This window comes from Erythrolamprus reginae, unplaced genomic scaffold (assembly GCF_031021105.1).
Source record: "Erythrolamprus reginae isolate rEryReg1 unplaced genomic scaffold, rEryReg1.hap1 H_47, whole genome shotgun sequence".
NCBI classification, from domain to species: Eukaryota; Metazoa; Chordata; class Lepidosauria; order Squamata; family Dipsadidae; genus Erythrolamprus; species Erythrolamprus reginae.
This window is the reverse complement of record NW_027248503.1, coordinates 171,925-235,570: the sequence shown is the minus strand read 5'-3', so window position 1 is coordinate 235,570 and position 63,646 is coordinate 171,925. Positions and strand designations below refer to the sequence as shown.

Sequence of the window (63,646 nt, the reverse complement as noted above, 5' to 3'; positions counted from 1 at the left end):
AATATTATTTTACTGAAAGAGTAGTAGATCCTTGGAACAAACTTCCAGCAGACATGGTAGATAAATCCACAGTAACTGGATTTAAACATGCCTGGGATAAACATATATCCATTGTAAGATAAAATACAGAAAATAATATAAGGGCAGACTAGGTGGACCATGAGGTCTTTTTCTGCCGTCATTCTTCTATGTTTCTATGTTTCTATGTAACAGTTCTGGCTTGAGTTGAATCTGTAAAAGGATCAAGATAGCAGCTACAATGGCTGAACATCCACCCCATGGCAAGTGGGCCTTTGATTGTGTAATCGAAGATGCCATCTTGACTTTTTTGACCTTTGTCTCCCAGGAATGTCCCCATACACACGTTTAGTGGTAACAATTCCAAGCGAAAGACCTGCTTTTTATTTTGCATGTGGATTTTAATGACTCACAATTGTTTCAAACCAAAAGGAGTCTTTGAATTCCAGCTGATTTGCACTACAGATATTCAAGATATCAGCTAAAATGTGATAGCTACGAGTTGTTTTAATGCGCAGGGGAGAACGCACATTACCACATTCTAGATAAAGACGTCCACTTTTATTATTTTTTACGGACTTTTTTGAATTGTTTTTCATTTTTAAAACATCACAATATCTTAACGCAGATCTGCACCCATTTTCTTACACCATACCTACTTATTAATATATGTGCAAGGGTTGCCCAGAAAGTGATGCACCACATTGTTTTTCTTCAACAATTTATTGAACATAATGAAACTTACACACATGAAAGAACAATGTTTCTTCTACACTCCCTGTTTTTCCATGTATTTTGTGCCTATGTTTAACTCCTGTTCATCAGTCTGTTTTCCTTCATTCCGTTACACTCCCTTCCTTCTATCTTCATCTCCTCCTCTAAATCTCTCTCTCCCTCCCTCTCTTCCTAAACCCTCTCCTTCTTTCTCCTCTCTCCTTCCATCTCTCTTTCCCTCTGTCCCTCTGTCTCTCCGCCTCCCTCTCTGTCCTCCCTCTTTTTTTCTCCCTCCCTCTCTCTTCTTCCTCTCTCTCTCCATCCCTCTCCTTCCATCTCTTCTTCCTCTCTCCCTTTCTCCCTCTTCTTCCTCTCTCTCTCCTTCCTCTCCCTCCCTCTTCTCTCTATTCCTCTCCCACCTCTCTTTCCTTTCTTTCTCCCTCCCTCTCTTCTTCTCTCTCCATCACTTTCCCCCTCTCTCCTTCCTTTCTCTTCCTCCCTCTCCTTCTCCCTCCCTTCCTTTCTCTCCCCCTCTCCTTTCTCTTCCTTTTTTCCCTTTGCCCCTCCCTCTTCTTCTCTGTCTTTCCTTCCTTTCCCTCCCTCTTCTTTATATCCCTCTCTCCCTCTCTTCTTCCTCTGTCTCTCTCCCTCCCTCCCTCTCCTTCCATCCCTCCCTCAATCTTCCCCACTCTTCCTCTTCTTCTGTCTCCCCCTCTCTCCTTCCTCTTTCTCCCTCCCTCCCACTCTCCCTCACTCTCCTTCCTTTCCCTCCCTTTTCTCTCTCTCCCTCTCTCCTTCCTCTGCCTCTCGCCTTCCCTTTCTCCTTCCTTTCCCTCTATTTTTTCTCCCTTCCTCCCTCTCTCCTAATTTTTCGTCCCTCTTCTCTCTCTCCCTCCATCCCTTCCTCTCAATCTTCCCCCCTTCCCCCTCTCCTTCCTCTCTGTCTCTTCCTCTCCCTCCTCTCCCTCCATCAATCCCTCCCTCCCTAGACTTGGTTGCTGGGTAAATTCTTAGCCGGAGCAGCGCAATCTGTATTCCGCTCTCCTGACGATCCGGAGCAAAAGGCAGTGAAGGGAACGAGGATGCAAGAGGGCTGCTATTTATAGAAACAAAAATATCAGCATTTCCCAGACATTTACACCAAAGCAATTTTGGAGGGGGGGGGGGGGAAACTCCTGCTGGTGCACTTTTTATTTGCTTCCCTTGCAACTACGCGAGAGAAGCCAGATGGGGAAGAAGATCTCCCAGGAGGACAGATTGACGACGGATGACCCATTGCTCTTCGGACAACTTCTTGATACTAATAACAATGAGAGGAGAAGAAAAAATAGCCTTCGCTTTTTTAGACCATTCAACAAAAAACAAGGAGTGAACCTTGAAGAACGGTTGCAGATTGGGGATTTTAGATAGTCTATGTAAATTGGAGTAAACTTATTGGAACCTACTGTTTCTTTTATAAGTTGTAAGTTGCCGCGAGTCCTTGGAGAGGGCTGGCATATAAATCCAATAAATAAAGAAATAGATAGATGGATAGATAGATAGATAGATAGATAGATAGATAGATAGATAAATGGATGGATGGATGGATGGATGGATGGATGGAAGAATGGACGGATGATATATATATATATATATCCTCCAGATAGATAGATAGATAGATAGATAGATAGATAGATAGATAGATCAATAGATAGATAGATATAGATGGATAAATAGATAGATAGATAGATGGTGAGAGAGAGATGGATAGATAGATAGATAGATATAGATGGATAGATAGATAGATGGATATAGATAGATAGATAGATAGATAGAAAGATATAGATGGATAGATAGATAGATAGATAGATAGTGAGAGAGAGAGAGATGGATGGATAGATAGATAGATAGAGATGGATGGATGGGTGGAGATATATAGATCGATTGATCGATTGATCGATAGAGAGAGAGAGAGAGAGAGATGGATATAGATTGATAGGTAGATAGATAGATGGAGATAGATAGATAGATAGAGATAGATAGAGATGGATGGATGGATGGATAGATAGATATAGATGGATAGATATATAGATATAGATGGCTAGATAGAAGGCTAGATAGATAGATAGATAGATAGATAGATAGATAGATAGATAGATAGATAGATAGATGGTGTGTGTGTGAGAGAGAGATGGATAGATAGAGATGGATGGATGAATGGATAGATAGATAGATAGAGATATGGAAATAGATAGATAGATAGATAGATAGATAGATAGATAGATAGATAGATAGATAGATAGATAGATAGACAGATGGGGTTTGTCTGGTCTAATGAAGAGAAGGACTAGCTTCTGAACAATTGAGGACAATTTATTTTATTTTATTTTGTTAAATTTTATAGGCCGCCCTTCTCCGAGTCAATTCAAGGCGGCGTACAACAGTAAATTAATCAGTGGAACAGGAGTTGCCTTCAGTAGTTGGGGGTGCTTCACCCCTGTCGGCAGCAAACGGCTCCCGTCGCCAGCCCATACTGGTATGTCTCCTTGGTTCTGGATAGTGACATTTGGCCTACTATCGGAGGAAAGATTTGCAGCTCCTCAGAGTTACTACAACTTGATATGTTTCACCTGGTCATCAGGTTCTTCACTGGACCACCTCACCCCATCCAAATGGACGTTTTGCTGCAGCGTTGAAAGCAGGAACGGGCATCTTGATCCAACTCAGAAAAACAGCCCCGTGAACGGGCAACCTACCAAACAGGCCATTTACGAAGCGGTGGAAAAAGTAGGAATCTTATTTAGTATGTATTTGCTCAACGTAAGCATTAATCATAGGACTGGACAAGATTCAGCCGAAGAGAAATGCCAAGGAAGCAAAACATATACAAGAAAATTGAGACGAAACGTGCCGATAAAGTCAGACATCTGAAGCCGATCAAAAGGAGAAAAAAGCCAGAAGAACTTAGAATGGGGTTCATTTTGCATTTTTTGGGGTTCAGAAGGTGAAAAGCAACGAGGAAAGTGAGGAAGGCTAGTAAAAAAGAGAAACATTAGGACAGGGGACAGAAGGCACGCTGGCGCACGCCCCTTACTGACCTCTTAGGAATCAGGAGAGGTCACCAGTGGAGAGTCTAAGGGTAAAATCTTGGGAGTTTGGTGATGCTACTACAGAGTCTGGTAGTGAGTTCCATGTATCAACTACTCGCTTACTAAAGTTGTATTTTCTACAGTCGAGTTTGGAGCGGTTTACTTTGAGTTAGTATCTGTTGTGTGCTCGTGTGTTGTTGTGGTTAAAGCTGAAGTAGTCGTTGAAAGAAAGAACGTTGTAGCAGATATTTTAAGGGCTATGCTTAGGTTGTGTTTAAGGCGATGTAGTTCTAAGCTTTCTCAGCCTAGAATTGTGAGTCTAGTTGCGTAGCCCTTCATGGCATCGGGCCAGAATATCTCCGGGACCGCCTTCTGCCGCACGAATCCCAGCGACCGGTTAGGTTAGGTCCCACAGAGTTGGCCTTCTCCGGGTTCCGTCAACTAAACAATGTCGTCTGGTGGGACCCAGGGGAAGAGCCTACTTTGTGGTGGCTCTGACCCCCTGGAACCAGCTCCCCCCAGAGATTAGAACTGCCCCCACCCTCCTTGCCTTTCAGAAACTCCTTAAAACCCACCTCTGCCATCAGGCATGGGGGAATTGAAACATCTCCCCCTTGCCCATGTAGTTTCTGTGTATGATTCGACTGTGTGCTTGTTTTTTATATATTGGGGTTTCTTTTGGATTTTTTAACTTAAAACTGTAATTTAGATTGCTAAATATTAGATTTGTTACTATGTATTGTTTACCATTGTTGTGAGCCGCCCCGAGTCTACGGAAAGGGGCGGCATATAAATCCAATAAATCTAATCTAATCTAATCTGTTGCAAGTGGAGGAGTGGAGGGCTCTCCTAGTAAAGTATCTCTGGACATTTTCCAAGGTGTATATGTCCAAAACGCGGTGTGGGTTCCAGACAGATGAGCTGTATTCAAGGATTGGTCTAGCGAAAGTTTTGTATGCTTTGGTTAGTAGTGTGATTACCGGAGCAGAAGCTACGTAGGATTAGGTTCACAACTCTTGAAGCCTTTTTAGCGATGTTGTTACAGTAGGTTGTTTTGAGTAATACAGTAGCTAAATAAAGTATTCACAGACACTTGATAGGATAATTTTCTTGGCTAGAAATGTGTCTTAAGAAACGGGATGAAAAATAAATGATTCGGTCTAAAAGAAATGGATGCTGTGGTCAACCATATCCCATTTATCAACCCTCTCTTTTTATTAAATTGTTCCATGAAGTTAATTATTTCATTGACCTTGTGAATTCTCAAGTTTCCTCTTTCTGATATGTGTTCAAAATGGACATACCCAGTTCCTGTAACCATTTTTCATATTTTAGCCTCCAGTCCTCTAATCACTTCTTGTTGCATCTTTGTAGGAAATGGATGCAAGAACTTTTTTTAACACAACCTTGTCTCTATTATTCACAAGGGGACAAGATGTTTCCTCCAACGGTTTATTCCCAAGAACAGAGGCCCTTGCATTGTGCTCTCATAAAAACTTTTATTAGGGGTTGGCTGAGCCAATGCATTCATGTCCCGAATACAGTGGTACCTCTACCTACGAATGCCTCAACTTACGAACTTTTCTAGATAAGAACCGGGTGTTCAAGATTTTTTTTGCCTCTTCTCAAGAATAATTTTCCACTTACAAACCCGAGCCTCCGAAACTGTAACTGGAAAAGGCAGGGAGAAGTCTCCGTGGGGCCTCTCTAGGTATCTCCTGGGAGGAAACAGGGCCGGAAAAGGCGGTGAGAAGCCTCTCTGGGATCTCTCTAGGAATCTCCTGGGAGGGAACATGGCCGGAAAAGGTGGGGAGAAGCCTCTCTGGGACCTCTCTATGAATCTCCTGGGAGGAAACACGGCTGGAAAAGGTGGGGAGAAGCCTCCGTGGGGCCTCTCTATGGATCTCCTGGGAGGAAACACGGCTGGAAAAGGTGGGGAGAAGCCTCTGTGGGGCCTCTCTATGAATCTCCTGGGAGGAAACACAGCCGGAAAAGGTGGGGAGAAGCCTCCGTGGGGCCTTTCTATGAATCTCCTGGGAGGAAACACGGCCGGAAAAGGTGGGGAGAAGCCTCTCTGGGATCTCTCTATGAATCTCCTGGGAGGAAACACGGCCGGAAAAGGTGGGGAGAAGCCTCTGTGGGGCCTCTCTATGAATCTCCTGGGAGGAAACATGGCCGGAAAAGGTGGGGAGAAGCCTCCATGGAGCCTCTCTAGGAATCTCCTGGGAGGAAACAGGGCCGGAAAAGGCGGGGAGAAGCCTCCGTGGGGCCTCTCTAGGAATCTCCTGGGAGGAAACAGGGCCTCCACCCTCCCTGTGGTTTCCCCAATCGCACACATTATTTGCTTTTACATTGATTCCTATGGGAAAAATTGCTTCTGCTTACAAACTTTTCTACTTAAGAACTAATTAATTCGTGGAACGGATTAAGTTCGTAAGTAGAGGTACCACCGTACTTTCATGACTAAGTTACATAGCCTGTTAATGAAACGTCTGCAAGGAAACAAACAAGCTCAATTAGGCATCCTGATGCTAAATACATGGATTTCAATCATCACCAGCTTTTAGGGCCACCACATCTGGGCTGCAGACATCTTTAAGAAGCCAATGTCAGCTAAATAACATTTATCTACCACCCAGGCATCTAATAACATGTTGCGTTTGTCCCACAAAGCATGCAAAACCAAAGATAAATTAATTTCAATTTATTTCATGTCATCAGGAGAGAAAGCAAATCTGAAACTGACATTGGTTGATACTGGTCCCGTGCTAAGCAAACAACATTAAATCATGTCGAACAGACATAATGTTTACAAGTCAAAACAGATCCTTTGGTACCCAGAACAATCTTGCAAAGTGTTTGATAACTATTTCCGAATGCTACTCATAGGTAGAACCCCACTAATTAGAATTTGGTTTCTATATAATTTAAGGGCAAGATACGAATTGAAATAGGGCTAAATTATTTCAGTGAAGTAGCTGCTTTAGTGAGAAAGTAGCTGCTTTAATGAGACAAGCAGCTACTTTGACACAAGCAGCTGTTTAATAAGTGGCTGCTTTAATAAGAAAGTAGCTGCTTTAATGAAGCAAGCAACTGCTTTAATGAGACAAGAAGCTGCTTTAATAAGAAAGCAGCTGCTTTAATGAGGCAAGCAGTTTTAATGAGGCAACTGCTTTAATGAGACAAGCAGCTACTTTAATGAGACAAGCAGCTACTTTAAAGAGACAAGCTGCTGCCTTAATGACACAAACAGATGCTTGAATGAGACAAATGACTGCTTTAATGAGGCAAGAAGCTGCTTTAATAAGAAAGCAGCTGCTTTAATGAGGCAACTGCTTTAATGAGACAAGCAGCTACTTTAAAGAGACAAGCTGCTGCCTTAATGACACAAGCAGATGCTTGAATGAGACAAATGACTGTTTTAATGAGACAAGCAGCTGCTTCAATGAGAAAGTAGCTGCTTTAATGAAACAAGCAGCAGCTTTAATGAGACAGATTAATGAGATTCCATAGATGCAGTCTCAAAATAAATGATTCATGAAAGATTATGTGAAAGCTGGAACAAGAGGCACAGCTCCCTTACCCGAGAACAGTTTTGTGCTTCTGGCATCTCTAATTTATCAATGGCTATTACAGCAGTTTCGTGAATAAATAATTTACATAGGAAGGCTTCTTTGCAGAGTAAGCTTAAGCAAGGGTTAAGGCAAGGAGGTATTTGTAAACTTTTATTTTTCCCATGGATAGCAATTAGACCTTCGCAGCAGTTTGGATTCAGTTCCCAGAAAGCCGAGGCGCATACAAAACCAGCATGCTTGAATGTTGGGAAAAGATGTAGTTACTTTAATGAGTAGCCAGTAAATGCACCCCTGACATGCCAACGTATTTTCCTGGAACTGAACCTATAATATTGGTTAGAACGTAAATATTGGGGATGTCATATTGCTTTGCCACTTCCCAGGGAAAATTAAGAAATTCAGCAGCCTTCAACATGTTTTAAATGTTGTGATTTTGTATGGGCAGCCATTGCCGATGGTGTGCGTTGTGCCAACAGAAATCATTCATTTATTTTGCATGCAAACCACTTAAGGCTTCATGTTTATATCTTTTCTCTCAACTTTAAGGAGACAAGCGGCTGCTTTAATGAGACAAGCAGCTGCTTTAATGAGACAAGCGGCTGCTTTAATGAGACAAGCGGCTGCTTTAATGAGACAAGCGGCTGCTTTAATGAGACAAGCGGCAGCTTTAATGAGGCAAGCGGCTGCTTTAATGAGACAATTGGCTGCTTTAATGAGACAATTGGCTGCTTTAATGAGACAAGCGGCTGCTTTAATGAGACAAGCGGCTGCTTTAATGAGACACTCCCATTCCAGAGAAGATAATGACAACTGGCAATTGGATGTAATGTTTACCAAGCTGGTTGTCTGTCCAGAGACGACAAGAGAGTGGGTAGCATAGCTGGGATGACAAATCCAGACCAATATCATGATGAGCAACTGTTAAAATCTGGACAGCAACCATGCCCAGAAAAGAAACATTGTTCCAACAAAAGGTAGCGCCCATTTTGATAAAAGGGAGACAAGAATCTGAGGTAATTTCTCTCCCCATATCCTGTACACAAGTTAAAACAATTAATCAGTGGAACTGCTTGCCTCCAGAAGTTGTGAATGCTCCAACACTGGAGGTTTTAAAGAAGATGTTGGATAACCATCTGTCCGAAGTAATGTAGGGTTTCCTGCCTAAGCAGGGGGTTGGACTAGAAGACCTCCAAGGTCCCTTCCAACTCTGTTGTTGTTGTTATTATTATTATTAAGTAAGGGAGTGAATAATTATCTCTTTATTCATTTCAAGGGGACAATGGTAGGAGAAGGCCCTGAGTTGATTCACTTTTGATTATTTTTTTCTATTTAAAAAGCGAAACATTCTAAGGTGGAAATAACATGTTGGGATCATCTAAGGCTGGGTGCCTCCTTCTTTCCCGTTGCATTTTTCCAGGTCAGAATCCATATCTACGTTGGGCAGCGGTCCATCTCGAAGGCCCTTCCCTCTTCGTAGAGCCTTCAGGCATTTATCCAGCCTTTTCACAAACTTCTCCACGTCTTCGGCCTTCATCCCAATGGCCGAGGCGGCATTCAGGTAGGAGCAAGGATACTGCTCCGCGTGGGCCATAAAACCTTTGAAGGTGTAGCCACTCACGGTTTGCAGAGTGTTAGGAGACACCACCCTGCAGGGAGAGGAAAACGGGAGTCAAAACGGGGGTTTTCTGCCACCGCTGGACTTGGAGGGGTCCATTTTGGAAACCAAAGGGCATCCAGTCCACCGCCGTCTTCTTTGGAGGTGCCCAAGTCTTGCTTCTGAGTGAAATTTCAGTGGTTAAGTTGTGTACAGGTGGTTATTGCCTTATGACTGTAGGGGGAGGCCCATTTTCGGCCTCCCCAGCCTCTGGCAGCACACTGCCGGCCAAAAAAGGGCCCCACAGAGGCCCCTCTTGGCCAGCAGAGGCACCACAGGCCGGTCCTTTGATATTTCCAGGCTGGGTTTGACACCCCTGATCTACTGTGTCTATCTATCTGTCTATCTATTGTGTCTATCTGTGTATCTATCATCTATCTTTCTAACTATCTTTCTATCTAATCTATCTATATCTATCATGTCTGTCTGTCTAATCTATCAATCATCTATTGTGTTTGTCTGTCTGTCTGTCTATTATCTATCATGTCTGTCTATCTGCCTGTCTATCTAACCTAGCAATCATATATGGTGTCTGTCTAATCTATCAACCATCTTATCATTCTGTCTAACCTATCCATGATCTATTGTCTTTCTGTTTATCACCTATCATATCTTTGTGTCTGTCTATCTATCAATCATGTGTCATCTCCCTCTATCAACCATCTATCATGTTTCAATCATCTATTGTGTGTGTGTGTGTGTGTTTGTCTGTCTGTCTGTCTGTCTATCTATCTATCTTTCTAAATATAATAACTCATGATTAACAGAGGGATTTGAAGATTGGTGTAATGTTTAGCTTCACCTTTTGACTGTTCTTTCTTCTCATATATTTCTGTCTGTCTGTCTGTCTGTCTGTCTGTCTGTCTGTCTGTCTGTCTGTCTGTCTGTCTATCTATAAATAAATATTGGAAAGATTAAAACAGCCAAATTTAAAGAAAAAATTCAAGGGCCACCATAGTTAAAAGGCCCCAGATGTTCACAAGGGGCCTCCTCCTGGTGCAACCCATTCTATGAACCGGGATAATTCCTGAATCGAAATATAATATAAACAGACCCACCTTGCTCCAGAAACTTGTCTGGTGAAAAGCATGGATCCAAGCTGTGTGACAGCTTCCGGGTTTTCTTTGTCAAGTTCTCTCAGTGACATGGCTGAAAATACACAAAAACAAAACAAAAAAACCACACACTGGTGTGTAGCAACAACTCCTTTATGCATATCATTCCACTGAAGCCAAGCTTACCTAGAGAGATAGGATTGTGCGGTGTATCCAGCAATCTTTCGTCGTAGCTTGCGGCCAATTTTTTCACCTCCGTTGAAAGGTAAGAAAACATTTCCTAAAGGAAGAAAGGAAAGAAAGAAAGAGGGAGAAAGAAAGAAGGAAAGGAAGGAAGGAGAGAAAAAGAAAGAGGGAGGGATAAAGAAAGAAAGGAAGGAAGGAGAGAAAGAGGGAGGGAGAAAGAGAGAAAGAAAGGAAGGAAGGAGAGAAAAAGAAAGAGGAAGAGAGAAAGAAAGGAAGGAAGGAAGGAAGGAAGGAGAGAAAAAGAAAGAGGGAGGGATAAAGAAAGAAAGAAAGGAAAGAGAGAAAGAGGGAGGGAGAAAGAGAGAAAGAAAGGAAGGAAGGAGAGAAAAAGAAAGAGGGAGGGGGAAAGAGAGAAAGACAGGAAGGGAGGAGAGAAAAAGAAAGAGGGAGGGAGAAAGAGAGAAAGAAAGACAGGAGAAAGGAAGGAAGAAGAGAAAAAGAAAGAGGGAGGGATAAAGAAAAAAAGAAAGAAAGGAAAGAGAGAAAGAGGGAGGGAGAAAGAGAGAAAGAAAGGGAGGAGAGAAAAAGAAAGAGGGAGGGAGAAAGAGAGAAAGACAGGAAGAAATGAAGGAAGGAGAGAAAAAGAAAGAGGGAGGGAGAAAGAAAGAACGAAAGGAAAGAGAGAAAGAGGGAGGGAGAAAGAGAGAAAGAAAGGAAGGGAGGAGAGAAAAAGAAAGAGGGAGGGAGAAAGAGAGAAAGACAGGAAGGGAGGAGGAAAAAAGAAAGAGGGAGGGAGAAAGAGAGAAAGACAGGAAGAAATGAAGGAAGGAGAGAAAAAGAAAGAGGGAGGGATAAAGAAAGAAAGAAAGGAAAGAGAGAAAGAGGGAGGGAGAAAGAGAAAGACAGGAAGGGAGGAGAGAAAAAGAAAGAGGGAGGGAGAAAGAGAGAAAGACAGGAAGAAAGGAAGGAAGGAGAGAGAAAGAAAGAGGGAGGAAGAGAGAAAGAAAGTAAGAAAGGAGAGAAAAATAAAGAGGGAAGGAGAAAGAGAGAAAGAGAGAAAGAAAGAAAGAAAGAAAGAAAGAAAGAAAGGGAAGTTGTGGGTTTTTAAGCCATTTCCTTGTGAAACAGTAGCCCTGACTTTGCCAGTTTTTCTCAGCCCAATAAAAGAATGGGAAAAAATGGAACAAACAGCCCTTACTCATTAACTCCCCTCCCCTCTTATAAAGAGCTCCTAGATCTTACAAACAGCTAGCTAAGCAATTTGCTGTACAATAAATTAATGGCCCTTTATATACCAAGTTCTATTTTGCCGGGAATTTATGACGACGCCAAGGAAAAAGTTTTAAACGTTAAAAACTGCAACTGAATTGCATTGATTTTTTTTTTTTTACGTTTGCCTATCACATATTTAAGCCAGGCACAATGGAATATTACCACGCTGGAGAAATATTAAACAATATTATTTATTGCCTACTAAAGAGTTGTCGGCTACATTTCTGCAGGAGCGAGTTGGTACAAAAAATGAAAATAAAAGACCTTCCACCATTCTTGTAGCCTGTCTTTGGGCCCGTTCAAGATATTGACAAAATTGAACGGGTCCAAAGACGGGCTACAAGAATGGTGGAAGGTCTTAAGCATAAAACGTATCAGGAAAGACTTCATGAACTCAATCTGTATAGTCTGGAGGACAGAAGGAAAAGGGGGGACATGATCGAAACACTTAAATATGTTAAAGGGTTAAATAAGGTTCAGGAGGGAAGTGTTTTTAATAGGAAAGTGAACACAAGAACAAGGGACACAATCTGAAGTTAGTTGGGGGAAAGATCAAAGGCAACATGAGAAAATATTATTTTACTGAAAGAGTAGTAGATCCTTGGAACAAACTTTCAGCAGACGTGGTTGGTAAATCCACAGTAACTGAATGTAAACATGCCTGGGATAAACATAGATCCATTGTAAGATAAAGATAAGATATAAGGGCAGACTAGATGGACCATGAGGTCTTCTTCTGCCGTCAGTCTTCTATGTTTCTATGTTTCTAAACAGCGAAGTTGTAAATTAAGCAAGTCCAACGAGGAAGCCTGAACCCAAAGCGAGCTGTTATTTCTTTTAGCTTCCAAGATCTGAGATCGAACTACAGGCTGTTGTGGGTGTTCCCTGTCAGCCTTTGGAAATGTCAGATTCAGAGGAGGAGGAAGACATAGAAGCTGTAATTTACCCTGATTTAAGAGAAGTGGAGGCGGCTAGAAGTGGAGGAGGCTTAGTAAAAAATCCATCGGACGTTAGCATGGATAGCAATGCTTCTTCAGACAATTGGGGAGTAGAGAATAGCTCTTGGTTGAGTGCCAAATTTAGGAAGTCAGAGAAAAGATGAGCTTTCAGAAAAGAGGTTTTGAATCTGCTAATTCAGAATGTATAAATTAATTAATACATAACATCTGGAATTGGCCGGAAATGAAGGATGCTTTTCTGCAAAGTGAAAAAGGCAAGATGGATGCTTCTGCCATTTCTCTGGGGAAGTGAGTTTTAATATTGCACAATAAATTTTTTTGAAATTAGCTTGAACCTGACTCAGAGATAAGGAGATGTTAGAAGCCGACCGCCGGCTCATTAGAAAGAATTTATGGCTTCGTAGTTTAGCCTGTGAGATTGGAATGCACTTGCACGCCGTAGGTGTACATTGACGAGTTCCAGTGTGGAAGAAAATAAATAAAGGTTATTTTTGAAAATGCAAGCCTGTACAGAGAGTATTTTTGGAGTAGCCCAGCCATGGGCAATCCTTGATTTATGACCACAGTGGAACCCAAAAGTTATGGAAGAAAGTAAAATAAAGAGTGTTGTTTTGAAAATTACCAGCCTGTAAAGATCGGATTCTTGGAGTAGCCAGTCAGACCAGAACAACGTGAAGTGAAAAATGGAGTAAAACATAGAAACATAGAAGATGGACGACAGAAAAAGAACTCATGGTCCATATAGTCTACCCTTATACTATTTCCTGTATTTTATCTTAGCATGGATCTATGTTTATCTCAGGAATATTTCAATTCAATTACTGTGGATTTACCAACCATGTCTGCTGGAAGTTTGTTCTGAGCATCTACTAATGTTTCAGTAAAATAATATTTTCTAATCTTTCCCCCAACTAACCTCAGATTGTGCCCCCTTGTTCTTGTGTTCACTTTCCTATTAAAAACACTTCACTCCTAAACTTTATTTAACCATTTAACATATTTAAAGGTTTTGATTGTGTCCCCCCTTTCCCTACCGTCCTCCAATACAGGTTGAGTTCATGAAGTCTTTCCTGATATGTTTTATGCTTAAGACCTTCCACCATTTTTGTAGCCCGTCTTTGGACCCGTTCAATTTTATCAATATCTTTTTGTAGGTGAGGTCTCCAGACCTGAACACAGTATTCCAAAACAGGGCCAAAACCTCACTTAACACATTTCTTGCTTTGCAACATAAACTTTTCGGGCTACATTTCTGTCGTTAAGTTGAGGTCTGCACTGATGCGAGGTTTAGAAAAGGGGAAAAAAATCACTGCCTTAGTGGAGGAAAAAAAAAAAGAAATAATAAAAGTTTTTCCTCCCTGTAGGTATAGAGGAACCAAAATAGAAGCGGCACTATAAATAGCTTTTTCCGGAGAACATCGTAGCTTTGGCTTAGCTTTTAAAGAACATAAGGTAATAAACCACCAGCATTAAATTTTATCACTCTGGAGCAGGCAAAAATATACTCTGGAAAGGAAGGTTATTATTACATCTTATTCCTTCCGCATACTGAATAGCTAAGAAGAGATTTGCGACATTTTCAAGAACTGGATTTACCGAGCAAAAAGTACTTGGTTAGATCCAGGGGGCGTCCAAACTTGGCAAGTTTAAAGACCAGAAGAACAGAGTTGGAAAAGGGACTTTGGAGGTCATCTAATCCAACCCCCTGCTTGGGCAGGAAACCCTACACGACTTCAGACAAATGGTTACCCAACATCTTAAAAATTCCCAGTGTTCGAGCACACACCACAAGTTCTGAAGAATGACTCTTTTCCGATCACTAATTGTTCTTACTGCCAGGAAATTTCTTCAATTAATTAATTCCCGGTTGCTTCTCTCCTTGGTTAGTTTCCCTCCTCTGAATCGGAATAGAGTTGGAAGGGACTTTGAAGGTCTTCTAGTCCAACCCCCTGCTTAGGCAGGAAACCCTTCACTACTTCAGATAGATGGTTATTCAACATCTTCTTTAAAACTTCCAGTATTATTTATTTATTTATTTGTTTGTTTGTTTGTTTGTTTGTTTGATTTTTATGCCGCCCTTCTCCTTAGACTCAGGGCGGCTTGCAACATGTTAGCAATAGCACTTTTTTAACAGAGCTAGGCTATTGCCCCCACAATCCGGGTCCTCATTTTACCCACCTCGGAAGGATGGAAGGCTGAGTCAACCTTGAGCCGGTGATGAGATTTGAACCGCTGACCTTCAGATCTACAAGTCAGCTTCAGTGGCCTGCAGTACAGCACTCTACCTGCTGGGCCACCCTGGCTTTTTTGGGGCACCCATGACTTCTGGTGGCAAGCTGTTCCACTGATTAATTGTTCTGTCAGGAAATTTGTCCTTAATTTAAGTTGCTCCTTTCCTTGTTTAGTTTCCACCCATTGCTTCTTGTTTCATTCATTCATTCATTCATTCATTCATTCATTCATTCATTCATTTATTTATTGGATTTGTATGCCGCCCCTCTCCGGAGACTCGGGGCGGCCAACAGCAACAATAAAGCTGTGTACAATAGTAGTCTGATGTTAGAAACAATTAAAAACCCATTAATATAAAAAAACCCAAACATACATACATACCGGTACATACCATGCATAGAATTGTAAAGGCCTAGGGGGAAGAGGGTCTCAATTCCCCCATGCCTGACGGCAGAGGTGGGTTTTAAGCAGCTTACGAAAGGCAAGGAGGGTGGGGGCAATTCTAATCTCTGGGAGGAGTTGGTTCCAGAGGGCCGGGGCCGCCACAGAGAAGGCTCTTCCCCTGGGTCCCGCCAAGCGCCATTGTTTAGTTTTAATCTCAGGCACTTTGGAGAATCTTTGTGGCAACCCCTGAAATATTGGAAGACTGCTATCATGTCTCCCCTGGTCCTTCTTTTCATTAAACTAGACATACCTAATTTCTTTGTTATGTTTTATCCTCTTGTCTCCTGGGACTAAGGCTTTGTTTTAATTTTAAAAAGCCAAAGATGAAACCTAGTCTGCCCCAACAGACAAGTTCTGTTCTATGTCTGATCCCTGCTTGTAAGGGACAAATCTCAAGACCCATTGACGCAGAAAAGCTACCTTCCTTTCCCGAAGAAGTTGCCGGTATCCCTTGGTCCCCAAACTCAGCAACGTAATCAGCACGTCCAAAGAAGGAGACGCCGAAGCTCTACCTAGAGAGACACAGACAAAAAACCAGAAAGCGAATCTGTGATGAATGGGGCACAGCACAGAAGCAACACAGGCAACTTGGCAGTTCAAACCAGTGATGGCCTGCTACCGGAACGGTAAAGTATAGGTAAAAGGTAAACCTCAGATCGTGCAGAATGCAGCTGCAAGAGCTATCATGGGCTTTCCTAAAAATGCACATGTCACACCAACACTCCGCAGTCTGCATTGGTTGCCGATCAGTTTCCGGTCACAATTCAAAGTGTTGGTTATGACCTATAAAGCCCTTCATGGCACCGGACCAGGGTATCTACGAGACCGCCTTCTGCTGCACGAATCCCAGCGACCGGTTAGGTCCCGCAGAGTGGGCCTTCTCCAGGTCCCGTCAACAAAACAATGTCGTTTGGCGGGGCCCAGGGGAAGAGCCTTCTCTGTGGTGGACCCGACTCTCTGGAATCAACTCCCCCCAGAGATTAGAATTGCCCCCACCCTCCTTGCCTTTCGTAAGCTCCTTAAAACCCACCTCTGTCATCAGTCATGGGGGAATTGAGATATTTTTTCCCCCTAAGCCTTTATAACTTATGCATGGTATGTTTGTTTGTATGGATGTTTAGTTTTATTATAAGGGTTTTTTAGTTGTTTTTAGTATTGGATTTGCATGATGTTTTTTATTACTGTTGTTAGCCGCCCCGAGTCTGCGGAGAGGGGCGGCATACAAATCCAATCAATCAATCAATCAATTGCAATGTTTCGGTAGCAATTTTTGGGATGCATGTGCAGCTGCGCGCCCCGAAGCGACCAGATTTCACTTCTGCGCATGCACAGCAAGCGAAACCTTGTGTGAAGATGCTCGCGCGAGCGAGATTTGGGTAATTTTCTGCGCATGCACGGAAGCAAAAACATCAGTGAAAATCACCAAAATCTCGCTCGCGTGAGCATCTTCACGTGAGATTTCGCTGGTTGCGCATGCACAGAAGCAAAATCTCACAATCAGATTTCACTTCTGCACATGCGCAGCAAGTGAAACCTTGTGTGAAGATGCTCACGCGAGCGAGATTTGGGTAATTTTCTGCGCATGCGCGGAAGCAAAAATATCAGTGAAAATCACCAAAATCTCACTCGCGTGAGCATCTTCACATGAGATTTCGCTGGTTGCGCATGCACAGAAGCAAAATCTCACGATCAGATTTCACTTCTGCACATGCGCAGCAAGCGAAACCTTGTGTGAAGATGCTCGCGTGAGCGAGATTTGGGTAATTTTCTGTGCATGCACGGAAGCAAAAATATCAGTGAAAATCACCAAAATCTCGCTCGCGTGAGCATCTTCACATGAGATTTCGCTGGTTGCGCATGCACAGAAGCAAAATCTCACGATCAGATTTCACTTCTGCACATGCGCAGCAAGCGAAACCTTGTGTGAAGATGTTCGCGCGAGCGAGATTTGGGTAATTTTCTGTGCATGCACGGAAGCAAAAATATCAGTGAAAATCACCAAAATCTCACTCGCGTGAGCATCTTCACATGAGATTTCGCTGGTTGCGCATGCACAGAAGCAAAATCTCACGATCAGATTTCACTTCTGCACATGCGCAGCAAGCGAAACCTTGTGTGAAGATGCTCGCGTGAGCGAGATTTGGGTAATTTTCTGTGCATGCACGGAAGCAAAAATATCAGTGAAAATCACCAAAATCTCGCTCGCGTGAGCATCTTCACATGAGATTTCGCTGGTTGCGCATGCACAGAAGCAAAATCTCACGATCAGATTTCACTTCTGCACATGCGCAGCAAGCGAAACCTTGTGTGAAGATGTTCGCGCGAGCGAGATTTGGGTAATTTTCTGTGCATGCGCGGAAGCAAAAATATCAGTGAAAATCACCAAAATCTCACTCGCGTGAGCATCTTCACATGAGATTTCGCTGGTTGCGCATGCACAGAAGCAAAATCTCACGATCAGATTTCACTTCTGCACATGCGCAGCAAGCGAAACCTTGTGTGAAGATGCTCGCGTGAGCGAGATTTGGGTAATTTTCTGTGCATGCACGGAAGCAAAAATATCAGTGAAAATCACCAAAATCTCGCTCGCGTGAGCATCTTCACATGAGATTTCGCTGGTTGCGCATGCACAGAAGCAAAATCTCACGATCAGATTTCACTTCTGCACATGTGCAGCAAGCGAAACCTTGTGTGAAGATGCTCGCGCGAGCGAGATTTGGGTAATTTTCTGTGCATGCACGGAAGCAAAAATATCAGTGAAAATCACCAAAATCTCGCTCGCGTGAGCATCTTCACATGAGATTTCGCTGGTTGCGCATGCACTGAAGCAAAATCTCACGATCAGATTTCACTTCTGCACATGCGCAGCAAGCGAAACCTTGTGTGAAGATGTTCGCGCGAGCGAGATTTGGGTAATTTTCTGTGCATGCACGGAAGCAAAAATATCAGTGAAAATCACCAAAATCTCGCTCGCGTGAGCATCTTCACATGAGATTTCGCTGGTTGCGCATGCACAGAAGCAAAATCTCACGATCAGATTTCACTTCTGCACATGTGCAGCAAGCGAAACCTTGTGTGAAGATGTTCGCGCGAGCGAGATTTGGGTAATTTTCTGTGCATGCACGGAAGCAAAAATATCAGTGAAAATCACCAAAATCTCGCTCGCGTGAGCATCTTCACATGAGATTTCGTTGGTTGCGCATGCACAGAAGCAAAATCTCACGATCAGATTTCACTTCTGCACATGCGCAGCAAGCGAAACCTTGTGTGAAGATGCTCACGCGAGCGAGATTTGGGTAATTTTCTGTGCATGCGCGGAAGCAAAAATATCAGTGAAAATCACCAAAATCTCGCTCGCGTGAGCATCTTCACATGAGATTTCGCTGGTTGCGCATGCACAGAAGCAAAATCTCACGATCAGATTTCACTTCTGCACATGCACAGAAGCAAAATCTCACGATCAGATTTCACTTCTGCACATGCACAGAAGCAAAATCTCACGATCAGATTTCACTTCTGCACATGCACAGCAAGCGAAACCTTGTGTGAAGATGCTCACGCGAGCGAGATTTGGGGAATTTTCTGCACATGCGCGGAAGCAAAAATATCAGTGAAAATCACCAAAATCTCGCTCGCGTGAGCATCTTCATGTGAGATTTCACTTGCTGCGCATGCACAGAAGCAAAATCTCGCACCGCTGGCTGTGCACGGGCCCACGACGGGCACAGAGGGCACACTGGTAACGCCAAAGACGGCAGGCCTTCGCTGGTTCAAACCACCCCTTTATTGTTCCAAATTTCCCCAAATGCTCCCACGTTTTCTGGTAGAACAAAGTGATCACCCACACCCACACAAACACATACACACCTCAAGCAGCCTTTGGCTGCAAATAGTCCAGCCAATGCTGTGAGCATTGATTCTTTTATATTGTTTTTTATGATTTATTTACTTATTTTAAATGATTTTTTTATTATGATTTTTTTATTCTTGATTCTTTTTTCTACACTGAAAGCATATGCACCAAGGCAAATTACTTGTGTGTCTAAACACACTTGGCCAATAAACAATTCTATTCTATTCTATCCTATCTTATTGTATTCTATTTTATCCTATATTCTATTCTATTTTATTGTATTCTATATTCTATTCTGTTCTGTTCTATTCTGCTTCCTCACAGGAGATTCCTAGAGAGGCCCCACATAGGCTTCTCCCTGCCTTTACTGGCCGTGTTTCCTCCCAGGAGATTCCTAGAGAGGCCCCATTGAGGCTTCTCCCTGCCTTTACTGGCCCTGTTTCCTTCCAGGAGATTCCTAGAGAGGCCCCATTGAGGCTTCTCCCTGCCTTTACTGGCCCTGTTTTCTCCCAGGAGATTCCTAGAGAGGCCCCACAGAGGCTTCTCCCCGCCTTTTCCAGCCCTGTTTCCTCCCAGGAGATTCCTAGAGAGGCCCCACAGAGGCTTCTCCCCGCCTTTTCCAGTTAGAGTTCTGGAGGTTCGGGTTTGTAAGTGGAAAATGGTTCTTGAGAAGAGGCAAAAAAATCTTGAACACCCGGTTCTTATCTATAAAGGTTTGTAAGTAGAGGCATTCTTAGGTAGAGGTACCACTGTATATATATATATATATATATCATTAAAAAAAACCCCAAACCCCAAAACAAAGTACCTGGATACATTTTGCTAATTTCCTGTATGAAGGCGTCATTGAAGCCGGCGATGACAGCACCCCCTACTGGAACCATGAAGTTTTTGTCCAAACTTTGCACAAACGCATCAATCCGGCCTCGTCTGGCACCCTAATAAAGCCAAACCCACACACCCACACACCCACACCCACACACACACACACAAAAACCCAGGAAGGGAAGAACAAAAACAGTTTATTTTTCATCTCGTAAAAGTTGGGTTCACCCAATGCAACGAGTCACAGCAAAACTCACATAGCAACAGAAATTTTGGGCTCAAATTTTGCAGTCATAAGACGGGGAGGAAAAAGGAACTCGCACATATGAAGATGTTGACGACAGGAAAGGGGGAAAGAGGAAGAAAAAGGAAAGAAGGATAGAGACAGATAGAGAATGAGAAAGCAATGACTTCTAACTATTTTTAGTACTTTTAGCACCCAACGCATAGTGCTCAAAAGGATCTAGAAACATAGAAACATAGAAGACTGACGGCAGAAAAATACCCCATGATCCATCTAGTCTGCCCTTATATTATTTTCTGTATTTTATCTTAGGATGGATATATGTTTATCCCAGGCATGTTTCAATTCAGTTACTGTGGATTTATCAACCATGTCTGCTGGAGGTTTGTTCCAAGGATCTACTACTCTTTCAGTAAAACAATATTTTCTCATGTTGCTTTTGATCTTTCCCCCGACTAACTTCAGATTGTGTCCCCTTGTTCTTGTGTTCACTTTCCTATTAAAAACACTTCCCCCTGGACCTTATTTAACCCTTTGACATATTTAAATGTTTCGATCATGTCCCCCCTTTTCCTTCTGTCCTCCAGACTATACAGATTGAGTTCATTAAGTCTTTCCTGATACATTTTATGCTTAAGACCTTCCACCATTCTTGTAGCCCGTGTGCAACAGCTGCCAAAAAAGCCAACACAGTTCTAGGCTGCATCAACAGAGGGATAGAATCAAGATCACGTGAAGTGTTAGTACCACTGTATAAAGCCTCGGTAAGGCCACACTTGGAATCCGGCATTCTGTTTTGGTTGCCACGATGCAAAAAGGATGTTGAGACTCTAGAAAGAGTACAGAGAAGAGCGACAAAGAGGATTAGGGGACCGGAGGCTAAAACATACGAAGAATGGTTGCAGGAACTGGGTATGGCTAGTTTAATGAAAAAAAGGACCAGGGTAGACAGGATAGCAGCCTTCCAGTATCTCAGGGGTTGCCACAAAGAAGAAGGAGACAAGCTATTCTCCAAAGCACCTGAGGGTAGGACAAGAAGCAACGGGTGGCAACTAAATAAGGAGAGAAGTAACTTAGAATTACGTTCTATGGTGGGGTGGCTCACCTTACCTGCTGAATGAGGTGCATGCACTTGGACGACTGAACGCCGTACGCGTTATTGACAATGTGGGGGACGTCGTACTTGGCGCAGATCTCAGCCAGTTCCTCCAACCTGCAAATGTAAAATGGAAAGACTCGGGCGAAAAGGTCGGGACTGAAAAAGGTTCTGTGAATTTTACCATAAAACGTATGGCACACAGGGCTTTTAGAGCAGAGTAGAACAGAACAAAATAGAATAGTAAAGCAGAGGACAGGAGAGGACAGAAAAGAATAGAGTGGAATAAAGAATAGAATAGAACAGAACACAATAAGAACAGAACAGAATAAGAATAGAATAATGGAATGGAGGATTAGAGTGCACTAGAATACAACAGAAAACAATAGAGTAGAATAAAGAATAGAACACAATAAGAATAGAACACAATAGAATAAGAATAGAATAGAAATAGAATAATGGAATGGAGGATTAGAATAGAATAGAGTAGAATATAGAATAGAACAGAATATGAATAGAAGTACAATAATGGAATTGAGGAATAGAATAGAATGGAATAGAATAAGAATAAAATAGAAATAGAATAATGGAATGGAGGAATAAAATGGAATAGAATTGAATAAGAATAAAATAGAAATAGAATAATTGAAGGGAGGAATAGAATAGAATAGAATAGTAGCAATAGAACAGAATAGTAGCAATAAACTGCTATATATTTAGACCCCAAATTGATAGTTGGGTGGCTAAATTCCACCTGGAACCTCCCCTATAGGTAGGTCAAATGTCTAAAACTTACATCAAGCGTCAACACGAATAGTCTTATTAATATCCCTCTCTCATGTAAAACCTCTCCTTGGGTTTGCCAACAACAGGATTGCGAAGAGAGCTCTTGGCAGGTTAGGAAAAATTCTTCCCAGAACCCTTTTTAAACCAACGTTCCTTTGAAAGCCAATTTCCCCTTAACAATTAAAGGATGACATGTTCTCGTTATTCTGTAACGGCAAGCATAATTGAAGCGCTTAGTCACTGGCTCCGCTGTTTTGCACAGAGCCAAAATCACCGACAAAATTAGACGATAATTCAACCTTGAAAAGAGGCCTGGAGGGGTGGGGGCAGGATTCTTATCAAAGGTCTTTTGCTAGGTGCCATTTGCTCTTATTTATAAAACAAAAACAAACACCACCAATTTCTTACTAAAGACACCAAAGCGTGCAGAATGGGGTTTGGATGTAGTTGATGAATATTTTTTTAAAAAAGAGCTGTGCTGAAATGAATAGACTTACTTTAAGACTTAAAGATAAAGAAGATTCGGAATATTATAGAATCTGGGGGAAATTTCATGAATGGATAGAAGTTAAAAATATCTAAAATATATGAATATTTTTTTTTTAAGTAAAAGATTGAAAAAATAGGGGGTAGACACCCAGATGGGGGGAAAAAAGGAAATATTGGCAGCACTAGTTGCTAATGTAACACAAATTTAAGACCGTTCATGTTTTTACATGGGAAAATTATTCTCCTTAGGGAATCAAGTTAAATGTTGGTGTGAGGGCGATATTTTTTTCCTTTTTCTTTTCTTTCCCTTTCTCCCTAAATAATGATGAAGAAACTCCTTAAAGCACATTAATGATATGAAGATTTGGCATATGTATATGGTTGGATATTGGTATTGTGTTCTGTTATTTACGTATGTTTTATCTTAAGGTGGAGAAAAAAAATTTATACCCGAAATTTAAAAGATAGAGTAACAGCCCTACATGGCTTAGGACTAGATTACTTACGGGATCTTCTCCTGCCTCATATATCCCAGTGGCCGGATAGAACCCACAGAGTCCTGTCAGCTAAGCAATGCCGCCTGGCGAGGCCTAGGGGAAGGGCCTTCTCGGTGGTGACTCCAGCCCACTCCCCCCAGAGATTCGCATTGCTCCCACTCTCCTGGCCTTTCGTAAGGCTCTAAAAATGCATCTTTGCCGGCAGGCCTGGGGCCGTTGAGCGATGCCACTCTGCTCTGGCTGACAGTATGAGGGAAGGATCATCATTGGATTTCTATATATGTTTTTTAATTGATGGGGTTTTAAAGATTTTATTGGGTTTCCTTATATTTTGTAATTGTTGTAAAGACTTTGTAATCTGCCCTAAGTTGGCTGGAGAAAGGCGGCCTAGAGATCCAATAAATAAATAAAGAGAGAGGGGGGGGGAGAAAGAGAGAGAGAAAGGAAGAGAGAGAAGAAGAAAGGAAGAGAGAAAGAGAAAGAGGAAGAAAGAGGGAGAAGAAGAAAAAGGAAGAGAGAGAGGGAGAAAGGGAGAAGGAGAAAGAGGAAGAGAGGAAGGAAGAGACAGGAAGAAAGAGGAAGAGGGAGAGAAAGAAAGAGGGAGAAGAAAAAGGAAGAGAGAGAGGGAGAAAGGGAGAGGGAGAAAGAGGAAGAGAGAAAGGAAGAGAGAGGAAGAAAGAGGAAGAGAGAGAGAAAGAGGGAGAAGAAAAAGGAAGAGGGAGAAAGAGGAAGAGAGAAAGGAAGAGAGAGAGGAAGAAAGGAAGAAAGAGGAAGAGAGAGAAAGAGAGAGCGAGAGGGAGAAAGAGAAAGAGAGAAAGAAAATAAGATGAGAGAGAAAAAGGAAGAGAGAGAGAGGGAGAAAGGGAGAGGGAGAAAGGGAGAGGGAGAAAGACGAAGAGAAACAGAGAAAGAAAGAGGAACAAAGAGGAAGACACAAAGAGAAACAGAAAAAGAAACAGGAAGAGAAAGAGAAAGAGGAAAAGAGAGAAAGAGAAAGAAGGCAGAGATAGAGGGAAAGAGGAAGAGAGAAAAACAGAGAGAAAGAGAAAAAGAGAAAGAAAGAGTAAGAAGAAGAGAGATTTAATTATTGCTGATTTAACCCTAATAAAACTTTCTACGGGCAAGTTCTAAGAGCAAGATTTTTCTTCTGTGCTTGCGCAGGAAGCAATATCTCATGAGGGGACGCGCAGGCAGAAGCAAAAAAATCATCAAAATCTCTCTCTGACGGTCATATCCCTTGGCGAGATTTTGCCTCTGCGCATGGGTCCTTAGCAGCGCATGCGCAGAAGCAAAATCTCACTTGGGCTTGCACGGGCACGCGTTGTAGACCCAGAGCGTCATGCACAGCTCCATTTTTGCTACTGCTACGACGGCGTCGACCGTACTGGTAGGGACCCGCTACTGACACACACACACACACACTTCAAACTCCTCATGCCACCCGTTTACCTGGGCATTTACTTACCTGTCGGGTACCCTTGGAGCAAAACAGGACGTGGTCGAATGAACGCAGAGAATCTGATCCGCCCCAAGATCCAGGATTTTAACTTCCAGGGCCCGGAGGTTGGTCCGCAGCTCGTCTCCTTCTAAAAAGTTTTCTATCACCACCGGCTCAAAACCTAACCAAAAAAACGGAAGACGACAACCACACACACAAAAAAAGGATGAACGAATGAATAACAGCGATAAAGTCATAAAGTCCTTGGAGGGGGGTGGCATACAAATCAAATAGGTAAGTAGGTAAGTAAGTAAGTAAGTAAGTAAGTAAGTAAGTAAGTAAGTAAGTAAGTAAGTAAGTAAATAAGTAAGGAAGGAAGGAAGTAAATAAGTAAGTAGGTAAGTAAGTAAGTAAGTAAGTAAGTAAAAAAGTAAGGAAGGAAGTAAATAAGTAAATAGGTAAGTAAGTAAGTAAATAAGTAAGTAGGTGGGTAGGTAAGTAAGTAAGAAAGTAAGTAAATATTTAAATAGGTAAATAGGTAAGTAAGTAAGTAAGTAAGTAAGTAAGTAAGTAAATAAGTAAGTAAGTAAGTAAATAAGGAAGGAAGGAAGTAAATAAGTAAGTAGGTAAAGAAGTAAGTAGGTGGATAGGTAAGTAAGTAAGTAAGTAAGTAAGTAAGTAAGTAAGTAAGTAAGTAAGTAAGTAAGTAAGTAAGTAAGTAAGTAAATAGGTAAATAGGTAAGTAAGTAAGTAAATAAGTAAGTAGGTAAGTAAGTAAGTAACAAAGTAAGTAAGTAAATAACTAAGTAAGTAAGTAAATAAGTAAATAAGTAAATCAGTAAGTAAGTAAGGAAATAAGTAAGTAGGTAAGCAAGTAAGTAAATAAGTAAGTAAATAAGTAAATAAGTAGGTAAGTAAATAAGTAAATAAGTAAATAGTAAGTAAGTAATTAAATAAGTAAGAAAGAAAAAAAAAGAAAGTAAGTAAATAAGTAAGTAAGTAAGTAAGTAAGTAAGTAAATAAATAAATAAATAAATAGTGTGTTGAAATTGCTCACCCCGTGCCCGCTTCCCACCACTCTGGGGAGTCAGGGGCTTTACCTGCGGTCACCATCGATTTGAAGCAGGATTTCTGGTCGATGCGAGGCCAGAGGATGTACCGGGCCTTCGGTCTCCGGTGGCGAAGGGTTAAGAAACACAAAGTGAGGCTCATGCCCGTTGCCATGGGAACCACGAAGCAGCTGCTGGTGGCCTGGACCCCTGCGAGGGAAGGAGAGCTCATATTCATTCGTTCGTTCATTCACTCACTCACTCATTCATTCAATCATTCATGTCAGTATTCCACACTGGGTTGAAACCCAATGATAGAAATACTTTATTTGAACCAGAGTACATGTGGCAGTGGTGGCTGTTCAGATAATAATACAATAATATTGTAAAGGTATTATTTACAGGACATAAAATATCTCCATAATATTACACAGTAATTATAATACAATCCATAATACATCTCTAATTCTCACACAGCAGGTCCATATCATATTATAGAAACATAGAAGTCTGACGGCAGAAAAAGACCTCATGGTCCATCTAGTCTGCCCTTATACTATTTTTTGTATTTTAGCTTAGGATGCATCTATGTTTATCCCAGGCATGTTTAAATTCAGTTACTGTGGATTTACCAACCACGTCTGCTGGAAGTTTGTTCCAAGGATATACTACTCTTTCAATAAAATAATATTTTCTCACGTTGCTTTTGATCTTTCCCCCAACTAACTTCAGATTGTGTCCCTTTGCTCTTGTGTTCACTTTCCTATTAAATTATCTTCCTATTGAATTATCTTCTCTAATTCGCACACACCAGGTCCATATACTATTACACACACAGCAATATAATATATTCTCGTATTCTACAGCAAATACCTTTACAACAGTATATTCTTCACCAGATATTGCTCCGTACTTACCGGCCAGCTTTAAAATATCCAAGACCACCGAATTAGTCAGTTTATTCAAGAGGCTGGAGCCGGCCGCTTTGGGCTGGACCGCGGCGATGTCACCTGACCTTCCGATCCCGTGAATCAACCTGGGAATCAAACAACATTGGTGAAACTAGGGGAGGCGGGAAAAAAAATCCCGGTTTTAAAATTGGGAAGACTTAAAGGAGCGGATTTGGGAAATCTCGGCAACAAAGAAGCAAATTCCTCTTGGGTGAAAATTATAGGTGAAAAGTACAAATAGGTCCCAACAGATTGGAATTTTATTCCATTTTAAAAAAAAATTTATTTAAAGCATTTCTTCTTTTTTAAAAAAGCGTAAATATAAATAACAACAGTAGATTGTAGAAATGACATAATTAAAAACATCACAGTAATTTTACACAGATCGATGTTATGTCATTTCTACAATCTACTGTTGTTATTTATATATATGTTATTTATGTTATACAGTATTTATATTTATATGTGCTATTTCCATATATTATTTATATTTACGTTTCCAATTTTTATATGTTCTTTCACACTATATCACATTGTTTTTATTTCATTTTCCAACCAATTATACAATTTATTCCAAGTTTCATAATATTCAAGGGAGAACTTAAAGCATTTCTATCTCGCTCTTAAAGAGAATCTCTGGTTTGAACTGGGCCAGTGATGGATTCCTTCAGGTTCGGTCAGGTACGCAGAACCAGTAATTTTTTTTGTCAGATATGCAGAACCAGTAGGAAAAAAAATGATTTCCCCCCCTTTTTTTCCCTTCTGGACTCTGGGTATGTTTTTCCTATTGCAGTAAATGAGGTTGGATGTGTACAATTTTTGGAATAGTAGATAATGTATATTTTTCTGTGCCTGAGTGTAATATGTATGTACACATATGGCATGTATATACTGCTAAAAAATAATAAAGGGAACACTCAAATAACACATCCTAGATATGAATGAATGAAAGTTCATTGGTTACTAAGTTACCAATGGCTTTGATTCACTTAACAACTGCGGCAAGAAAAGGCGTCAAATGGGCTGGGAGTTTAGACATTCTACTCCCCCTCCCCACTTGAAAAGAACTCTGTTCCAACTGCCAGTTGACTTATATTAACACGCTCTGATACACATCTACATACATTTTCAAGCTTTAAGTGTCAATGTATCAAACAAAACTCCGGGTAAAACAAACCACCTTTTTACCTGTAATGTCTCCGAGCCACTATTTGGGACGCAACTCTTCCTTCTCGCTCACCCACACCGCAATTGCCCAGGAAATTATTGCTGTCCATAATTGCAAGTTCATGAAGGAAGAGTTCAATTGTGCTTTCATCCCATCCATCTTCGGGACATTTGCCCTTCAGGAAAAAAACAACAACAGCACAATAATAATATCTATCTGTCTGTCTATCATCTATCTATCTATCTATCTATCTATCTATCTATCTATCTACCTACCCATCATCCATCCATCTATCTATCTATCTATCTATCTATCTATCTATCTATCTAATCTATCCATCCATCCATCCATCCATCCATCCATCCATCCAGTATAAAAAAGCCAAATACCACTAAATCATCATGTAAAACCTACAAACTTGAAACTTGGTACATATGTTCTTGGTTTCTAGGTGCTTGCTAAGAAAGGATTTTTTGAAATGACAAACTAGATTTATATTTTTATATTTATCTACCAATTAATTTCAAGCAGTTCCCCCCCCCCTAAATTAACCTAAATTAGCTTAATTTACAAAGGTACATATTCTTTCTCATTCTCTTTAATTTTAAGGCATATTTGTTTATTCACCTTTTTAAATCTTTGTCTTCATCATTGATCCCCCACCCCAATTTATCATGACCAAATGCCCCATGCCCCATAGAAAGCAATACTGATTTCTATAATATTCTTAAACTATCATTATGCTTCTCATATTAATCTTCATTATTTTATTGATATCATTCCAAGTCATTTAATTCTTCAAATCTCAACTTAATAAAATTTCCAAATACACTCAAACCGATCTCGTATATACCACAGTAAACAATCATGGCATTTTTTTTTCCATTTAAACTATTTCCCTTCTCTCTAATTTTTAGATGTCCGCCTTTCAATCTGGTAATTCAGTCAAAAAATTAGCCTATCACCCTCATCAATTTATCCTTCTAATATATAATACCAACCTATATAAATAACATAGTAAAATTTCCAAATGTACGTAAACTAATTTCATTTGTGGCAAATTACAAAAAAAAATTTACTACTTGAGCTATTTCCATTCTCTCTCATTTTAAACATCCACCTTACTATACTAGATATAATATAATTGGATATAAATCCAATCAATCAATCAATCAATCAATCAATCAATAGTAATTAATTGTATTCAATCAAAAATTAGTCTATCAATTTGTCCTTCTAATGTATAATATCAACCAGTATACTGGCTTAAACCATAGTTTAAGCTTGCGAGCTATTTGCCAAGAGGGGCCTAGAAAGCAAAAAGGTGAAAATAAAAATCCAGGCTCTCCTGGTGGCCTCCCATCTAAGAATTGACTGGCCTAGACTAGGAGCTAAATTTATGGACTTCAACTCCCAGAATTCCTGGGTCCAGTGGGGATGGGGTGGAAGTATGGACCTTTCATGACTTATGGACTTCCAATTCCCATAATTCCTGAGCCACCAGGAGTGGGAAAACTACGGCGCTTTTAATGACTTCAAGGGATATGCGGGCTGAGGAATTCTGGGAGTTGAAGTCTATACGTCATAAAAAGCGCCAATTAAAGAAACGCGGCCGCTGGATCCAAGCCCCTTCCTCCCACGGGGGGCGGGCGTGTCTAACCAGCCCGGGGGCGGGGCTCCCTCCGAAACCCCGCCCACCTCTTTCCCAACAGGTCGGGGCGAGCGGCACCTGTTCCAGCAGCGTCCGCACTCGCAGCTCGTGGGCGCGGCGGCCTTGCCAACCCTGCCGCACGTAGGCCGCATTCACCAGCCTCTCGCCGGCCTGGAAATTCTCCGAGTTCATGACAGGCGACGAGCGAGCGGCGGCGGGAGGCGAGGCGGGTGCGCAGGCGCAGTCGACACCTGGCGGGTAACTCCACCCCTCCGGGCGACGCGGCGGTGAAGGCGGCGCGCGCCCCCTGCAGGCTGGGAGGAGGAAGCTCAATTTAGTGGAGTGGGACTGAGATGGGAGACCACCAGGCGATACTCAGGCTGTAAGCCCGATTGGGAAATGAGGAAAAAAAGAAATCCTATGAAAAGGCAGTAGCAAATCAACTAGAGACCAGTGGGTGCCCTTAGAAACAAGGAGCTTGCTTTCCTCTGTCCCTTTTTAAAAAGAAAAAATCCATTTCAAACTGCTTATGTCCCAATAAGCTGACAAGAGGCATGTTTCCGTGCTTTGTGCAAGAGCTGTAGCAGAAGACATTATTAGCCACCTGTCATTTGTCCTTTGTCCCCACTTGAATGCTCTGGGATTGCTTTGGTCCAGGGGTAGGCAAAATTGGCTCTTCTATGACAGCTGGACTTCAACTCCCAGAATTTCTCAGCTAGAAAGATTGGCTCGGGAATTCTGGGAATTGAAGTCCACAAGTCATAGAAGAGCCAACTTTGCCTACCCCTGCCTTGGTGCAAAGTAAATTCACAGCCCATCAGTCCTCCTTCCTTTCCTTAAGCCCAACTCCCAACTGAGGCTATATAGCCTTTTGAAGATCCCGGAGCTCTTTCTTGGGCTGAACATCATGAAGCTATGGAGAAGAAAGCGAAAAAAATAAAATTAGGGGCTTCTCTTTGCCTTTTTGTAAAGCACATAAGCTGCAACCTAATGGGATTATTTACAGGCTGGGTATGCAGTTCTCAGTGGGCTGCATTGTTTGCTTAATACGGACAAAAATATTATACGTTCTATAGTGCGTAGAAAGCCCTGGTGGTGGAATGGTAAGAAGGCAGCGTTGCAGGCTAACTCTGCCCGTTGCCAGCAGTTCAATGTTAACTGGCTCAAGATTGAAGCTCAATCCTACCCAGCTCAAGATTGACTGAGGTAGGTAAAATGAGGACTCAGATTGTTGGTGGCAAAAGGCTGACTCTCTAAACTGCTTAGAGAGGACTGCAAAGCACTGTGAAGTCTAAGTCTAAGTGCTATTGCTATACAGTAACTTCCCCCTACCCAATTGATAAGAACATGAAAATTGATTGGGAGATAGGCATCTTGTTAGTTGATAGGAAAATGCAATATGAACAAATATATAGGATTTCCCCACCACCACCTTGATTCTAACTTGGTATATAGTCCTACTGTCCACCACTAGCTGTATTCTCTTGGAACAAAAAATTAAGGCTAATTAAAAAGTGTTTGGAAGACTTCTGAATTTTAGAAACACAAGAGGGCGCCAATTTATAACATAGAAATTGGTTTCCATTCTACATTGTAAAATGCTATTTCTCCCACTATCAAGTGACGAAATAGAATGTAGAAAATAGAATATTGAATGGAATGGAATTGGATAGAATAAAATATAATAGAAAATAGAGTAGAGTGTAAAGTAGAATATAAAAAATAGTATAGAAGCAGCAGGGCCTGATAATAACCACCCATGTACAAACGAAATGTTAGCCTGAAATGCATCTGAAATTAAATACAAATGTATAAACAGTATGAATCCATATTGGTAATATAAAATTAGTGAAATCTAGTATTTTTATCTCGTTTTTATTTATCAATAGAGCAGGGGTGAAATCCAGCAGATAGCAGACATTTTGAGTAGTCTCTGGAGAACCGGCAAATACCACCTTTATCTGGCCCCAGAAATTGGGGTAGAAATTGGGAGTTTTGCAATATCCTTCCCCTGCCACGCCAAGCCACATCACGTTCACAAAAACGCTGGTTAAAATTTTTTGATTTATTCAGTGTAGCAGTCTCTTATTTAGAAGTGGGAGAAAGCATCTGGCACTAGTATTCGCAAGTATGCTTTTAAACCCATGTTGGCTCCTTGGGCCTTTTAAGAAAATGCAGATGGGCCCAGTTGAAAACACCCTCCCCCCTCGATTTTTTTTTCCCCCAATGACCAAGGCTTTGCAAAATATTTCATCAGAAAATATTCTGCCTCAAAACAAGGCAGGCAGGAAATTCAGGAAGTGTCCCTCCGAGGTTAAAACAATGTCAAGGTTGGCACTATTTCTCAAGAACAAACAGCCCTATTTAATGGCACTCATTTTATTCTGCTTAGCTTGGCATTAAAGCCATAAAAGAATTTATGAAGGACCATCAGAAAGCTGGATTGTGATTGGGTAGACAATTCGCTTTATTTTGTATTTTTATTGTTTATTTACTTTAACCATTAGAAGCAGCAACCAGGGGTTGTTTTTTTTTCAGGATATAAAGAATTGGAAGGGACCTTGGAGGTCTTCTAGTCCAAACCCCCATTCCAGCAGGAGACCCTTACAGGTAGTCTTCAATTTATGGCAATAACTGAGCCCAAACTTTACGTTGCTTAGTGAGTCTTGCCCCATTTTACAACTTTTCTTGCCACGGTTGTTGAGTGAATCATTGCAGTTGTTGAGCTAGTAACACTTATTGTTAAGTGAATCTGATTTGCTCCAATGATGTTTGAATTGTGATCAAATGACCAGAGGGGTGCTGCAACGGTCGTTAAGTGTGGAAATTGGTCATCCCTCACTTTCTTTAGCACCATTGTGACTTTGAACCGGTCACTGTGAACTGTTGTCAGTTGAGGACTACTGTACTTGTATCATTCCAGACAAGTGGCTGTGCCGTCTTTTTTTGAAAATTTCCTGTGATGGGGCACTGGCAGCTTCCACTGGTTACGACCTTGGAGGTCTTCTAACAGCCCCTGCTCAGGCACAAAAGCCCAGACCAAGGTTGGCATGTTATTACGAGTTTGACATTCCTGCCCTAGACCACTTCAGACAAATGGTTGTCCAACATCTTAAAAACTTCCAGTGTTGGAGCATTCACAACTTCTGGAGGCAACATCTGTACGGATTAATTGTTCAAACCATCAGGGAATTTCTTCTTAGTAATTGGGTAATTGTTCTCAGTGTTAGGCAATTCCTCCTAAGTTCTAGGTTGTTTCTCTCGGATTAGAACTGCAGAAAACAAAATGGCTGCCAACCTGCCTCCCATTGAGGACCTGTAGACTGCACGAGTCAAAAAGAGGGCTGTGAAAGTATTTACTGACACTTCACATCCTGGATGTACCATAAATTGTTCAACTCCTACCCTCAAAACGACGCTATAGAGCACTGCACACCAAGACTACTAGATACAAGAACAGTTTTTCCCCAAACGCCACTGCTCTGCTAAACAATTCCCGCACCACTGTCTAACTATTCACTATGGCTGCATTACTATTAGTCTTTTAATCGTTCCTATCGCCCATCTCCTCTCACTTATGAGTGTATGCCTGTAATTTGTTGCTTATATCCTTACAATTTATATTGTTTCCTGATTGCTTGTTTGACCCCTATGACAATCATTAAATGTTGTACCTTCTGATTCTTGACAAATGGTTATTTTCTTTTATAAACAATGAGAGCATCTGCACCAAACACTAATTCCTTGCGTGTCCAATCACACTTGGCCAATAAAGAATTCTATTCTATTCTATTCTATCGTATTCATTTCCACTTCTTGCCCTGCATTCGGGTGCTTTGGAGAATAGGCAGACCCCCTCCTCTCTGTGACATTTTCAATGTTGAGTTACTCAGACTGTTAAGGAAAGAGGAGGGCGTTTGTGCATTTCTTCAAGGATTCCTGAAGGACTTCCTCATTCATAACGATTAAAAATGGTTGCTGGGCTTTCAGATACTTTATATTGAAGGATGTACTAGAAAAGTTACAGGTGGTCCTCGGTTTACAACAGTTCGTATTCAAATTGACAAGGGCACTGAAAAAAGATAACTTATGACCATTTTTGTTACAACATTCACAGCATTCTTATTAATAACGATCAAAATTCAGATGCTTGGCAAATGACTCAGAGTTACATTTTTCCCTGATTTATTCCACTTTTTTCACAAATTCCCTGATAATTCTGATATTTCCCAAACAACCGATTTCCCAGGTTTGCTGGACATCCTGGAAAATATAGACATAAGAGATGTTACTATGTTCATATTGATAATAGTCTTATTCCAAGGTGGAGAGAAATCTCTGATGTTTGACACATAACATACTGGACTTTTTAAACTGTAATTTTAAATTTAAGTAATTTGCCTTTGTGTGGTATTATTATATGTTATGAGCCACCCCGAGTCCTCTGAGAAGGGCGGCATACAAATCTAATTAATAAAGGGAACACTCAAAGAACACATCCTAGATCTGAATGAAATATTCTCACTGAATACAGAGTTGAATGTGGACAACAGCATGTGAAATTGATTGTCAATCAGTGCTGCTTCCTAAGTGGAGTTTGATTTCAGAGAAGTTTGATTTACTTGGAGTTATATTGTGTTAAGCGTTCCCTTTATTTTTGTGAGTAGTGTATATTTGATGTTAAGCATTGCTGTTGTCTTTGTATTATTATAGTTTTATTTCAAGGTGGAGAAAAATAAAACAAAATTATGCCCCCCCCAGAAGCTCCCTTATGGTCGTAAGTCAAGGACTACCTGCATAATGATCTTTGCGTTATACAGGCCAATATTTTACATTTTCACTTCCAGCTACACGCGAGGAAAAAGAAGTGAAGGGCGGAGCTGGAAATCAAGCCCGGCCCCCTGCTTGGCCCCGCTTCCTGGTATGGATCTCCCCAAGCCTCTCTACGCGCAGGCGCAAGACTCCTCCCTCCGCCCTCTCCCGAGGCGCATGCGCCCTCCAGCCATCCGACGCTCGAGAACCGGCCGTTGCCTCCGCGAGCCCCCATGGCGGAGGCCGGCTCGGCGCTTTCCCCGGAAGTGGAAGAAGAGGCGGACGAGGACCTGCTGCAATTAGAGACAGAATCGCCGGCCGTGGCGGTTTCCGGCCGGGCGGCGCCGACCGCTCCCGGCGGCGCCGTTCGCCTCCTAGCCTCCCGGGAGCCGCTCGAGGCGGCCTGCGAGGAGTCGGAAGAGGAGGAGGAGGAAGGCGACGGCGAGGAGTCGGAGCCGCTGCTGGGCGCGGCGGCGGCGGGCTGGGGCCGGAGGCCCCGTGAAGGGACAGGTGAGCTAAGGCGCAGCTGAGGCGAAGTTGACGCCTGAGGAGACGGTTGACGCGCCTGCGCGGAGGAGAGAGAAGGCGTGGCCACACGTGGGATGCTCGGGGCCGCGTGAGGAAGCGACGCACCTGCCCGGAGAAGGGAAGGGGGCGTGGGCGGGCGACGCTCCTGCTGGCCCTTCTTGGCGCTCTCGGAAGTGCGATCGGTCCTCGACTTACGACCGCCTCGTTTAAGTGTTTCGCCCTTGAAATTTCAAGGGCGCTTAAAAAAACGGAGGGAGGGAGGAGTTGAGGCCGTTATTTTCCCGCTTAACACGATCATTGCAGCCTCCCCCACGGCCGGTGCATGTAGTCCTCGACTTACGACCGTTTGTTTACAGTAGTGATAGCTGGGAGTGACAGCAACCCTGAAAAAGGGACCTGGCTTGCTTTTCATCCTTGTGACCACAGTGGCGTCCTTGTGGTCACGGTGGTCAACGTTTCAGTAGGTACAGTCCTCACTTTACGACCGTTCGTTGTTAATGGCGAGTATTCTGAGCAGAGCCTTGGTAGAATATATTGTGGTGTGTGCCACAAGGGTCTGTTCTGGGTCCTCTTCTTTTTAATATCTTTGTGAATGACATAGTCATAGGGGAAGGTTTGGTAGGGAAGGTTTGCCTATTTGCCATTGACTCTAATGTGTGAAATAGGGTTGATATTCCTAGAGGTGTCTGCAATATGCAAATGATTTAGCCTTACTAGATAAGTGGTCAAAGCAATGGAAACTGCAGTTTAATGTTTCCAAATGTAAAATAATGCACTTGGGCAAAAGGAATCCTCAATCGAAGTATTGTTTTGGCAGGTCTGTGTTAGCAAAAACTTCAGAAGAGAAGGATTTAGGGTAGTGGTTTCTGACAGTCTCCAAATGGATGAACAGTGCGGTCCGGCGGTAGGGAAAGCAAGTAGAATGCTTGGCTGCATAGCTAGAGGTACAGCAAGCAGGATGAGGGAGATTGTGATCCCACTGTATAGAGCGCTGGTGAGACCACATTTAGAATACTGTGTCCAGTTCTGGAGACCTCACCTACAAAAAGATATGGATAAAATTGAACGGGTCCAAAGACGGGCTACAAAAATGGTGGAAGGTCTTAAGCATAAAACCTATCAGGAAAGACTTCATGAACTCAATCTGTATAGTCTGGAGCAGTGTTTTTCAACCAGTGTGCCGCAAGACATGGTCAGGTGTGCCGCGAAGCTCAGAGAGAGAAACAAGAGAAAGAAAGAGAGAAAGAAAGAGCAAGAGAGAGAGAAATAAAACAAGAGAGAAAGAAAGCAAGAGAGAGAAAGAAAGAAGGCAAGAGAGAAAGAGAACAAGAGAGAAAGAAAGCAAGAGAAAGCAAGAAAGCAAGAGAGAGATAAAGAGAGGGAGGGAAGGTGAGAGAGAAAGAAAGAGGCAAGTAGGGAGGGAGAGAGAAAGAGAGCAAAAAAGGAAAGAATAAAGAGAGAAAGAGGGATGGAGAGAGAAAAAAAGAAGAGAGAAAGAGGGAGAGAGAAATAGAGCGAAAGGGAGGAAGAGAGGGAGAGAATTTTTTTGTCCAAACTTTTTTTAGCCGTCCCCCCCCCTCAATGTGCCCCATGGTTTTGTAAACGTTACAAATGTGCCGCGGTTCAAAAAAGGTTGAAAATCACTGGTCTGAAGGACAGAAGGAAAAGGGGGGACACGATCGAAACACTTAAATATGTTAAAGGGTTAAATAAGGTTCAGGAGGGAAGTGTTTTTAATAGGAAAGTGAACACAAGAACAAGGGGGCACAGACGGGTTAGTTGGGGGAAAGATCAGAAGCAACGTGAGAAAATATCATTTGACTGAAAGAGTAGTAGATGCTTGGAACAAACTTCCAGCAGATGTGGTTGGTAAATCCACAGTCACTGAATTGAAACATGCCTGGGATAAACATATATCCATCCTAAGATAAAAAACAAGAAATAGCATAAGGGCATTGATGGACCGTGAGGTCTTTTTCTCCCGTCAATCTTCTATGTTTCTATCTCTGTGCCGCATTCAATATTAATGGCCTTCTATCTGGGTCTGATGTGATTCGTTCCGCATGCTGCACAATTGTGCCTATGAGGACCAGCCCTCAGTGATTCCAATAGTTGTCGGGTCAGATTTCCAACAGCGTAGCTGTATTATGCAAATATAGCATCTGCACAGTCCTGTGCTTATTATTTTGGCATTTCTATTTGTGTCCCCTGTATATTTTTCCCTACTACTGGTAAGAAGTAAGCCAGTGTCTATTGAGAGATGAACTGCGGGAGGAAAGAAAAAAGAATATTGGCTGACGGCGCTAAACTTGAAATGATTGTTGCAATTCACACAGGAAATGTCGGAAGCATTGCAGAGATGAATCTGTTTGTGGACGATCCCGAATTTGCTGAAGTCATGCTACAAGCGGAACAAGCCATCGAAAGCGAAGTCTTCCCGGAAAGAATCTCTCAAGGATCCAGCGGAAGCTACTTTGTCAAAGACTCTAAGAGAGTGAGTGCCCTCGGCTCTGGGGTTCTTTGTGGGTTTATGGAACAGTTTTGGGGAAGGAATTTCCGTATTAGAATTCTTTATTGGCCAAGTGTGATTAGACACACAAGGAATTTGTCTTTGGTGCAGATGCTCTCAGTGTACATAAAAGAAAATATACATTTGTCAAGAATCATGTGGTACAACACTTAATGATTGTCATGGGAGTCAAATCAGCAATCAGGAAACAATCAATATTTAATAAAATATCTTAAGGATACAAGCAACAAATTACAGTGGGAGGAGATGGGTGATAGGAATGATGAGATAAAACTACTACTAGTAGTAGTGCAGACAGTAAATAGTTTGAAAGTGTTGAAGGAGTTATTTATTTGGCAGAGTGATGGCGTTTGGGGAAAAATCTGTTCTTGTTTCTAGTTGATATGGTATACAGTGCTCTATAATGACGTTTTGAGGGTATGAGTTGAAACAGTTTATGTCCAGGATGTGATGGGTCAGTCAATATTTTCACAGCCCTCTTTTTGACTCGTGCAATATGCAGGTCCTCAATTTGAAGGCAGGTTGGCAGTCATTGTTTTCTCTGCAGTTCTGATTCTCCTCCGAAGTCTGTGTCGGTCTTGTTGGGTTGCAGAACCAAAGTAGACAGTTCTAGAGGTGCAGATGACAGATTCAATTATTCTTCTGTAGCACTGGATCATCAGCTCCTTGGGCAGTTTGAGCTTCCTGAGTTGGTGCAGAAAGAACATTCTTTGTTGTGCTTTTTGGATGGTGTTTTTGATGTCAGGTGACCAGTTTAGGTCTTGAGATGTGACAGAGCCTAGAAGTTTGAAGGTCTCTACCGTTGATACTGGGTTGTCTGGTATTGTGAGAGGGGATAGGATGGGAGGGTTTCTCCTAAAGTCTACCACCATTTCTACGGTTTTGAATCAAGGTTAAACACACATAGGTTAAACATACAGTGATACTGGAGAGTCCTTTCTTTGCAGCTTATTAGCACTTTCTACTGCTCTGTCTTGCCCGCAGGACTGCTAATCAGATTTGAGCAGCTAGCCAGATGAATACCTGGTAGGCAGATTTTTCCCCCCATCTATTATCCTCCCCAAAAACTAAAGTGTGTCTTAAACTCTGAAAAATACAGTATGTATAAGTGTGTCGTGTATACCCCCATTTTCTAACTTTAGATTCAGTTGATCTCCAACTCTCATAGTATCTGTCCAAAATTGTCAGATATTTGGATGATATTATGTAAAGAAGTTGTATTATGAAAAAAACGAGAGAGGACATGTTTCGTGTTTTTTTGTGTGTGATACAACTTGGAAAAAAATTCAGAAATTGAAATGAATGCAAGCTGCTCAAGGATAGTAATCCAAAAGAGCATTGTATCTTTCATCTTCTTTCTGGCAAACAGAATTGCTGGATCTATCTCCAGATCCTATTAAATATAAATGACCTGTAGATCATATTTATCTTTTAGGTTGAAATGATGTAACTGAGTGGCACCACCTGAATTTTGCCTTGATCAACAATTTCCGGATCAAATAAAATTAAGGAAATAAGGTTGCTTTACGGACAAGGAAAATGAACTTCATAAATACTTGAAATATCAGTGACATTAAATGGCATAAGAAATTTGGATGAAAGGGCCTTAACATTAAACACAATAAGTTTTTTTTTTTACTATTACTTACTACTACCTTCCATAAAGTATCTCCATATTAAAAGAAATACTGTAGTTCTACAGCAGCAATTTTGCCTAGGTTTTTGCAGTGATACCCTTCTTTACTAGGATGTAAACATGAACCAGACAAGTAATTGAATATGGCTGCAGAGGTTAAGATATATAGGAGACAGAGGAGAGGAAATAAGCGAGCTAAATTGGAAATAATTGTCCATATAATGAATCCTGGCACGAAAACAAAGCCAATGCTAATGAAATCCTTTTATTAGCAACTGGGCCTTGAAGTCTCTGACTTCAGAGAAATCAACATTTTAATCCCATTTTAAATTTTAGATCAATGTCTCCACCTTCTCCTCTTAAAGCCATTCATTATTAAAGAAGACAAATTGGTTCAGAATTTTATTATACAAGCTTGGTTTATTTCTGTGCCTCTGACCTCACACCAGCCATCGATTGGCACTAAAACATCACCTTGTAATAGCATAACCAGTGAAACCTACTCTTGTTTATCGTAGCTTACCATGCAGTCTCTCATCTTCAGCCCATCGTTGTTGGTTTTTTAAAATTTTAGTCTGTCAGTATTGCATATAGCAGAATATACTGGAAAAGGTGTAAAAAAGGACAAGAGTGATCAAGGAAATGGAGCCCCTCCCTTATGAAACCAGGTTGCAACACCTCGGTCTCTTCAGCCCTGAAAGACGGCATTGAAGGGGTGACATGATTAAAGTGTATAATATCATGTGTGGGATAGAAAAGGTGGATAGAGAGAAATTATTTTCTCTAACAGCCAATACTAGGACGAGGGGGCCCTCCCTAAAGCTCATAGGTAAGAAAGTGAAGACAAATAAAGGGGAATATTTCTTCCCCCAGAGGGTCCCTGGTTTATGGAATTCCCTTCCAGAAGAGGTCGTGACAGCTGTCAGCCTGGATAGCTTCAAGGCAGGATGAGACAGATTCATGGAGGCCAAGTGTATCATAGGTGATTATTGAAACGGATGTCCAAGTGCCGCCTCTATGTTGGTTGAGGCAGGCAGGATTCCCTCGGGTCCCATTTGTTGCGGGTCAAAGGAAAGGGAGGGTTTTGCCTTCTCTTTCTGCTCAAGGGGTCACAATCTGAGATTAGTTGGGGGAAAGATCAGAAGCAACGTGAGAAAATATTATTTTACTGAAAGAGTAGTAGATGCTTGGAACAAACTTCCAACAGACATGATTGGTAAATCCATAGGGATTGAATGTAAACATGCCTGGGATAAACATAGATCCATCCTAAGATAAAATACAGGAAATAGTATAAGGGCAGACTAGATGGACCAGGAGGTCTTTTTCTGCCGCCAATCTTCTATGTTTCTAAGATCCCCATGGATAATTGGGGGCGTCTGTGGGACACCGAATGTTGGACTCGATGGGCTTTGGCCCGATTCAGCATGGCTCTTCTTAAGTTCTACATTACCCTTAATTTTAGAGACCACATTTGGAGTACTGTGTTCAGTTCTGGAGACCTCACCTACAAAAAGATATTGACAAAATTGAACGGGTCCAAAGACGGGCTACAAGAATGGTGGAAGGTCTTAAGTATAAAACGTATCAGGAAAGACTGAATGAACTCAATCTGTATAGTCTGGAAGACAGAAGGAAAAGGGGGGACATGATCGAAACATTTAAATATGTTAAAGGGTTAAATAGGGTTCAGGAGGGAAGTGTTTTTAACAGGAAAGTGAACACAAGAACAAGGGGACACAATCTGAAGTTAGTTGGGGGAAAGATCAAAGGCAACATGAGAAAATATTATTTTACTGAAAGAGTAGTAGATCCTTGGAACAAACTTCCAGCAGACGTGGTTGGGAAATCCACAGTAACTGAATTTAAACATGCCTGGGATAAACATATATCCATCCTAAGATAAAATACAGGAAATAGTAAAAGGGCAGACTAGATGGACCAAGAGGTCTTTTTCTGCCGTCAGTCTTCTATGTTTCTATGTTTAGTGACACTCTTAGAGTCAATATTATAGTAACATTTGGAGAATATGCAACGATTGCATTTGAGGGAAGTAAAACTCTTGCCAGAGGTATACTAATGGTTTATTGCAGTGATGCTGAACCTATGGCACGGGTGCCATAGGTGGCACATGGAGCCATATCTGAAGGCACGCGAGGCCCACACCCATGTGTGTGCTGGGCAGATGACTTGCACCCTTCTTTTCGGCATTTTCGCTCTCCCCAGGCTTCAATAAAGTCGCTTAAACCCTGGTGATGGCGAAAAATGGCCCAATAGGCCAACTGGAAGTTTGTTTCTGAAGTCAAGAGACTTCAGTGAAGCCTGTGCGCATGCGTGGGAGGGGGCAGCGCATGGGTTGTGCAAGTGCAGGGTATAGCATGGGGGGTTGTGAGCATGCACATAGGGGAGGGCATTGCATTATGGGTGTGGGCACGCCAGCACATGCTATCACATGCATACGCACCCTTTTGGCACCCGAGCCAAAAAAGGTTCACCATCACAAGTTTATTGTGTGCCTGGTCTTTTAAATCTCATTGCTGTGAGAGTCAAAACATAGCTAGTTTTATTGTTCAAAGTCAGGACTGCACAGTAGCTGCCTCGTCCTCTTTTCTTTCTATCGGAAATCAATGGCAACTCCGAAACAACAGCGCCGTATCGAATTTTTTATTTATTTTTGCAGTGCTATTTATTCGGCTAATGGATAGGGTATAAATAAAACATGCCTTATTGTGACTATGGTTTAAATGCTGTATGTATTTGTTTTGGAAGATGAAGTTGCAAAAAAAAGAGAGAACCCTTTATATTTTGATGCACAATTTGTATTTTGAATTTCCATAACTTTTAACATCTCGGGATTCTGAACTGAATCACTGCAATGGTTAATATCAATTGTGACCAGGAGAAAGAAGCGTCAGGTATTATTTGCTACCTTGAGTTATTTAGAAAACTATGAAAAAAAATTAAAAATATATGTTTTTGTAAACTATTTCTATGTTCGAGCAAACAAGCACACTTTTTTCAGATTCCTTTCTTTACGATTCCTTATTCATTCTTGCTTTTCTTCCCCCTTCTCCTTTAGAAAAGTATTGGAGTGTTTAAACCCAAATCGGAAGAGCCTTACGGTCACCTCAACCCAAAATGGACCAAATATTTCCACAAAATTTGCTGCCCTTGCTGCTTTGGCAGAGGCTGTCTTGTTCCGAATCAGGGATATCTCTCCGAAGCTGGTGCCTACCTTGTGGACAGCAAACTAGGATTAGGAGTGGTGCCCAAAACAAAGGTAAGAGTGGTTTGCAACATAAATTCAGCGTGAAGAAAAGGATTTATTTATTTGTTTATTTATATTATTTATTTACCTCCGAGACCGCCTCCTGCCGCACGAATCCCAGCGACCGATTAGGTCCCACAGAGTGGGCCTTCTCCGGGTCCCGTCAACTAAACAATGTCGGTTGGCGGGCCCCAGGGGAAGAGCCTTCTCTGTGGCGGCCCCGACTCTCTGGAACCAACTCCCCCCGGAGATTAGAACTGCCCCTACTCTCCCTGCCTTCCGTAAAGTTCTTAAAACCCACCTTTGCCGTCAGGCATGGGGGAACTGAAACATCTCCCCCGGGCATGTACAATTTATGTTTGATATGTTTGTGTGTTTGCTTGTTAGTATATTGGGGTTCTTTTTAAAACTTTTTAAAATATTTACATTTATTTGAATCTATTTGGATTTGTACGATTTGTTTATGCCTTGTTGTGAGCCGCCCCGAGTTCGCGGAGAGGGATGGCATACAAATCTAAATAATAAATAAAATAAATAAATAAATAAATTTGTTTGTTTGTTTATTTGTTTGTTTGTTTGTTTATTCGATTTTTATGCCGCCCTTCTCCTTAGACTCAGGGCGGCTTACAACATGTTAGCAATAGCATTTTTTTAACAGAGCTAGGCTATTGCCCCCACAATCCGGGTCCTCATTTTACCCACCTTGGAAGGATGGAAGGCTGAGTCAACCTTGAGCCGGTGATGAGATTTGAACCGCTGACCTTCAGATCTACAAGTCAGCTTCAGTGGCCTGCAGTACAGCACTCTACCTGCTGTAAAACTGTAAAAAAAAAAAAAAGTAAAATTAAAACTTTTAAAACTAGTTTTCAGACTGGCAGATTACTTTTGACTTTTGGGATTAACAGATTAACAGAGTTGAAAGGGACCTTTTGGGTCATCTAGTCCAACCCCCCACCATTTCTGACAGAGGGCAGTCCAGTCTCTTATTGAAAGCCTCCAGGGATGGAGTTCCCACAACTTCTGAAGGCAATTTCTGTTCCGTGGGTTGATTGTTCTCACTGTCAGAAAAAATTATCCTTATTTCCAGGTTGAATCTCTCCTTGATCAGCTTCCATCCATTGTTCCTTGTCTGGCCTTTGGGCGCTTTGGAAAATAGCTTGACACCCCCCCCCCCCCCTCTCTGTGGCAGCCCCTCAAATATTGGAACACTGCTATCATGTCTCCCCTGGTCCTTCTCTTCACTAGACTAGCCATGCCCAGTTCCTGCAATAGTTCATCGTGTGTTTTAGCCTCCAGTCTCCTAAACTTTTTATTTTATTTATTTATTTATTTACATTTGTCAAACAGTTATTGGATGGTAATTTGTACATTAGAAAAGTAATGATAAAAAGGAATGATAGAAGACAATAGAACAGTAGGACAGGGATGGTAGGCCCAATGGTGCACTTATGCACGTCCCTTAAGTGGGCCTTCCCCCAGTTTATGACCTTTCTTGCTGCAGCTGTTAAGCAGATCATTGCGGTGAAGTTAGTAACACGGTTGTTAAGTGAATCTGACTTCCTCCCCTTGACTTTTCCTTGTCGAATGGTCATAAAAGGGGAATCACATGGCCCCAGGACGCTGCAACTATCTTAAATGATTTTTAAGGGTTACTAATGCACTTTTAAAATTGTTTTTACTGTTATTGTAATCTCATATTTTCTATAGCAGTGATGGCGAACCTATGGCTGGGGTGCCAAAGCTGGCACATGGAAACATCTGCTGACATGTAAGCCGTTGCCGTTGTTCAGTTCCAACATACATTTGTGTGCTGGCCAGCTGAGTTTTGGCTCGCACAGAGGCTCTGGGAGGGCATTTTTGGCTTCCAGAGAGCCTCCACTGGGTGGGGCAGGGTGTTTTTTACCCTCCACCAGCTCCAGGGAAGCCTACTGCACCCACCAGACGTTGGGAAACAGGCCTTTTCCAGCCTCCAGAGGGCCTCCTGGGGGTGGGGGAAGCTCTTTTCGCTCTCTCCAGGCATTGAATTATGGGTGTGGGCACTCACACATGCATGATAACACGCAGGCAACCACTGATACGTATTGGCACTAACAATTACATCAAAAACATATGGATAAAACTTTAGGGAAATCTACACCACCTATGTGCTTAAACCACAGGCCCCAAAGCATGTAAGCTCCAGCTCTAACGCTGGCCTTCTCTTCTTACTACTCCTCTTTTGCTCCAATTTCCTATCCCCCTTCCCCTTATATCTCCTTCCCTTCTTCCCCAACCCCCTACCTTTCTTCTTTTCTCCCTCCCCACCTACGTGTACTATATAAGTAAATTATAAATGTTAGAATGCACATTATATATATCCCTTTTGCTTTTCTGTACCCTGTTTTTAATGTATATATTCAATAAAAATATTTTTTTTTAAAAAAAGATAACATGCAGGCAAGCTCTTTCGGCACCCGAGGGAAAAAAGGTTCGCCATCACTGTTCTGTACTGTCTTTTAATTATTATTGTTATTATTATGAGCCGCCCAGAGTCCTATTGGAATTGGGCGGCATATAAATTTCACAAACAAATAAATACAGTAAATATGAACCCCTTGCCAAGTGTCTGAATTCTGAACGCAGGAGGATGCCAAAATTGCAAGTGTGAAAAATGGTCACAAGTCACTTTTTTCCATGCCATCGTTAACTTCGGGCACTAAATGAACTGTCGTACAGCTTAACAAAGAGGCGGATACAGTGAGTGTACAGTGTCACCCCGAAAACGTTAAACGTGATTCCGCTGTCTGCGTTTCAGGTTGTCTGGTTTGTAAGCGAGACGTTCAACTACAACGCAATAGACCGCGCCAAGTCGAGAGGCAAGAAATACGCTTTGGAAATTGTGCCAAAAGTTGGCAAAAAGTTTCATCGAATTGGACTACCTCCTAAGGTAAACCCTGAAAAAAATATTCCCTACTTCAATTTTATGGAGGAGTGGGAGTTTGTTCTTTATTTCTACTCCTGCTCTGGGATAAATTGTAAGTAATAAAGTATTAAATAATTAGGAAAAGTTTTACATCTGATCCCAAGCGTGCTTTTCTCAGGAGGCAACTGGACTTTCTTGTTATTTTCCTTTGAAGATGTTTTGCCTCTCCCCCAAGAAGCTTCTTCAGTTCTGACAGGATAGTGGGGAATGGAAGGAATTATATTCCTACTAGTAGTAAGATACCTGTGTTTCGTTACGAAACTATGTGATCAGGCTGAGGGCTGGGTTCCACTTACCATTGCCACTAGTTCGCATTGCAACGTTTTGCACATGTGTGCTCACTCAGCTCATGCGCCCCCTCATTCAATTTTGCCTCTGCGCATGCTCAGCCCGAAACACAGCTGAGGAGCTGATCAGAATGTCTAAACTCCCAGCCCGCAGGCCAGATGAGTCCAATGCTGGCGATGCCCAAGCTTATTGTAGCAACGGGGTAGCATCAGAGTGTGTTACTATTGTTCTGACGGACTCTCTGGTAGACTCCTCCCAAAAATTCACAGGTACAAATTTCAGACACACACGTTTGAAAATTCAAAACAATGTTCTTTATAAGGAAAATTCACTTAACCTAAGCCCTCTTTTGTTATAGCCAAGAGCACTCGTCTCCAAACAAACTGGTAATTTGTACAAGTCCCTTATCAGTTCTGAGATACTTAGCTTGCAGCTGTGAGGCAATTCACAGTCCTTCTTTCACAAAGTGAAACACACTTTGCTCTGGTTTAGTTTCAAAGTGGGGAAAAATCAGCACACAAAAGGTCCAAGTCAGTAAAGCAGTCACGAAACACAACAATCAGATAATCCTCCACAATGGCCAAACCCACAGGCTGCTATTTATAGCAGCCTCACTAATTACCACAGCCCCACCCAACCACAGGTGGCCTCATTTTCTTTCCTCATTCTCAGTTGTTGCTGCCTATGCATCGCTCTCCGCATGCGTGGCTGTATCATTAACTCTTGTTCTGAATCCAAGGAGGAGAGAGATAATTGATCTCCTTCTGAGCTGTCTGCCACACTCTCCTCCTCCCTGTCACTCATGTCTTCTTGGTCAGAGGAGCCTTCATCAGCAGATTCCACCGGGAGCAAAACAGGCCTGCAGCATGTGGATGTCTCCCCCACATCCACAGTCCTTGGGGCAGGAGCTGGGCCAGAGCTAGCCACAACAACTATAAAGGAACTGGCAGTTGGAAAACAGTTCTTTTCCATTCCATTCTTTTCAGGTGGGTAGTGGGGAGTAGAATGTCTAACTCCTTATGTCAGGGAGTTAGGAGATAGTGTCAGGATTCCAATTAACATCTGAGAAATAAAATCCAGAGTCCAGTCTTAGGATTTCTTCCAAGTTCCAATTTATTAACAGAGCCATGTTGGCACACTAGTCATCCCAGTACTGACGATCCTATAGTTCCCCACCCAGGTTAAGATTCATCCATCATCCTCACACCCACATGATGTGGACCAGTCCAGCATCTGCACATCCACGAACCTCCTCCTACTTCCACTGCTGCTGGACAGAAGATGACCTTGGAGCTTCAAGAAAGGAATTTGTTTCCCCTCATGCAACCACCCCTCCCAATTCTCACGATACTACTCTTATTTGCGGCAGGCCAAAGTTTAACTCAAACAATGGCTTCGGCTTGACACTTTAGCATCAGAGTGTGTTATCAGATCATCCTGCATAGCTAGAGGTATAACAAGCAGGAAGAGGGAGATTGTGATCCCGCTATATAGAATGCTGGTGAGACCACATTTGGAATACTGTGTTCAGTTCTGGAGACCTCACCTACAAAAAGATACAGTATTGACAAAATTGAACGGGTCCAAAGACGGGCTACAAGAATGGTGGAAGGTCTTAAGCATAAAACGTATCAGGAAAGACTTCATGAACTCCATCTGTATAGTCTGGAGGACAGAAGGAAAAGGGGGGACATGATCGAAACATTTAAATATGTTAAAGGGTTAAATAAGGTTCAGGAGGGAAGTGTTTTTAATAGGAAAGTGAACACAAGAACAAGGGGACACAATCTGAAGTTAGTTGGGGGAAAGATCAAAAGCAACATGAGAAAATATTTTACTGAAAGAGTAGTAGATCCTTGGAACAAACTTCCAGCAGACGTGGTAGATAAATCCACAGCAACTGAATTTAAACATGCCTGGGATAAACATATATCCATCCTAAGATAAAATACAGAAAATAGTATAAGGGCAGACTAGATGGACCAAGAGGTCTTTTTCTGCCTTCAGACTTCTATGTTTCTATGTTTCTATCCTAATGATCTGATGGTCATTTCGAAAAACCCTTTCTTAGTGAGCACCTAGAAGCCAAGAGGAATATATGTGCTAAGTTTCAAGTTTGTAGGCTTTACAGTTCTGGAGATTTCTTGATGATGTGTGAGTGGTATTTGGCTTTCATGGATGGATGGATGGATGGATGGATAGCATATAGATGGATGATAGATAGATAGATAGATAGATAAGATAGATAATAATAATTTATTAGAGTTGTATGCCGCCCCTCTCCAAAGACTCAGATAGATAGATAGATAGATAGATAGATAGATAGATAGATAGATAGATAGGTGAATAGATTGATAGATATTTATCCCCTTCCATTCCTATATTATAAATCCTTCCATTCCTCACCATCCTGTCAGAGGCGGAGAAGCTTTTTGGATGAGAAGTGAAACATCTTCAAAAAACCCCAAACAAACCAGAAAGTCCAGTTGCCTCCTAAAAAAGCATCTTTGGAACAACCAGGTTTTGGACGACTGTGATTCTCTATAGACTTTAAGTCTGATGTAACATTTGTTTGTTTGTTTCTTTGATTATTGATTGATTGATTTTTATGCTGCCCTTCTCCTTGGACTCAGGGCAGCTTACAGCATGTTAGCAATAGCACTTTTTAACAGAGCCAGCCTATTGCCCCCACAATCTGGGTCCTCATTTTACCCACCTCGGAAGGATGGAAGGCTGAGTCAACCTTGAGCTGGGGGTGAGATTTGAACCGCTGATCTGCAGATCTAGGAGTCAGCTTTAGTCGCCCGCAGTACTGCACTCTACCCACTGCGCAGGTTCAGATTAAAAATACTGTACATTTTGAAAGGCATTCTCAAGCCCAATGTCATTGGATAATTCTCAGTGGAATCTTCTTTGCCAATAAATATTATTTTTACATCGCCTGATGAAGCTCACGGCTTGACTTAGTAAGGGCATTTGCTTTCATATCTTTATTTAGCTTTATGCATTCGGATCCATTTCATAAAACGCAGGCTTTTATATTTGAAATGGCAGGTTGGCTCCTTTCAGCTTTTCGTGGAAGGTTACAAAGAGGCCGACTATTGGCTCAGGAAATTTGAAACGGACCCCTTGCCCGAGAACACAAGGAAACAGTTGCAGTCACAGTTTGAGAAGTTGGTGGTGCTTGATTATGTTATCAGAAACACTGGTATGTAACAGGGGTTTCGTTTTTTTAATTATTCTTTTTATCTGTTACCTTTGAATTCTTCTCCATTCCAAGCAGAGAAAAATGGCGAAGAAAACACCCAAGTTCTTTAAACCTTAAATGGAATACACTTCTCAAAATAAAATAAAATAAAATAAAAGGAACACTCAAAGACATCACATCCTAGATCTGAATGAATGAAATATTCTCATTGAATACTTTGTTCTGTACAAAGTTGAATGTGCTGACAACATGTGAAATTGATTTGTCGATCAGTATTGCTTCCTAAGTGGACAGTTTGATTTCACAGAAGTTTGATTTACTTGGAGTTATATTGTGTCATTTAAGTGTTTCCTTTATATTAATTAATTAATTAGATTTGTATGCCGCCCCTCTCTGTAGACTTGGGGCACACGCTTTTCGGTTTGGGCACTCGGTGCCAAAAGGGTTTGCCATCTCAGCTGTGGCAGAACCCTTACATTTCTTTTAATTGTGATTCTCCTTAATTTCTTTGAAGATCGAGGCAACGATAACTGGTTAGTCAAGTATGAAAAACAGAGCGATGGGACTGATCTTTCCGACAAGGTAGGTCAAGGGCTCTTCTGCCTCTATCACGGGGATTATTTATTTATTTATTGGATTTGTATGCCGCCCCTCTCCGCAGACTCGGGGCGGCTAACAACAATGATAAAAACAGCATGTAACAATCCAATTAATAAAACAACTAAAAACCCTTATAATAAAACCAAACATATACACAAACATACCATGCATAACTTGTAATGGCTTAGGGGGAAGGAATATCTTAACTCCCCCATGCCTGGCGGCATAAATGAGTCTTGAGTAGTTTATGAAAGACAGGGAGGGTGGGGGCAATTTTAATCTCCAGGGGGAGTTGGTTCCAGAGGGCCGGGGCCGCCACAGAGAAGGTTCTTCCCCTGGGGCCCGCCAAACAACATAGTTTAGTTGATGGGACCCAGAGAAGGCCAACTCTGTGGGACCTGATCGGTCGCTGGGATTCATGTGGTAGCAGGCGGTTCCGGAGGTAATCTGGTCTAATGCCATGTAGGGCTTTAAAGGTCATGACCAACACTGTGAATTGTGACCGGAAACTGATTGGCAGCCAATGCAAGCCACGGAGTGTTGAAGAAACGTGGGCGAATCTTGGAAGCCCCACGACGGCTCTTGCGGCTGCGTTCTGCACGATCTGAAGTTTCCGAACACTTTTCAAAGGTAGCCCCATGTAGAGAGTATTGCAGTAGTCGAACCTCGAGTTGATGAGGGCATGAACGACTGTGAGCAATGACTCCCTGTCCAAATAGGGCCGCAACTGGTGCACCAGGCGAACCTGGGCAAACGCCCTTCTTGCCACAGCCGAAAGATGATGTTCCAATGTCAGCTGTGGATCGATACAGAATGACCAGTAATTGATGCTATTTGTGTTCAGTTATGTATCCGATTATAGATTTTATAAATAATTTTTTCTCATCTTGTGTTCTTATAAAAATCATCAATTTTATAGACAGCAGAATCTCCGGTCATGACCATAATCCGTTCTGTGACTTTGGTTGCAACCCGATTTGGTCATGACCGAAAGCGAGATAGACTGCACATGCTTGTACAAAAAAAAAAAAAAAGTGCATAAAGGGAAATAGCCGTGGCTGTATTTGATTGCCACCCAAGTATTGTTCTATCCCGGCCCTACGCCGATTGAAAACAAAGAAGGAATCCACGCGCTGATATTTCAAATCAATCTTTTAATATAGAAAGCCTTATTTATACAAGCAAAATTCATGCCTGTGAGTTTGTCTTGGCAGCTTCTCAGTGAGAGTAATTAAGAGATAACAGTTCCGTGGTTAGGCTGCTTCCAAAGATCAAAGCTAGTTGCAAATTCCTTCATGAGTTAAGGAGTCTACAGACTTACTTTTACAGCTTCCCAGCTCCACAGACAGGGCACTTTTACTCCAAGGATTTTAGCAGGAAAATAACAGTTGGCAAACGTAACATGGCTAAAACCTCAAACATCATCTGACTCCATTGCAAAATATTAAAACTCCACCCCGAATTTATTTATTAAATAAATAGACTCGGGGCGGCTAACAACAGTAATAAAAAATATCATATAAATCCAATACTAAAACAACTAAAAAACCCTTATTGTAAAACCAAACATTCCTACAAACAAACATAACATGCATAAATTGTAACGGCCTAGGGGGAAAGAATATCTCAGTTCCCCCATGCCTAACGGCAGAGGTGGGTTTTAAGGAGCTTACGAAAGGCAAGGAGGGTGGGGGCAATTCTAATCTCCAGGAGGAGTTGGTTCCAGAGGGCCGGGGCCGCCACAGATAAGGCTTTTCCCCTGCGCCCCGCCAAACGACATTGTTTTGTTGATGGGACCCGGAGAAGGTCGACTCTGTGGGATCTAACCGGTCGCTGGGATTCATGCAGCAGAAGGCGGTCTCGTAGATACCCTGGTCCAGTGCCATGAATTACTCATCCGCCACCCTTAAATACCTATGAGGAGTGGTCAACAATTCCCTAAAGTTACAAACTACAGACTACTTCCTTTTCCCATACAAGTATTCTTGTCTTTTTTTTAATCTTCTAAAGTGGGCATCTAACCAAGGCTCTTGCCCTTGGCTAAAGTGGGCTTCAATTCTCAGAATTCTGGGAGTTGAAGTCCACAACTCTTAAAAGTGGCCCAGTTTGGAGATCCCTGTGCTAGATTATTGCCGAATTATAAATTGAAAACAATTGCATGGCATATATTGCACATGCTTAATATTCTGTTCAAATGTTAGTTTTCGTTTCTCTGTCCAATATCTGTACCTTGATTACTTCTGATTTTGTTTATTAATTGCTTTCCTATAGGAGATCCAATGGATTAATGAAAAGGAACCTATTATTAAAATTGCAGCCATTGATAATGGTCTGGCTTTTCCTTTCAAGCATCCTGATGAGTGGAGAGCATGTGAGTTTTTGGAATTTTTTTAAAATAAGAATGCATGACATTGAAAGTATTGTTATTGGCAGATTTTATTACATCTATAGATATAATAAAGTTATTGCTGGCCTCAAACCAGGAAATGGTGAGTTCTAATCCTGCATTAGGCATGAAAGCCAGCTTGGTGACTTTGAGTCATTCTGTCCTGCCCAGAGTCCACCTCACTGGGTTGTTGTTAGGAAAAGGAGAAGGAGGAAGGACTATTATATGTGTTTGCCACCTTGAATTACTTATAAAGTAATAAACATGGGATTAAAATCCAATACACAAAATAATAAATAATATCCACCTAGCAAACAAAGGCAGGCATTCATGCTTTTCTTTCAACTTCATGTTAACTTCATGTGAACAGAAATGATTAACAAGATTTTGTATTGCAACACCAGGGTTTATCTAGCTCTCAAAGCAGCTTCAGATTTCTTATACCTGATTATCAATGATGCTTATTTATTTATTTATTCGTTCGTTCATTCATTCATTCATTCATTTATTAGATTTGTATGCTGCCCCTCTCCAAAGACTCGGGGCGGCTCACAACAGCAATAAAAACAATATAGCAGTGGAACAAATCTAATATTAAAAACATATAAAACCCTATCATTATTTAAAAAACCAAACAGCACATTCATACCAAACATTAAACAAAGTATAAAAAAGCCTGGGGGAAAGGTGTCTCAACTCAACTCAACTTAATTGATCATTATGCATTTTATGCATATATTTGGTCAAGTGCCCCATTGGGCAATGTTAATCTGCCTCGTGTGAACGGCAGTCTGTTCTTTTATTTAAGTTGGGAAGAATACAACTTCGTTTGAAGACCTCTGTCCTAAAGTCAATTGATTGAGCTTTGCACCTGAAAAGTTGAATCGTCAACCTGTTTATTATGTCTCTCTCAGATCCATTCCACTGGGCTTGGCTTCCACAAGCAAAAGTCCCCTTTTCTCAAGAGACCATAGATTTGATACTTCCTCGTATTTCCGACATGAATTTCGTACAGGACCTCTGTGAAGATCTATATGAACTTTTTAAGGTAAAATTTCAGAAGTGACTTTGGGCAAAACTGTAGCACGGCGGTGGGCAGAACAATGGCCCATGCCTAGCTGTTCTATGACATACCACATTTTTCGGCGTATAAGATGCACCAGAGTATAAGACACACCTTAGGTTTTGGGAAGGAAAATAGGGAGAAGAATCTGCATACCAGGTATTCATCTGGTTAGCATCCTTAGTCTGGTCAGCTTCAGCACATTTTATTCCCCTGGTTAGGACTTTAAAAAAAAACTTTATTCAGAGAGAGTAAAAATGAAAGAGCTTGCAAGCCAGTAAGAGCTGGGAACATCATTAGCACCTAGAAAAGAAACATTTGGAGCAAGTAGAGCAATGAAAAGAACCCTGCAAAGACTTAGGGCTTGGAAAACATTCTTCACAGAAAGTAACAATGAAAGAGCTTGCAAGCCAGTAAGAGCTGGGAACATCTTTAGCACCTAGAAAGAAACATTTGGAGCAAGTTAGAGAAATAAAAAAACCCTGCATAGTCTTAGGGCTTGAAAAACATTCTTTGCAGAGAAAAACATTGAAAGAGCCTGCAAGGTAAGAGCTGGGAAGATCATTAGCAGCTAGTTAGAGCTTTGAGGAGGGAAGCTACATTCAGAGCCTAAAACACACCCAAATTATCAGCCTCTTTTAGGGAGGAAAAAGGTGTGTCTTATACTCTATAAAATACGGTATTTGTTGTTCTAAGCTGTAAGTACAGTGAAATGTCAAAATACAGAAAGTTAATTGGACTTTGTACAAGCTTTTAAATGGTTCGGTATACTTTCTTATTATTTTAAGTGGTTATTTATAGGTGGATCTGATTTGACTTATGAAGGTTTCTCAAAATCAATTTGTTTTTCTTCCAATAAAGACTGACAAAGGGTTCGACAAAGCTACATTTGAGAACCAAATGTCTGTGATGAGAGGACAGGTAAGGAGATTTTTCTCTCGGACGATGTGTTTTAAATTTGCATCTTTGCCTCATCTATGAGGGTCGCCCAGAAAGTAATTCACCACATTTTTTTCCCCTTCAACAATTATTCTTTGAACCCAATGAAACTCACACACAAGAAAGAACTATGTTTCTTCTGCACTCCCTATTTTTCCATGTAATCTCCTTCCCGTTCTATGGCCTTCCTCCAGCGAGACACAAAGGCGTGTATGCCCTGTCGGTACCACTCCTTGTTCGGGTCACTAAGCCATTTCTCCACTGTAATGGCCCCACCCTCTGTGCCCAGCGACTAACCGTACTTCTGTCGACTGCAGATTCTCCATAAACTGTCACACAAACGTTTGTGAATGTTCCCAACAGTTTCTTTCTCCGCAGTGAGAAATTCAATGCCGACACGCTGCTTGTAACGTACATCACTTACAGGCGCCATTTTGTAACACTGCTGCAACTACGCGATCTGTCCGAAGAAACACAACATTTACACACGCACTCCTGACAATTCAAATAATGTATATCTAAAGTTTCGTATTCGTACCATTACTGTAGGCTGAGGAAACAAATGTGCACTGCCTTCTGGGCGACCCTGGTATAATTGTAGCAGTTGCTTTTGAGTGAAGCATAGAATCTAGGTGGGTTTTTTCCTTTCTGTTTAGACTTTAGGACACAACTTGTTTCATTTATTATAATTAGTCCTCAACATACGATCACGACTGAGCGCTAACATAAGGAAAGACTTAATGAACTCAATCTGTATAGTCTGGAGGACAGAAGGAAAAGGGGGGACATGATCGAAACATTTAAATATGTTCAAGGGTTAAATAAGGTCCAGGAGGGAAGTGTTTTTAATAGGAAAGTGAACACAAGAACAAGGGGACACAATCTGAAGTTAGTTGATCAAAAGCAACATGAGAAAATATTATTTTACTGAAAGAGTAGTAGATCCTTGGAACAAACTTCCAGCAGACGTGGTTGGTAAATCCACAGTCACTGAATTTAAACATGCCTGGGATAAATATAGATCCATCCTGAGATAAAATACAGGAAATAGTATAAGGGCAGACTAGATGGACCATGAGGTCTTTTTCTGCCGTCAGTCTTCTATGTTTCTATGTTAAGTAAGAAACTTGTGAAAAAGCACGTTCCCCAAAGTCTGTCTGTCTCTCTGTCTCTCTCTGTCTCTGTCTCTCTCTCTCTCACACACACACACACACGCAGCATTGCTCCACGCCCCGCCCAGAGGGGTCTGCCCCACTATTTGAAAAGCATAGCAGGATCACTCTTGTTTCTGCCAGCGTTCGGGCTAAGCTAAAGTACCGTTTCCTATCTGAGCCCCATTCCTCTTTTGCAGATACTTAACCTTACTCAGGCCTTAAAGGATGGCAGAAGCCCTCTTCAACTGGTCCAGATGCCTCGGGTGGTTGTGGAGAGAAGCCACGGTGGAACCCAAGGAAGGATCGTTCACTTGAGCAATGCATTTACTCAGACTTTTCACAGCCGGAAGCCTTTTTTCTCCTCCTGGTAAAAAAAAGACAAGTTAAAAAGAGACCTTTCGTTTAAGAGAGATGTTCTACCACGTAAAGATTTCCGAATAATTTTTTTTTCCTCTGCCACCTCCCACATCCCTCCCTACGTTGGACTGCCAAAGCCTCAAAAGTTTTATATATTGAATGTACTCCGTTTACACTTTTATTTAAAATTGTGAAATTTCACATCAGGGAAACGAGGAGCTTGTCCTAAAATTCTATTTTTTTATAGATGGTTCGACTTTTTTTTTTGCTTATTTACTTTTGAAAAGTGGTGGGGCGAGGGAATAAAAGTTTACAGACGCCAAAGACTACTTCTGACTTAACTGGGGAGGGGGAGAGATTCAGTTGCCTACAATATCAGAAATTATAATCTGATTTTTAGAGATACGATTGGAAATGCCTGGCCTTTTATTCTGCTACCTAGTTTTCTCTCCATCACTTTAACCCACTCCATAGGACCAGTCCCAATCTAATCTACATTTGGAAAATAAAGGGCTTGAAGGTGGGTTAAATGCATGTTGGTAGAGAGGAAACGTACTGTAATTATGTCACAGTTCTCACCCGTTATTTTCATTGAAGGCATTGAAGATCTAATTACAATTTAGCATCTGCTCCACTGTACATTGTTTCATTTGGGAAAGGAACAGAGTAGTTGATCTGTGCTTCTTCACCACTTCATAATTTATTGCACATCCTAGCTGCATTTTTAGCCTCAAGCTGCATCTGTACTTAAAAAAAAAACCCCATTGCTAATTACAAACGTGGCTTTTTTTGGAGGGGGATACACAATTTTAGGAACACGGTTGCCAGGTTTTCATGCCTTTTCAGTTCCTTGTTTTCTGTGCAGAAAGAAAAAAAATTCAGCCAATTGCACACGAATCTGTCTATGTTTAAAGGTACAACACCTTTAACATTGTGTTTAGCAATGTTAACCATTTTAAGGTTAGTATCAAGGAGTGACACATTCCAAGAATTGTTGGTTTTTTCTGGACCAAGAACTGGGTGAGGGAAATCGCTACCAAAAAAAGAAAGAAAATAGTCCCCATCCCCCCCCCCCCCCCCCCCCTGAGATGATACGTATCAATAAATGCATGCTTTCAGTCTTGTGATTCTTTTGTCAGGATAATGAATCGGGGAAATACTGTATTTTACGCCATTTTGGGTCGGTAGCATTGGAGTTTTGAAACTTTTGCCAAAGCCAATTAAATTGACTAACTTAATGAAACCAAAGCTCGCCGGCACGTTTGTGCCTCTTCCTCGCACCACTATCTTGGTCTCGAGGAGATTAAAAAAAACCTTGCAAATTGGAAATATCATTTTTTATTGTTTTTGCGGTCAGGCGATTCCTCAACCACTTCCAAACTTTTGCATTTGGCTTTTAACCGATTGCTTGCAAGACACTTAACACTCAAGGAGTTCTAAGCTTCAGGGTTTGAAGTTGGTGTCAAAAACGGGGTGGGTTTTGTGTGGGTTAAAGTTGTGCCTCGGTAGCTTTCTCAGAAATACTGTATCTTTAACTGCTGAGCAATATCCTCAGAGTTCTTGCATTGCTGCTTCTGTTAATGTTTGTTAAATCAATGTAGACTTTGGGATAAATTACTTGATATTCTAAAATGCACAAGCCTTAATATTGAAGATTTACTGTATTGCAGGTTTATACATTTGTTCCGATATCAGTTTTTATCCATTCCTGGAAAACTATTTTAAAAAAGGAAATAAAAGATGGACTTTGCTTTCTCAAAATGTGCTGCTGCAGACCCGCCACAGTTGTCCACGCACATTTAATCTGTTTTTGGAGAGAACTATCTGGAACAGAGATCCTCCCCTTCTTAAGACGAGGTTCATTTTATCCCATTTACGATATTTGTCCTGCTGCTATCTCCCATGTTCCTAGCACAAAGAGACCACACTTTTTAGCCAGCCTAATTTTGTTTTATCATTAAAGTGAATTGTTTCAATTAAAAAATCTTGCGTTTTCTGATCTTTGGACACTTAACACCACCACGCGGCATCGCAGAAGGCGATATCAGAAGAGATGACCAAATCAACAGTAGCGTGCTTTCCTCTGCAAAATGATTGAAAAGAACCGAAGCACGTGGCTTTTGCAGATCGCCACTTGTATTAAGATGTCTCGAATAATTTGCATATAAAAACTTGTTCTGTCTGGGTCCCCCCCCCAGACGCCAACACCAACTAAAAAGAGTAGCCAGACACACTGGTAGAAAGCAAAAGCAGTTTATATATTTGAAAGCAAACACAGGTAACAAAAACTGTTCTTACAGACAGGAACATTAGGAAGCTTCACAGAGGTTTCACGACGGCCAGGCAATAAAACAGGATTCTTGCTGGCAAAAACAACACTGGAGGTAATAAAACCCACGCCTCCCCCAAGTCTTCAGCCTTCGAAGCCACAAGCCAGGATCAGAGACGCCAAGAATCGAAGCAAGGTCACAGGACTCCCAATTGATAACTCTCCACAATACAGTAAGGGCGGGCCTGCCTTTTCAACCCTGCTGAGGAGAACCACACCCAAACCCAGATGTTACCAATTCAGGGATGGAAATACCTTGCTAATTGGCCCCTTCTTTGGGCTGCCCGTCTCTGTCATATCTATGATAGCCTGGGCGTCTTCATCTAATGAATCCAGGCTACTCGCTGGGGAGAGCCCCCCCCCCCGGGGATCTCAGGCTGCTCTCCCTCCTCTTGCTCTTCTGCCTGGTCCTTCCCCTCCTGTTAATCGTCCCCCCCTCTGGGCATGGATCCGGCAGAGTTCCAGCCGTTCCCTGAGGAGCCTCAGGCTGAATCACAACAAAAACTGTTGTGAGTGCTCCTTGTCCACCTCAGGTCATGTCCGATAGTGAGTAGGATGAGCCAGGCCCCTCTAGATACCCTGGGCCAGGGGGGTTGCCAGCTGAAGCAGAGAGCGAGAGTGAGGGAGAAAGTGACTTGAGTGAGCCTGAGGAACCCTTGGAGGGGGCTGATGTGACAATAAGAATACACCCGGAACCGCCTTCTACCGCACGAATCCCAGCGGCCGATAAGGTCACACAGAGTTGTCGTTTGGCAAGGCCCAGGAGAAGAGCCTTCTCTGTGGCGGCCCCGGCCCTCTGGAATCAACTCCCCCCAGAGATTAGAACGGCCCCCACCCTCCTTGTCTTTCGCAAACTACTCAAGACCCACCTTTGTCACCAGGCATGGGGCGGTTAAGATATTTCTTCCCCTAGGTCATTACAAGTTATGTATGGTATGCTTGTGTGTATGTTTGGTTTTTTTTATAATTAGGGTTTTTAGTTGTTTTATTAAATTGGATTGTTACATATTGTCTTTTACCATTGTTGTTAGCCGCCCCGAGTTTGCGGAGAGGGGCGGCATACAAATCCAATAAATGAATGAATGAATAAATAAATAAGTGAGTAGTCCCAGTCAGAGAGTGAGGAAGACATGAGAGTGGAAAGCCAGTGGATTGACCCTCGCTATAGAAGATTGCTCAGAAGGCAAGAGGGATTACAGAGTAAAAGGTATTAGCTTACAGTCTTGGCCCCTTTGAGGTGTGATATAACTTCCAGGCAGTATAAAGGCAAAGGATTGTGGGAAATATGGTGTGGAGAGTCAACGTTCAATGGAAGAGATGTGAGGCTGGGAGATGTGATTGAACAAGGCTTAAAAATTATGATTTCTGCTTCAATAAAAGACATTCTTTGTTGGATGCTGTGCTGGGAAAGCTTTGGGTGAGCAAATGCATATGTTTAAATAATGAATGGACTTTATCTAAGGAATGCAGATAAGGCTGAGTTTTTGGTGCTCTTCCTGGACATACATTACATTTAGCTCTAGAGAGAAATAAAATTCCTATGCAATTTTAAAAACTTGTGTTTCATTATATATGCTTGTGTTCAAATAAAAAGTGGATTTTATCAAAAATAAGTGATTTCTGAGTTGGGGTTTGCCCTGAGGGCCTATTCACGGAACAAAAACTGGCTTAAAAAGGAGAGCTCAAGTCATTATTCCTTCACTTTATCCCAATCTTGGGAAGATCCCGGTGTTAATTATCATCTTCGTTTAACCACCCATTTTTTTAAAAAAAAAACCATCCTGCTCTAATTTGGCATGGTGGTTAAGCTGGTGGTTTAGATACCAGGAGACCTGAATCAGGAGTCCCCAAACTTGGCAACTTTTAAGACTTGTGGACTTCAACTCCCACATAGCTAGCAGGAAAATTCTGGGAGTTGAAGTCCACAACTTTTTAAGTTGCCCAAGTTTGAAGCCCTCTGCTGTGAATTCTAGTCCTGCCTCCAGCATGAAAGTTGCCTACGTGACTTTGGGCCACTCAACCTTACTAATTTTATGGATTGGTTGTTATGAGGAAGATAGGAGGAGCAAAGAGCATTATATACACTGCTCCAAAAAAAAAAAAAAGTAAAGGGAACACTTAACACAATAAAAGTCCAAGGACAGTACATCAAACTTCTGTGAAATCAAACTGTCCACTTAGGAAGCAACAATTTCAACTGCTGTTGTGCGCGTTCAACTCTGTACAGAACAAAGTATTCAATGAGAATAGTTCATTCAGATCTAGGATGTGTTCTTTGAGGCTTCTCTTTATTTTTTTTGAGCAGTATATATGCACCCCTCTGAGTTACAAATAGAATAACGGAGGGGAAAATAGAGTAGGATAGAATAGGATAGAAAATATTGAATAGATTAGAATGGGATGGAATGGTAATAAGAATAGAATAATAGGGAATAGAATAGAATAACAGTTGGAATGGATAACTCTTAGAGACAGGAAAACATTCATTGGAAGGTTTTAACTTAGTTTGGATGGCACTCCTTAAAATAAAATAAAATTAATTTAATTTAATAATTTAATAAAAATTAATAAAAATTAAATAACATTTAATTAAAAAATAAATTTTAATAAAAAGTTCAAAAGTAACGGCGTCTTTTCCCGTTTAAAACCAGATTTTAAATGATTTGGGCTAAATTATAGTAGCTTCCAATCTATCAGGTTCTGGTGTGCGTGTCCCGCCATTGCTCTCTTTCCAAAGCGGAGGCTTCTATTCTTTAAAGTCTAGGGATTCCAAAGGAAACCGGAATAGGAGGGGCATCGCGCCTAAAAGAAGCCAATAGGCGATCTCCTAGAGATAGGAAAAGTATAGAGGGCTTCCTGTTTAAGGGACTCGCGAGGCAGGCAAAACGGAAGGGCCCTTCGTCGAGGCCCGGCGAGCCGAAATGGAAGCAGCCTTGGCTAAGACGGACGGCATGACGACGGTGGTGTTCGAAGGCGGTTCCCCCGCAGCCCGGGCCCCCGAGTGCCCGCACGGTGAGTCTAAAAGCCCGGGATAGGTCTCGAGCCCTGGCGGGCATCGGATTGATAGTTTTAAAAAATAAAATAAAATTCCGCCTCCTTACACAACAACCCTCCGAGGTAGGGAAAGAGACAGCTTGAGATGCGCTCCAAAGGCTTGAAGGTGGACAGTTTGCACATTGTGTGTGTCTGTGGTTTCCTTTGCTTGCATGCCCACATTTCTTTTTAATTGATGCCTTATTTTATGTGTGTGTGTGTCTTTGTGTAACATATCCTTCCTGATAAGTGAAAAGGATTTATTTTCTTACTGAATACTTTGTTCTGTACAAAGTTGAATGTGCACAACAGCAAGTGTTGCTTCCTAAGTGGTCAGTTTGATTGCACAGAAGTTTGATTTACTTGGAGTTACGTTGTGTTGTTTAAGTGTTCCCTGTATTTTTTTGAGCAATATATACACACCTATGTGTGTACACACAGACAGACAGACAGATTAGATAGATTAGATTAGAGAGATAAAATGAGGACCCGGATTGTGGGGGCAATATGCTGGCTCTGTTAAAAAGTGCTATTGCTAACATGTTGTAAGCCACCTTGAGTCTAAGGAGAAGGGCGGCATTAAAAAAATCAAATATACACTATATATACAGTATACATATATATATAAAACATATATACATATATATATATAATACATACATACATACATACATATATATTGTAGGCCGAAATGGTGCTATCCTAGTCTCCCTTAATTTTAAAAATTCAGCAAAAACATTTGATACATACACACACACACACACACACATATACAGTATATATATAATATTACATTATTATATTATATTATACACTATATATATACATATATATATAAAACATATATACATATATATATAAAACATATATACATATATATATAATACATACATACATACATACATACATACATACATACATACATACATATATATTGTAGGCCGAAATGGTGCTATCCTAGTCTCCCTTAATTTTAAAAATTCAGCAAAAACATGTGATACATACGCACACACACACACACACACACATATAATATTACATTATTATATTATAATATTATATTATAACATTATATTATAACATTATATTATATTATAATTTAATTGTAATTATAATTATGGTATATATAAAATAAATCCCTTCCTTTTCACTGATCAGCAAAGATATGTTACACACACACACACACATATTTGTATGCCGCCCAACCAGTGAAGGGCTGCTTGTCTTTGGCGCTACCAGTGCGCTCTCTGAGACCACCGTGAGCGCATGCGTGTCTGGCGTGGGCACACATCAGCGTGAGATTCGGTTTCTACGCATGAGCCACAAGCAAAATCTCATGTGAGAACGCTCGCATGCATGGGATTTCGCTTATTTTTTGCTTCCGCGCATGCGAATGCGCCTCTTATCCATGTATCCCTCAGGTTGTCTGTGGCCAAGGTATACAGGTAATTCCTCGATTTACGACCCACAATTGAGCCCAAAATTTATGTCGCTGAGGGAGACATTTGTGAAGTGAGTTTAGCCCCGTTTTTTACGACTTTATCCCCCCAATATAGTTGTTAAGTGACTCACTGTGGATGTTAAGTTAATAACTTGGTCGCTAAGTGAATCTGATTTCCCTGCTGTCTTTGCTTCTCAAAAGGTCGTAAGTGTGTGAAACAGCCATAGGTCCCTTTTTTTTCGATACTGTAATTTTGAATGGTCACTAAACGAACTGTTGTAATCCAAGGTCTTCTTGTATACATTTGTGGTTCTGCATTAAGCACAGACTGAAACAGGAGCTAATATAGTGATTCCTTTTTTCCATATTCCTTTGTCATTAGGAATTCCAAATATCCGAGCTGAGCAATAAACAAATTCAAAAAATTGCAATTGTTTTATTGTTTCTTTCCACAATAATCCATTTCTGATTATTATCATTTTCTTTGCTAGGGCCTACTCTTTTATTCGCGAGGATTCTTCCAGGAAAAGGAAAGGGGAGAAGATTTTATGCTTGTTCGGCGTGTAGAGAAAGAAAAGACTGCAATTTTTTTCAGTGGCAAGACGAAAAGGTAAAAACTCAGAGCAGGAGTAACTAACAGAAATACTCTTCCTTTTCAAGGGATGGCCATGTTCTCTTTTTTTATTTTATTTTTTTAAAAAAAATATACTTTATTTATAAATATACAGAGAAAAAAGGAAGGGAAGTAGGGGGGGTAGGGAAGGGTGAACAGAAGAAAAGGGGAAAAAGGTTTGGGTAAGTAATAACATAGAAACATAGAAGTCTGATGGCAGAAAAAGACCTCATGGTCCATCTAGTCTGCCCTTATACTATTTTCTGTATTTTATCTTAGGATGGATATATGTTTATCCCAGGCATGTTTAAATTCAGTTACTGTGGATTTATCTACCACGTCTGCTGGAAGTTTGTTCCAAGGATCTACTACTCTTTCAGTAAAATAATATTTTCTCATGTTGCTTTTGATCTTTCCCCCAACTAACTTCAGATTGTGTCCCCTCGTCCTTGTGTTCACTTTCCTATTAAAAACACTTCCCTCCTGGACCTTATTTAATCCTTTAATATATTTAAATGTTTCGATCATGTCCCCCCTTTTCCTTCTGTCCTCCAGACTCTACAGATTGAGTTCATTCAGTCTTTCCTGATACGTTTTATGCTTAAGACCTTCCACCATTCTTGTAGCCCGTCTTTGGACCCGTTCAATTTTGTCAATATCTTTTTGTAGGTGAGGTCTCCAGGACTGAACACAGTATTCTAAATGAGGTCTCACCAGCATTCTATATAGCGGGATCATAATCTCCCTCTTCCTGCTTGTTATACCTCTACCTATGCAGCCAAGCATCCTACTTGCATCCTACTCGTACATTGTAGATTATAAATCATAGCACGTGTATTTCTTAGTATCATTATTGTATTTCTTAAACAATGTAAATGAACAATATTCTTACTATTATCAAAGTTATCTTAAATTTTAATAATAAAATCTTACATCTCGTTTCAATAATCTATCAATTTCTAATATTCGTATATATCTCTATATATCAGGTGATAGTAAATGGATGAAAATATTTTATAAGTGTGAAAAGTAGAGACAAAAAGGTACGAGATTAGTGAGAAGGAGGGTTGGTAAAAAAGGGAGGGGAAATAAAAATATGAAAAAAAAGAAAGAAAATGTGAAAAGAGAAAAAATAATCTGCGTATAGCGCAGACGCTTTTAGGTATTATGACATTGTGTAAAAAGATAATAGGAGGTGTATATGTATAATGTATATTTTTGTATATATATAGAGAAAGTGTAATACTGTAGTTGAGATTGTTATTAGTAAGTATTA

General features: G+C 41.4%; 3 protein-coding genes across 6 annotated transcripts in view; 2 read left to right on the top strand and 1 right to left on the bottom strand.

Annotated features, from left to right (window-relative positions):
• Window positions 1-6,489: 6,489 nt before the first annotated feature.
• LOC139155698 (O-phosphoseryl-tRNA(Sec) selenium transferase-like) lies at window positions 6,490-29,486 on the bottom strand. 4 transcript variants are annotated; one of them, XM_070730939.1, is made up of 11 exons: window positions 29,302-29,486; window positions 27,593-27,747; window positions 26,372-26,490; window positions 25,506-25,664; window positions 24,433-24,586; window positions 21,210-21,312; window positions 19,839-19,968; window positions 15,598-15,689; window positions 10,271-10,364; window positions 10,088-10,178; window positions 6,490-9,021 (listed from the first exon to the last, which is right to left on the bottom strand). In XM_070730939.1, the coding sequence occupies exons 1-11, from the start codon at window positions 29,413-29,415 to the stop codon at window positions 8,751-8,753; spliced, it is 1,482 nt and encodes a 493-aa protein (XP_070587040.1). In that variant the 5' UTR covers window positions 29,416-29,486; the 3' UTR covers window positions 6,490-8,750. The 4 variants fall into 4 exon arrangements, with proteins under 4 accessions (XP_070587040.1, XP_070587041.1, XP_070587043.1 ...); XM_070730940.1 differs by having other exon boundaries at window positions 29,271-29,467; XM_070730942.1 differs by lacking the exon at window positions 29,302-29,486 and adding an exon at window positions 29,029-29,047.
• A 4,584-nt stretch (window positions 29,487-34,070) lies between these two features.
• LOC139155696 (phosphatidylinositol 4-kinase type 2-beta-like) lies at window positions 34,071-56,938 on the top strand. The gene is made up of 10 exons (XM_070730938.1): window positions 34,071-34,545; window positions 36,900-37,057; window positions 41,809-42,009; window positions 44,792-44,923; window positions 48,302-48,455; window positions 48,970-49,037; window positions 51,327-51,426; window positions 52,356-52,489; window positions 53,366-53,425; window positions 54,795-56,938. The coding sequence occupies exons 1-10, from the start codon at window positions 34,269-34,271 to the stop codon at window positions 54,966-54,968; spliced, it is 1,458 nt and encodes a 485-aa protein (XP_070587039.1). The 5' UTR covers window positions 34,071-34,268; the 3' UTR covers window positions 54,969-56,938.
• Window positions 56,939-60,113: 3,175 nt separating this feature from the next.
• LOC139155694 (rRNA N(6)-adenosine-methyltransferase ZCCHC4-like) overlaps window positions 60,114-63,646 on the top strand; it is a 27,560-nt gene continuing 24,027 nt past the window's right edge. Inside the window, exons 1-2 of the mRNA XM_070730936.1 lie at window positions 60,114-60,295; window positions 62,249-62,367. Coding sequence (XP_070587037.1) covers window positions 60,205-60,295; window positions 62,249-62,367 — 210 coding nt within the window. The 5' untranslated portion in view covers window positions 60,114-60,204. The remainder of the gene's footprint in view (window positions 60,296-62,248; window positions 62,368-63,646) is intronic.

Excerpts from the sequence above, each read along its gene's own strand:
- LOC139155696 (XM_070730938.1), top strand. The coding sequence starts at position 34,269 with ATGGCGGAGGCCGGCTCGGCGCTTTCCCCGGAAGTGGAAGAAGAGGCG. Across the intron at positions 34,546-36,899 it reads GAGGCCCCGTGAAGGGACAG|GAAATGTCGGAAGCATTGCA; the intron begins GTGAGCTAAGGC and ends CAATTCACACAG. Across the intron at positions 51,427-52,355 it reads TCCTGATGAGTGGAGAGCAT|ATCCATTCCACTGGGCTTGG; the intron begins GTGAGTTTTTGG and ends TGTCTCTCTCAG.
- LOC139155698 (XM_070730939.1), bottom strand. The coding sequence starts at position 29,415 with ATGAACTCGGAGAATTTCCAGGCCGGCGAGAGGCTGGTGAATGCGGCC. Across the intron at positions 25,665-26,371 it reads GGATATTTTAAAGCTGGCCG|GGGTCCAGGCCACCAGCAGC; the intron begins GTAAGTACGGAG and ends CTTCCCTCGCAG. Across the intron at positions 10,179-10,270 it reads GCACAATCCTATCTCTCTAG|CCATGTCACTGAGAGAACTT; the intron begins GTAAGCTTGGCT and ends GTGTATTTTCAG.